Source organism: Grus americana, chromosome Z, assembly GCF_028858705.1.
Source record: "Grus americana isolate bGruAme1 chromosome Z, bGruAme1.mat, whole genome shotgun sequence".
Taxonomy (NCBI): domain Eukaryota; kingdom Metazoa; phylum Chordata; class Aves; order Gruiformes; family Gruidae; genus Grus; species Grus americana.
The window spans coordinates 85,289,201-85,361,289 of record NC_072891.1 but is presented as its reverse complement, the minus strand read 5'-3'; the positions used below and the strand labels follow the sequence as shown (position 1 = coordinate 85,361,289).

The window sequence follows — 72,089 nt, the reverse complement described above, 5'->3', positions numbered from 1 at the left end:
TTAGCTGCTGGTTGGAGTTTAGTTGGAGGAACTGTCAGCTCCAGCGATGGGTAATTGCTTTATTGCTCACAAAACTATCATCTATTTAGAACATATGTGCTAATTACTCTGGATGGGCGTCGGAAAAGAGACCATAAATCTATTAGCACTTTAAAAAGTCTAGGGTACTTGTAAGCGACCAAATTCCCTTCCTTGGCGCGTTAAGGGCGAGATTCGCGCCTGGATTATAGTCTTTCCAGAAAATAAAAATAAACTAAACAGATTCAGCCGCATGTATGCTAGGGTATATTTGCGACCTCAGAGGGGAGGAAGAGTGGTCATGTCCAAGCAAGGAAAGCCTCTTTCTATAGACCAAACTGGTGCAATAAATCACTGTCATAAAAACGATTTTCCTCTTTAGCCTTGCACTATTTTTTTTTTCCAAAAAGATTAGTTTAGAAATCTTTTAATTGGATTACTCTGGAAAATTAATCTCCTTTAGGCTCGCTAAGTTTGTGTACCAAATATTTGGAATTAATTCAGTGCCACAAAAAGCATCCGGGATGCCTTTTGTTCGAACTAACTAAGAAAAGGGACAGGTAGGGGAGGTGGCATTTTACCGTACGCATTCATGTCCCCTTGCAGCTCTCTATGCATATATTCATTGCTGTATATGTCGCATTGTACTGCATAAAATTGCTATTGTAAAGGAGATAAACAGAATTGTTTGCTGGACTGTGCTATGGATCAGGGCTGCAGCGCGGGGTGAGAAGTTTAGGGGGAAAAAATTAGAAAAAAGGAAAAGTTTTAGCAACCCAAGGAGGAGTCCCCCAAGCACCGCGCTCTGAAGGAGCATCCCTGGGCCGAAGCTGCTTCCCGGAGCCCCGCGATCCCCGCCCCTGGCCGCTCCGCTGCTGCTGCCTCCCAGCGCGGGTGCGCACCCGCTCCGCGGACCTGCGCCGCTCCGCCCGCCTACGCGCATCCCATCCGCCCGGCCGGCCCCGCTCCCGGGGGCTGCCAGAGACCCGCGGCGCTTTTGGGGCCGCCCGAGGGGATCTCCCCATCCCGGGCACACGCTGGGACTCGAGGGTATCCCTTAGTTTTCAACCCAATTTAGCTGTTAGCTGTAGCCCCGTGAGGTGTGGTTAATTGGCGGGGGATAAAGGCGTAATGGCTTGTCAGGGAGACGCTGGTGACTGTTTAATGTACTATCCTCTCCCCCCGCCTTTTATAAGCGCAGACATGCCATCTCTCTGCTGAAAGAGCAATAAAGCTGGGTTCATTTATTTATTTTTACTTGTTTATTTTTTCCCCGAAGGAAACGAACCTGCGGCTTGTTCTCCGTGATTTATACGCAGGATGTGACACTGCTCGGAGTCCTGACGGCCGGGGCGGAGGGGGGGTGGGGGGGAGGGTGGGAGCTGGAGAGGCTCCGAGGGGGAGATGGGGAGTGAGGAAGCTGGTGGGGGAGGCAGGGACCGCGTGTGTGAGTGTGAGCGAGTGAGTGGGTCTGCGTGGGTATACGCTGATGCTCAGGCTGGGCAGGTGAGCGGGCACGACCCGGGCTGGAGGAGGATGATGAGGCTGAGGCTGAGGAGGGCTTTTGACCTCTTGAGCACTGGCCGAGCTCAGCGCAGCGGGGAAGTAACTTCTCTCCTCAGACCCAAATCCAAGCCGCTCTTCCAGGCGTCCGTGCTCGAGGCACCTCCTAATTAGCGAGTGCCACTTCCGAGTCAGCATTAAATTTTTAGTGTCAGCCGTTATGGAACTGTGAACCGCCGAGTGGGATTATCTGCACTTAATAAAACTCGTGGTACTTACGCGTGCAAAGTTACACGGAGGGAAAACTTACAGAGAGAGGTGCGTACGCGGAGGTGGATATATCTACATCCCACGCTACAACCTGACCCCCGGGTGTATCACACGAACCCAAACCGCGAACCCCTGCACACAGGCGGGTCACCAGCTCTTATCCGCAGCCGTAAGCGCACGACACGCGTGAGATCCCTGCGTGAACGTGCACAAGCAGGTCGCTATTTCCAGGCGGAGTTTATGTACTTGCTAAACAACGCTGTGGTCTGCAGTGGATTAATTATGGCGGTGCTGATCCTGCTGTACCTCAGCCCGGATCCCCGCTCACCTTGTACCTCCCCCCCCGCCCCGGGTTTCTCCCCGCTGCGCACAGGTACAAGTTTCTCAGCCCCGTGCTGTAGCTGAACAGATTAACACACGGTGACAGAGTTTTCATCTCCTCGCACGATGTTAAATGAATCTTAAAGTCCCTTCTGAGACTAACGGGGAACTCACTCCCTGAGTGTCTCCCTGTCTATCTGCGTGCGCTTTGGATGTGCCCTGTGGAAATTGTTTACAGTTTGGAAGACTCTAACCTTGATTTTCCAGCTTTGAGCTCCCTCTGGAAGCGGAAAGAGCAATTACTCCACATTACTGTACATATTTCACTGCCGTGATAGATCGCAGGTGTTGCAGCCGACGCTATTGTCTTGCCGCCCTCCCGCAGCCCCGGGGCCGGAGCCCAGAGGATGCTCCGACTCCGGGTCGGACGGCGGCCCCGAGACGCTGACACGCACACCCCCACAGCCCGCGGGTTCCTCCAAGCTAACGACCCACGGAGGTGCACAGAGGGGCAGGTTGGCGTGCTTACACCACCTCCCCCCCGCTCCCCTCCCCGCCGCCGCTCTCCGTCCGCCCGCTGGCCTCTCCTGCGTGTACCCAGCGCGGAGATGCTCCCTTTCGCCCACGCGCGGAATAGATAGCTCATTTGTGGACGGACATCTTTCTCGGTTTAATGTCAGGAACGCTGAACGCCGAATGCGGGGGGCAGCGCATGGCAAGCGGCGGACCCCCCCCCGCCCCGAGATGAGCGGGGGCTGCCCTTCAACCTGAGGTTGGGAGAGGAGGGAGGGTGAGGAGAGGCGCTGGGCTGAGAGACACGAGGTGGGGAGGACAGGCAGAACAACCCCGAAACGGAGAAATAGCTAGAAACCCCGAGCAGTGCGCTTTTGGCCAGAAAATGCCTGGGATAGTGGCTTTTAATTTAGGCTGTGCACTGGTCCTTTGGAGAGGAAGCCGGGGATGATGCATTTGCAGCGAGTTACAAAGGTGCAGGGTGGAGGCAGGCTGCTGTGCTATGCTGGAGCATCCCCGAATAGCATTAAACTGTGTCATGGATCAGTGTCATGATGACGTATGACACACCACAAGGGATCATGATGAGTGACTGGCATAATAGACATGGATAGTGGACCAAAGTCTCCTTGACAATTCTTAGTCATATGTCTTGAGGGGATAGTTTTACATTCGTGATCCGTTTATTTGGAGCCAATTCCGGGAGAGAGACACATGAAGCACACGGCTGAATCTGTCTAAGCAGGATGAAGACGGGCTTAAATGGCACAAAGGATTGCGGGGGAAATCTGAAGAGGTCATCGGTTTAGGTGCAAAGCACTTGGCAAAACACCTGCTATACCTAATTAAGCAGGACGCCCCTGCTTTCTCCTGCCAGCCTAGGAAAGGGACGGATCAACTAAGCGTTACGCAGCGCATCTCCCCGCTCCTCCCGCAATCCGCTGCAGAGCCGCTTCAGTACCGCGCACCTCCCATACCCCGCGTCCGGATAACCTCCCGTCCCATCACAACTTATGGGATGCCGCTCGTGTCCTTCCCATCACTCGTGGGCTTTGCTGCGGGCTGCGAAGCGCCGAGACCCGAAGGCTGCGGGCAGCCTCGGTGCTACTGGGGAAGCAGGGAAAAGTCGCATCCCTCCGGGTCCTCTGAGCAGGCAGAACGTATGCCTCTTATAAAACACTTAAACTGAGCGAAACGCGCCCCAACATGCCTTTGACTGCGAGGGGGAGAGCCCGAGGAGCTGGAGCTGCGGGTTTTCTTCTATTTGCAAACATCCCGAGCTACCGGGGGAAGTTTGGGGGTTTTATTTATTTATTTATTTTTTTTCCCCTCGCCGCACACTTTTCCCCAAGCCCGTGCTCCTCTCGGTGGGTGTCCCAAGCAGGGCCCCGGTGATCCGCTGTAGGCGATCAGCAGCCCGAAACCCGCCTGGGCTGGGTGAGAATGCTTGCCATCCCAGTGGGGATCCCGGACAGGCTTTTGCCCAGGAGAGGAGGTTCGCAGGGCTCCCTCTTTGCACAGCCCCCCCCAGGGGCATTGATGACCTCTAAAAATATCCACAGGCGGCATTTATGCCGCCAGGACCAGAATGAATGGTATTTGCCCCCAAAAGGAGAGTCACAAGAGGGAAACCGCCTTTCAGCCTGACACCGGTGAGAAAAATAAATAAATAAACAAAAAATCTGCTGATCCAGATGCTGTAAGAAGTTCACTAAATGTGTGATCAGGTAACGCAGGGAATAGCGACATTGTTAACAGAAAACATCTAATTAACAATGACTTCATTTGATTGGGAGGATGAAAAAGCCTTTTAAAATCAGTCCGGATTTACTGGCCTAAGCGCAGCCAATTTATGAATATGGAGGCTGTACTGAGTCTGCCTTCTTTCAAGATGTCATCTGAGGGGTAATAGTATAGGTGAAGTCATTTAGTTACACTGTGGAAACTTTTATAGTCCCTTTCTTGGGAATTTAATTCAGTGCTTCTTCATTTTATTAGGAACAGACTGACTCCATCAACGGCGCTCTCCATGTTTAGAGGCATGACTGCTTGAAGCAATTAGGTTCCCCAATTAGCATACTTCTCCTGACCCCAGCAGCACCACCAGGTCCTTACGTTATCCATCTCTTCAAAGTAGGGGAAAGCCAGAATAAAACATGCCTCCCAAGTGTCCAGGGTGGTGAAACCAACACGCAAGCGGGCTACCAAAATTATCCTTTACCCTCGGGGGGGTGGGGAAACGAGTAGAATAAATACATTTAAAAAGCCCCCTGATAGCACCCCGGTGTCCGTGTTTCGGCAGTTTTGCTGTTTCACGCGTTTCGCGCTGATTTCCAGCGTGTTGCCAAACCGCTGCCTGACTCCTGCCCGCCCCCCCCCCCCCCCCCCCGCCTTCGGCGGGGCTCAGTCCGAGCGGGCAGAAGCTGCAGCCGCAGGGGGTGTCCCGGGGGGTGTCCCGGGGGGTGGGGGATGCTCCCAGCTCTGCCCCCACTCGAGGTGTGGGTCACGTCCACGCGGAGAGGGACAAACCGTCAGCGAGGGCTCGGAGGCTGAACCCGCGCAGGCACCGTGGCCCCTCCACGGGTGTTTTTTGGGGGGACCGTGGCCGGGAGCAGGCGTTGCTCCCGGCAAGCCCCCTCCCTTGGCTCCCCCTCCAGCCCTTCGGGTACCACCAGGTGACTTTTAAACACGGGTCGATGGTTTCACATTCATGCCCCCTTCCCCGCTGCGTGGGTTTCCGGAAAAGGTGACCGCACGGGGGTCCGAGGATGCAGGGAGGAGAGCGGGTCTGATCCTGCCCCTCTCCCCTCCACGGCCGGTGCCGCTCGCCACCGCGGGCAGCCGTCTCCCCGCGGCACCCCTCCCCACTCCCCCCCCGTCGCCCCAGCACCGCATCCATCCCACGGCGCTGAAAACGTGGGTCAGGATCAACGCGGCCAGTGCCCGAGGGCCCGATCCTGCAAAGCCCGTGGAGGGGCTTCGGGGAGCCTCCCCTCCCTCTTTGCCTCCAAAAATCAGTGTCTCAGCCACTCGCCCATCATGGGTAAAAAGACTCATCCCCCCCCCCAACTCTCCTGGAAGCCCACGGAGGGGATCCGGGTAGCCAGTATTCAGCAGATAGAGCCATCCACTCAGAGCTTCGCAGCACTGTGGAAGAAAAATCTCTATAAAACGAAATAGGCAATCAACTGAAATCTATCCTCTTTAAATAAACTGATTCCTTAGTATTTTCCCAGTGTTGCTGTAAGTTGTTGTCTGTGATGTCCCCCAGGGCTCTTTCCTCTGCTCTCTGATTTGGTGTATAAAAGCAGCTCTGAATGATGGATTACTGTGTCATTGCAGCCTGCGAAGGATTAATTTGTTTCATTGATTTCTCTTTAGGCAGATTGCCAGAATTCTCTGCTTCCCACCTTTCCCCGGGACTTCCAGCAGTAATAGACAGTAATAGCCTAAGACAAATCAGCCCATTCTTGTAAAAATAGAAACACAAAATCCTGAAGTCCCAGGAAAGCCATAAAGAAGTTTTTTCCTTGTTGTGCTGTAAACCCACCGATTCTTAAAGTGTGAGTCCATCTTCTCGCCTCTCCCCACTCCCCTTTCATAAAAAAGGTTGCAGAGTCCTGAGGCGGGGGGCTGCTTAGTCTCAGGAGCAATTTCAACAAGCAGTTGCATGTGAACGGTGGGCATTTGACAGTCCTGGAGACATGTTTTGTTCATGCTCAACAACAGGGGTAGGAATCACAAAGGACTGAGTAAACCTAACAGTCCATTCTTTCTTAAAATCACCGGGCCGCCTATAGCTAATCTATTATTGATCCATCTGCCTGTCTGGGGTATCGAGAAGAAATACGGCTTATGTCAGGTCCTGGAGTCACCGGTCTGATGTGGGAGTGGGTGGGACTGGACTCTCCCAGATCAATTTGTCTGCATGCTTTCAGGATAATCTGATCAGAAAATCAGGCCTTGAAGTGCTGGGATGTGGTGGAAAAAAAAAAAAGGGAGCCAGGCACCTCTTTCAATGGTGGTTGTGGGAGAGTGAGGGGAGGAGAGGAGATCCCACGCTGTATGTAGCCCACTGCTGCTGTTCTGCCCACAGCACTGCTCTTTTCAGACCTCCTTTACCGACAGCAGACGTGGGTCAGCTGTGCTAATCTATTTGTTCAAGAATGCGGTGCTAAAAATTGTATTGATTTATTGTTCTCAAGTTAAACTTTAGATATAATTAGTCCTATAGTAAAAAGTAATGTTGTCATGTGCTAATGTCATTCCAGCTCAGGCTTGTGTAAAGCTGTGCTGTGCCGAAACAGCACTTTTAGATAGCAGCGAGGGTAGAGAAGCATTTATTTTACCTCTGTATCTGCCTTGTGATGAGAGTTGCTCAACAGATACTTTCAAAGGAATGGTAAATTTATTGTACTGGATAGCACAGATACACTGCATCGCAAACCCAGGAAATTCTGAAGTTACAGCCCTATTAATTTTATTTTTTTTTCCCCCTGCTCTCCAGGAGGATGTTAGCCTGCTACTTCCTATTTTAATTTACTGTAATTTCAGGTCGAATCCAAATACCAGTACTTGGGTCACAGCATGATTTCCTTGATACCATGCCAGAAAATATGCCTTGCCCTGCCTGAGCAATGTTATTGTATTTACTTGCATGAGATCCCTCTGCAGTATATAGAGTCTTACTTTTCCCTTCTCCACCTAACGTAGTTTTTGAAGAAACTATAGTAGTAGTCATAAAGAGGGTGATGTGTTTGCTCCTGGGAATCCCTAGAAATCCCTACATTGTTTGGGGAAACCCTGCAGCGTGGGTTAGCCTGCAGTAAGACAAGGGTGGCTGCCTCCAGGCACAGCAGCCTGGAAAATGCCGGTGTCCTGGGGAATGCCACAAGCTTCCCTTCAAAGACTTCTCTGGTGTAACAGGGACCCCCCTTTTCTGGCATAACACAGATTCACTCTGCCCGGCACTCCCACTCCTGATGGTTTTTCACTGTCAAGCAACTTTGAAAGGAAAGGCACAAAATGCAACAGTTCACATTTTTCCTGCTTGGATAGCCAAGCCCCAGGGAGGCTTGGCTCTGAACGCAAGGCTCGTCTTGCTCAGGAGCAAACCATCCCTTCTGCCCCTTCCTCCTTGCTGATTCTTTTCAGCTCACACAGGGGAATCCTTCTGCTCCTTTGCTGGGCAATAAGGGAAATTTTGCTCTTGGTAAATAACGATAACAATATTCTTGGCTTGGAAAGTCTGAGTTAGGAGCAGAGACAGATTTCCACCCCCATCCCTCCCATTTGCAATAAAACAGGCAGAATCCATCACAGACCAAACTTAAAAAGCTTAAGTGAAGCTCACATCCTTTCATCCCTGCAGGACTGGAGAGAGGCAGAGTCTGTTAGATTAGTAAACATTAACCTCTCGCATAGTTCTGGATGTAGGATTAATGTCTACTGAAGGGACAGCTGTATGACCCTCACACATACACTAACTATACATTAGGGCTGTCACTCTATCGATCGGGAGAAGTTTGTGTGAAGAAGCGCTCCCCACCAGGGAGCAAAACACTAGAGCTGGAAAAAGCCATTTGTGCTTTGATAAGACACACTTTTAAAAACTTGGTTCCTGTTTCTGGCATCCACAGTGCAGATGAGCTGAAATCTGCATGCTTCACCCCGAGGTCCTGCCGCATACAGACCACACACAATTTCCAGCTGTGACCCTGGGATCAGCTCATCTTTGGGCAAAACATAGACCTGTGCCAATGCTGGATTTGCACACAGTAGAGCATTGCTGAGACTCTGCCCACATGAGGTTTTGAGTCCCTGTGGGATTCTCTCTGGCTGTACATTAGCATATCTATTACCACTTAGCTAATTTAGGAGAGAATCCTCTCCCAGATTTTCCTTCCTTACCCTCTTAGCTAAGAAAAAGAAGAAAAAGGGGTGAATAATATGTTTGTCAAACTTTCTTCCCATTAAAATATGAAAACTTCATGCTATGAAAACACAGGTCGATTGTTTCCTAGGGTTTGCTGGATTAGGTACAAACACTGGGCTTGACTCTAGTCACACCCTATTTTCGTGTTACTCTAACTCTTCTCATAACACAGAAATTCCACAGATGTAACAGTGGGTTCAGTACATTTCTGAAAACTCTATTTTAGTTATACAAATGAAAATAAATGCTTATTGTTTAAGCCTGTATATTAAACATTAATAGTTTCTTGGAGTCTGATCCACACAAATATTTGGATGATAAATATTGACCTTTCCCGCCTTTGATGGTAGGAGAAATAACTCCACTGGCTCCCAAGCAGTAGGAAGAAAGGAGAGAGGCGCATCCCCCAGAACAAACTTGGTTGGAGCCTGCATGCCTTGCAGGGTGCCCCAAAGGGGACGTTGACCAGAGCATGGCCCATGGTGGCCCACAGAGAGCCTTCAGCCAGCGCTAGGTGCCTGATGAAGGCAGTTGGATGAAGAGAAAACATGCAATGAGATGAAGCTAGTGCCTTTTTACCCGAGCCTGCTGTGGTTGCATCATGGGCTGAAAAGATGTGTTATCTGAGATAAACTTGCAGACAGATGTGTACCCTAGAGATGGCCATACCCAGTCCTTGCTAGCACACAGAACAGAACAGAGCCGTGCACTACCAAAAATATCAAAATTTGGTTAATTGTCTCTCTGGGCCACGCGTGTGGCTGGAGAGAAAGATCTTACATGCAATGTTTTGGATGCCTGTTGGGCTTGGTGAGCTGCACTGAGTTAATCACTCATGTTCTTCTGCTGGATCAGCACAGACTGAGTCCAGAGCAGCTGCTGAGAGCAGAGGGAGCGTGCTGGAGCTGAGCTGTGAGGGGCTTCCTTTTGGGGGAACGGGCAGAGGGCAATGTGCATCCCCATCCCCCTGGGCAGAAGGAGCAGCTGAACTACAACTCACAACAACTAAGCCAAATGCTTCTTTAGTGGCCAAAAAAAAGGCTCCTGTGTGGTACCTGCCTGGGGAGGCAGCTGATGACATCCCAGACCCATGAATCCAGGCTCAGCTTAAAAGAGGTAGAGGTGAGAGACCAGGATAAACTTGAAAACCCAGCAGCTGAGCTGAACATCGCTGTGGCCAGCACCTCTATCGCAGGGCAAGGGGGCCGGGCAAGCGAGTGGTCCTTGTGAAGGGGCCACGGGCACAAATGCTGCTCAGTGCAGTTGTGAGCCCTCTCCTTTACAAGGTCAAGCGTTTTACCCAAAGCACATTTCTGGCAGTAGTTACTTGACCCAGCAGCTCATGCTGGAGCTGCCTGATTCTCAAAATCTGCTATCCAACACTGAAAGATACAGCAGAAGGAGCTGCAGCATACGGAGTAGTGCAGAGGCAGTGTACTGGTAACTGACCAAGCTGTGGACTGGCCAAAAATTATCCTACAGGACAGATTCCAAAGAAAATGCGGATTTGGCAGAAAAGTGTTTCAGAGGAATATATCAATTTAATCAGCTCTTTAAACAGGCGAGCATCAAAATGCTTTGCTAGAGCAGTCCTGAAATATTATCCATCACTTCATATTAATAAGAGAGGCAAGACAAAGATGAGAGCAGCTGTTTTAAAACAGAATCTTTCAGTCAGGTTAAAACAAGGTTTTTTTGACTGCGTTTATTAGTGGTTGCTGACAAATTGTAAGGGTCTTGGACTTTGCTCTTAGCTGCTGCAGGATGGAAACCCTGCAGTTCTGGAAGATGCAAATATTGGCTTTGGTCAGCCCAAATTGACAGGTATAGGGAAAAACAAACCCATGGGAAAGAGAAACAAAGCAGTCTCCTCTGATAGGCACAACGGGGATTTGTATCTTGCTAAGCCTGGATCCATCTCTTTATATATTTTGTATAAGACCATTACTAGGCCCTGAGACCAACTTCTGGATAGTATTAAAGGGGAGATCCTGACTGAAAAGGTAAACATTCAGTCAGACCTCTGACACAGTTTATTTTTAGTGTGTTCAGCAGCAGGGAGTAGCTTTTTTTTTTGTTACTGAGGGCCATGCATTCATAGCTGTATGTGTGGGTAGGTAGAGAGCTGCTGGATACATGAATGCTGGAGGCGAGGGGCTGGGGGGCATCAGTCCTGTTGCTCTCAGCTCTCTTCTAAGTCACTTAGCTCAAATAGCCAGATGAGAGGTTAGAAAAGAATTTTTATGCCAAGATACCCAAAAACTGGGCACCACCATCTCTCCGGAAATGTCTTCTCCTGGCAAATATTTTGATTTTTCCATCGAGGCAGACAAGGATAAACAACAGCTGGCATGTTGTGGGTGTCTTGAAAGTCCACTGAGGGTTTAATTGCAACTTTCCCAGAAATGTATTTGTTTTTAATTCACCTAGAAATCTGAGGTTGCTTAACGTATGAAATGGCATTCAAGTGGTTAACGCTCACGCACTTCTGCACAGTATTTGGAAAGGAAGTACGGTCTCTTGCCCACCCATTAACCTCTGCTATTATGAGGCTTTTATACCAGCAGCAGTAAAATTCACCTCCCTGCTGTATGTGTTGCTGTATCGAAGATCAAAGTTCTGTAGTTCTGCAAAAACATGGAAAGTATAGCATAATTAAATCTATTTGTTTAGTTAGAACTCAGTGTTTAATGAATAACAAATTTCTACTTGTCCACAAATGGCATGAATGAAAACACCAAATGAATGAGCAGGGATTTCTTGCATCAGATTTTACAGCCATCGTTATATTGATACTTCATTTTTTTCAAGTGATCAAAAAGTTAAAAGTACGTGGCTTACCACGCTAGTGCCTCATTACTATGATCACAGGCAGTGTATTAAAAATGGTGGGTTCCTGCACAGTTCCAGTGCTCTACATAGCTATTAAAATTAGCTGCACCAATAATTTCTTTCAATTTACACTATGTTAAACAGCATTAAAGAAATGCAGTTCTGGCTCTAAGCAGCTTTTCAGCTTTTCTATATTCCAGCATAACAAGAAGACCATCACTAGTAAACCATATATGTGTGTTGGTGGAGATCATGGTGGAAGGGAAGTATGGCAGTTTCATCCCCAAATCCACTAATTTTTAACACAACCATAAGACATCTGTGTGAACTCATGACTGGAAAATGTTCCCTGCTGGACATGCTTTTCTAGAGAGCTCTGGAGGAACTTTGTCCCAAGTGCTGTGGTCCCCCTTCAGCCAGAAACACGGACAGTGACTTTAGTTGGGAAAAGTACCGGACATACATCTGGTCAATACAGCATACTGGACTAACGCTACATTTTGACCTTGCGTATTTTATTTTCTGTGCCTTCTAAGCCATTTTTTGAAGTGACATTTGCAGGTAAAATTAACTGTGATACTTCTCTATCAAAGCTGCGTTTTATCTTCTGAGTAATGTTTTTGGGATTTTCCCTAGCATTTGAATAGTAAAGACAAAAGTATTTCAGTATTTTATTATGCTTTTTGTCATTTTTCTCAGCTTTGTTGACACAGAAAAAGTTGCATCGTTGGTTTGGCCATTTCAGTTTTCAAATTTCCTTTCTCATTCACTGACATGATGGCACCCCACCTGGGCTACGAGTGTTTCCACAGATTTAAGTTCAGATTGCTATCTTTTTACTGGAAATAAAAAAATGTCCCAAGACATGAGTTTTGCAACCGGTTACACTTCAGTTGTAGTTTACATTCAATTTGATATTGTCCCTTTGAAATGACAGCAGCTTTTGAGAAGTTGTAAAATGCAGGCGGTGGTCCCTTGCGATCATTATAAAATAGCATGAGAACGCCTGGAACAGTAGGAGAAGTGTCCTGGCTATATTCTAGTTTGGCTAACTACATCTTGTTTTTCTAAATTCAGGTTTATTCATGAGCTTGATCCAAAGCCTCCTAAAAAAACTGTTTTCCCATTGCCACGTTCTCATCCAGGACTGGTTGTGCTTCATTGGTGGGTGAAGCTGTGTCCATGTCCTGTGTAATTTTTTGATGAAAAAATAACCTTTGGTTTTACCTGGAAAGTCTAAAGCTCACATCTGGATGGCAAAGAAAGGGCCAGTAAAAACCTTAAAATCCTTCTGGCTAAAATATCCCCAAAATATAAAATAAGTTTAATTTTATCACTTAACACTTCCTTCTTTGTCTTTACATGCCCCCTACCATGTAAAAAATAAATAAAATACACCAGTATAAATGTAAATGAGAACAAGAGGCAGAAAATCTGTCACTGGACCTGCTCTCTAGGTAGAGGGAAGTGCCAAGAATAAAGTAGCTCACAGTGTGGGTGTGTTGATCATTTAAAAAATCACAACATTGTCTGATTCAGTTGTTAGGATATTGAAAATGTATGTTTAGGAACACGTGAGATAACAATAAACAGTATAGCAAACAATGAGTTAAAATGTCAGTGTAAGAGAAATAGGCAATTACGAGACTTTCTTTGTAACGGTAACCGTGTGGTTCAAAAGTTTTGTTTTGCAGCAAAAGTCTGAAAAAGGAACTAAATATTAAAAATCTGAACTTCTGAATATAATTAACACATATTCAGCTACAACTTCTGCACAATTTCATATTTAGGGTGTTTGTTTCTTGTTTCCAGCTCTGTCTAGAGCTATCTATCTGTTTCTGCCAGATTACTGGTAAAAATACAGAGCTGGAGGTCTCATCTTATTAGAAAATCATACAGTGTAATCAGCTACAGAGAGAGGGTAAAGCAGTTGCTCTTTAACAGATGCCACGCTATATGAATTATGTCATTTCCATAGTTATAAAACAACTTGAGAAAATGTACTGTAACAATATGATGTATCCTAGGATTGATTACCCCAAAAATCCTTTCAAGAGGAAAAATGGAGGGGAAGGCGGCGGGGGGAGGGAAAGACTGTATCCAAGCTTCACATCCTAAAAGTTTAGGTTCTGTGGAGAAAAACCTCACATTCAGGTGTTACATGCGGTGGTCACTCCATTTGTGTATTCATTATACACATTAAACAGTCAAATATATTCCTTCCAGTAAATATGAGTAGTTTAATTTGTTCTGCTGAAAGAGAGACCACTATCAGAAATAGCAATAAAAGTCACATAATGAAATAAGAATACTAGAAAATCCGAGGATTTTAGTACGGTCCATTATTCATTCAATTCCTGGCAGCCTTTATGATTACAAATCACTTGATTGACTAACTAGACATTCTCAAAGTGAATTATGAATCAGGTTCATTTTTCCTGGTTGAGAGTTGGTACATGTTGTAACTCTTCCACTTTGTGATATATCAAGTTCTTGTAACAGTAATAAGAGATATAATCAACTCTTTATTTCAGGACAAATAAATTGCCTTTTCAAAAATGAAATGTGGTTGCTAACATTTTAACAGTGTGCAATGTAATTCCTTCCTGCTATTCTCAGAGTGCAATCTGCTGTGATGACATAGCTTTTGAGTATTCGACTTTGCTGGAATTATTTTAAGAGCCTCCGTCCGTGCAAGCTGACCTCGGTGAAAATTTGGCGCTGGGGCTAACAGCACCGAGTGGTCCTTTTCCTTGCTGAAAACAAGCCTCAGACACCTAAACCCTGGGCCACAATTTGCCCTTTTGTGCCTGGCTCTGATCTCAGCTTGGGAATGCCGAACAGTTTTAAAGCTGTTTAAGTTTACTTTGAAAAAAAAAAAAAAAGTAAAATGAATCTCTTCTAAAGTGTGCTTGACCCTCAAGTCCTCTTGCATCAAAAACTCCCTCAGGCTTTTGTGGAAATTATGCAGGGAGAATGACTGGCAGACTGGGGTGGGAGTTATTTGTAGAACAAATGCACAATCAGATCCCAAATCCCTCTAGAATAGGTTTAGTGCGAGGTGCATTTCACCTTTGAATGGCTACAGGGAAACAAAATTAAAAAAAAAAAAAAAAAAAAAAAAAGGGACCAGACTGAGGCTGCTTGAAATCTGTGCAAGTGTCCAAGGTAAAAACGCTATAAACAGCACTCATGCCTTGCATCTGCGCATCACATGTAGCCAGGACTGCTGGTTTGGCTTTCTTGAGCGTGGTGGTCTCTGGACACTTGTGTCCCAGCCAGCTCCCGCATGGGGTGGCACAGGCTGGGGGGCTGGGGGTACCCGACGTACCGTCGGTCTGAGGGACAGGGTACACGACGTCTGCTGATAGAGGTGCTGAAGCAGGGCATCTTCCCACACGGGGTGCTGTGCGGCTCCCAATTTTGCAGGGAGGAGAGGATTTTTCTTCTGGTCAGAGAGGCGACCCCGGTGTTTGGGTGCTTATTTTGGCTACAGAGAAGGGACAGGCTGATACTCAGTGGGTTCACAGTATTTATAGAACAATTTCAAATACTTTAATCCCCACCCCCCCCTTCCTCTCCCAAACACAAAAGCATGTTTCTAAAGCAGGATCTTGTGGGAGAAAAGATGTATTACAACTTGAGTTTTTGGAAGACCTTAATGTGGTCATTCATTTTAGAAACAATAGTTACAGGCTTCAGATTTATTCCTTATTCATCTTTCTATCTCATTTCTAATCTTCTAATAACCTTAATGAAATGCTGAGTAGTTTAGAATATTATTAAATAGCTTTCATAGGATTTTTTTTAATTTCTGATTACATCATGAGTACAGATTATTGAATATTCCATTCATTTTAAAATTGTGATTAAGAGGATAATCCCAAAAAAGATGTTTGTAACAATTTTAACTAAGCTGTGTTAATTGAGTTAGGGGATAAGAAATGAGATTTAAAGGGTGAGCAAGGGGTAAAATCAAAGCCCGCGTAGTTTTAAAATCAAGTGGATTAAGAGATTGGTCAGAATGGAGGAGGTGGTGGATCAAAAACTAAATGAATTGTTCAAATAGAAAATTCACTTGCCATTAGGCCACGTGCCTGTCTTTCACGGAAATGATGTGCAATGGCACACGATGTAACACGGTCAAACATGAAAGGTAAAAGTGCTTGTTACGGATCAACAGACTGTACGTCGCTCGTTGTCAGGAAAAGGTGTGCAAAGGGAAAGGCATGGAAAAGCCTGCTCAGGGGTTACTGCATCGGACAGCGTTGTGTCCCCTGACGTGCCCAAGCACACCAGTCTCCAGCCTGCCTGCGTCCCTCAGGTTGGGATCATTGTCCGAAGCGAAGCACTGAGTGGCACTGAGACAGCAACAGTTTTGATGCAATTGGTTTAGGATGTTGAGTGTGGGCCTTTCCAGTACCGTTCCCCTGTCCTTACATTTGTTTGTAGCTCACTAGTTGTCAGCATAGCATGAATTTTGCTAGGTTATTTTCCCTTTTTGGTCTGAAATGTTTGTTGGGGGTTGATTCATTGCAGCTTTTGTGGTGGACACTTTCTTTTTGGTGGCCATCTCCCCCTTCCTCTCCATGCAGAGGGCTTTACATGTGATGATCCCAGCTCACCACCTCTTGTAACAGGAGCATAACTCTAACATATCTGGAAACCAGGCAAGATATTTTTACTTGTGTTTCTTAAACTCTGCATGAGTAACTGGAGACACTTGCATACTGGAGGAATTTCTGGAGTCATCGGTACTTATGGAAATTACAGCACCCTTTACAGTTCCCTGCTGGGGATGTGAGGGGAAACCAGTGCCTGTGAAACAGACTGGGAAAAGAAAGGCAGGAAAGTCGACGAAAAGCAGGGTGCAGAACTTAAGCTACCGGGAAGGGATGATGGAGGCTGGGTGCCTTTGTTTGAAAGATGGACAAAGGCAGCCTGGTAAAAGACTAACCCACACGACCGACATCAGAGAGGTTATCGTGCATATCACTTGCACACAAATTCCTTACAGTTATACAAGCGTCATTTGCAAATTACGGCAATCTGCATGGCAGCCTTAGGAAGAGCAGGATAAATCAGCCCACGAACCATGGACACTGGGAGGACGGTACATGCTGCCTCGTTCTCTGGAACGTTTGCTGGTTTCACAAGATTTGTACTGATTCAGGGCACAACGGGGGATCTAAAACACCACACTTCCCAGTGAAGCTGGGGAGAGGCCGACTGCAAAAAAGCAGTGCTTAAACCTCAGAGAGAAAAGCATAAAATGAATTTGAATTTAACAAAAAAGAATGAAATACTGTAATGACTGATGGAAGCATTAGTTTTGTAGGCTCAGTTACGTAGGCTGGGATTTAATCTGTTTAGATCTTTTTCTTCCAAGCTTAACAGCTTTAATTATTTTTACAAAGAAAAAAAATCAATACATCCTTACACACTATTAATAAAAAAATCAAGTATCATTGATATTTGAAAACAGAAATCATAAAGAACATATTGCATTCACACCAACTACATACCAAGCAGAATGTTAATAACATTAACCTTTACTCTATCAGATATTTTCAAGAAATACCACTATATTTTTTGCAACGGCTCATATCTGTCATTTAACTGACATGTGATCTTTGCTAAGTTTGCCAAATCACTGAGGCCTGAATACCATTCAGCAATGTTAATTTTGTTTTCCTATTCCAGCCTTTACACAATTATTCTCATGGCAATCATTCTAGCCTTGAGTATAAATAATACTTCAAGTGGTTTGTTGATATCCAGAAAATGATGTGTATCTACATTAAGAGATTCTGGAATCTAATGGGAGAACCATGCATATTATTAAGCTGAAATGCCTATTTCTTTCCTCCCAGATGGGAAGTAGTACAGGGTAGTGCCATGGCATATGCATTAATTTTATTCCTTCCGCAAATTTTAGCACATATTATTTTTGCAGATTTTGAGTCTTTGCCTCCTACCAAATATCCAGGAGATTTAAATAGGATTTTGCTGCAGAAAAGATCTCAATCTTAACATGTAGGACCCTGGAAAATTCCCAGGTGAGCTGAGGAAGAAGAGCATGGGAGCAGTTCTGCTCTGGAGAAGAATAAGAAAAGAAATGAGAGTTTGGTAGGAGGAATCCTTGAGGATTAACAGAGGCAAAAAGAGAGACAGAGAGTAATTTTCCTGGCTCCCATATTTCAGTCCTACAGATTGGGTATGCTTGCTCTGAAGGTTCTAGCAATAAATAAAGAGCACATTTAAAATGAGGGGGATTACAACCAAAGAGTAACAAAACCCATAAATCCCAATATCTGTCCATCAGCATTGTTATGCCATTAATACACACAAAGACTCTTCTATTTAAAAATTAGTCTGTAACAGATTTCTTCCTAAGCCCGTGGATTTCTTGCACATTATCTTCCACAATTTTTATTTCATATTACTTGCTTTTTCCAATTCCAGGCCTCTTCTTCCTTTTTCTTTCTTTTTGGTCCAGTGGGACATTTAATTTCCTCAGGACCTGAAAAAGAGGAAGGAGCATACTGCATTGCATGCTGAATGTTTGTGTGGGAGTGAGTTGTGTGGGAGCATTTCCTCCAGCACTTTGTAGATACTCAAAAGGCCAAGTTTAAAATCAGGATTCTTGATGTTTGCAGATGTGCAAGCAAAGGGACCTCAGCTGGACAGGCTGATGGTCTAAGGAGATGCAAGGCAGTACAAGATGAGGGTTGGATTTATGTGATCCCTGTTTCTCTTTTTCCTGCTTTACTTTTTGGGTTCCTGTAACTTGGTCTTTGTATATGTTTGAACTTCACTACCTGTACCCATTACTTATAAGGAGTTTTAAGTCAACATCAGTTAAGGGCTGTGGCTCTGAAGACCAGAATCTAGAGTTGGTGTTGAGTCTTGAGGACAGCCCTGAGTGGGAACTGGCTTAGGACAGTGGTGCAGGTTCCAAATCTGATTGTCCTTCCACCCTGGCCCAGCCAAAGGCTGCAATAAAACATCTCTGGTAATTAGTTGAAGGATAAGTTACTCTTCCAGCTACAGAAAGGAAAAAGGATACCCACAGGTGAAAATGTGGATAAAGACAAGGTACGCGATGCTCTCCACAGTCCACCACCCAAAGCAGCTCCCGGGACAAGCCCTGCCTGGTGCCACTCGGGCTGGCTGGCCGTGCCTCTCCGCTCTGGAAGGCAAGAGCTCTGCAGGATGTCAGTGGGGGCCATAGTCCTCCCCACTGTCTGAAGGCTGTCTGAAGGGAGAAACATGTCTGTCTCCAGAGGAAAAAAAGAGTATTATGGTGTATGGGCAGACACTGCTTGATTTGAGCAGCACCTTCCCCAGCCAGGTCAGCCCCAGCTACGTAACATATTTTAGAAGCACAGATCTCATGCCCACACACAACAGTGCATACCCAGCTGCAAATCTACATATAAAGTGATCTTTTCAGTGTCTGCCCAATCCATCTTGGTTTTAATTCAACCCACCTACCATTAATAAATATCTCAGGATCTTCTCTCTCCCTACAGAGTAGCTATGGTCAAAACACACCTCTTTCAGACATCTCAAACACCCCAAGTTCAGACATCTCAGTTAAGTGCTACCACTAGGTGGGCTGAAGCCAGAAGGCAGCCTTTATTTCAGCAGTTATTTTTCTGTCTTTTTCATCTTCTTTCCCCCCCCCCCCCCCCTTCCCATCAGCATAGATGCAATTTTTGTCAGGATAACTTCTGTTGTGTCTGAATTCCTCTTTGTGCTCTTCCCAGCATTTCAGGCAGTGCTGCACTGCAGCATCACACCCCTCTCTGGAATGCTATTCCCTCAAGACTCCCATGGCACAGAGAGATGGGTAATGTTTTCTGAGCTTCTTCCACTATTACCACATTTTCTATAGAGGATCAAAATGGATTATTTTCATCTTGACATGCAAATGCCTAGGCTGTGCCCTTGGCTGAGATCTCAGCATTGACTACAGAAGTAAAAGATACGGGGGTAGTAGCTTTTTAATATCACATATGGAAGTGGCAGTCTTACTTCTTAAGGAAAAAAAAAAGAAAAACCGACTGTAGTCCATTGTGACTCGCAAAAAAAATGCCTAATAAAATATTTCCTCATGCACTTACTGAATAATGTATTCACATACAGTCGTTGGTCTGCACAGGGGCAGATGAATGTTGTGTGCAACTCAAGATCTTACTGTTGTACTCTGATCTGCCCATTTGCTGTGCCAAAGTATTGATGGGAAGAAAAGACACACGAATAAGTTTATCAAGTCAGATTACAAGCCTGAATACAAATATTTAATAAGCAAAGGAATTAGAACAGAAGTAGGGAGGATTTCTAAGGCTCCTTGTGAAATGCTTATAGAGCTAAAAAGGTCAAATTCTTCACCAATTTTCACTCGGCACAACAGCAGTTAAGTAAATGAAATAACATGACCTGCAAATCGGTGCAGGATACAACCCACAGAATATGTCGATACGCCGTAAAAGTCATTGTGTGGTTTCATGTTAACATGAAAGAAATGATATCTGACCACGAGAGCACCCGCACTGACTCACTGGTTCTAATTATTATTATATTCTTTTTCTGAAACAACAGCAGCGACAAAACAACATCAAGCAATTGCCTCCTGGCTAGCGTTCTCGGCAAACCCTCATGACTATTGACTCAAATGAGCAGCCCAGCAAGTAAGTTGTTAGCTTAAATGAAAATTATAGCAGAGACAAAAATGTCAGCCTGGGAACAGAACTAATAAGGGAAAGAATGTGCACGAAGCTGCCGGCACAGTTTTAAACCTCGGGAAGAATAAAGGAAAGCACAGCTACCGAAATTAACTTGTGAGGCTGAGGTAAACAGGAAAAATCCACATCCATCGTTACATTGTGCAAAGCTGATGAGTGCAAGGCTCTTAGCAGCTATGGCTTAAGTACGCCTTTACACGCTAAAACTCAAGATAGGGTTTATGGTAGGAGGTGAATTAAGTGCGGGCTGACAGTTTAGCAACCCAGTGCCACTGCCAGCCGGTCTAACATTCCTGTTTTTTTGGCTTGCGCACAGGAAAAGTGACAAGATGGGGTTAGGCAACCTGGCTGCATCCTTCGAAGCATCTCCTGAGGAATTAACAGGCTGTTGGGAGGAGCGGGGAAGCGTTCTGGTGCAAGGTCCCGAGCCGGCCGAGTGGGGCGAGCGGTCGGAGGGGAAAGGTGATAACCCACATTGGGCTTGTTGTGCAGAGCCTCTGGCTGCCGTTCAGGCTGAGGTCTTGGACACAGTCCACTGACAGGCCTCCTGCCAGGGGATTTGTTACTGAGAGAGCTTGGCTTAGGCAGGATTTTATTATAAAAATTGTCTCGATTCTTCTTCTGTCTTATTAAAATCTATCCCACCCTTCCCTTCCACCCCAGGAGGAGGAATATTTTGTATATATCTGGGTGAAACACACAAACAAATTCATTTCCCACGGATAATATATTCAGAGTGATTTGCTTTTCAGAGTCAGGAGCTCAAAATGATGAATTTATTATGCAAAGTAATAATTGCAAATTATATTGGCAAACTCCATTCCAGAAAAAAATGGGGTATTAATATAACTAAAAGGATTAAAAAATACTGGCTGTTAACTTGGGGCTACTGCAGATATTTTAGGAGGTTATATATCTCTGTTCCACCTAAACCACCAGAGGCAGTAGCTTTCATTTTAAAGGTCTAGTGAGATACCGTAATTAATGGGCCCACCTAACAGCATATGTCGCACTTGTATTGAGTAGTAGGACATGGTGCATATTATGAAAGAAAGTGAAGGAAATTTGCATCTCTTTCTAGTTCATTTTTTAGTGCAAAGAAATGAAATATATCATGGTCGGAACACGAAAGAAATTGACTCCAGTTTTTTGGGTTAAGCTAGCCTGTGCCTTTAGTGGGGTGACTGAATGGCGTATTTTGAGTTTATGGGTCTGTACAGGATCTGAAATGCCTCATTACCAATCCCTTGGAGATATATAGCACTTCCCAAGGATGTCTGGAGCAGCCCAGGGGCAGGCAGCTATTCCTCCTCCAAGTTGCCCACAGGTTCCCGCTCTGACTGGGTCCTTTATGGTCATCAGCAGAAAGGGGCCCTAAGAGTTGCCAGAGTTGAGGTGTCTAAAGCAGTACTTGTCAGCTACACGAGAATTATCTGCTCTGCTGGATCTGTACGTAATGGCAGGGGTATTCAAAAGATTAATTTGCAATCGTGGTCTTCACAGAAGAGCACAGCTCTCTGATGCTGTAGCAGCATTTTCCTCTCTGGCACACATGTCCCATTAGGAAGTACTCTGCAGTAGATTATGTTCTCCAGGATAGTTGAGATTTGTGGGTAATTATGAGAAAAATAAAGATAACGTGCTTGTAAACCTTGTAAATAATAGTTACAGTACTAATGCTGTTATTCACAGACATGCTGCCATTGGAAAGTGATGGACCTTGTGAAATTAAAACACTAGTGACATTTTTAACATACTTTTCACAAAACCGTTATGATCTGAGTGCACGGATGGGATTGAAGTGCTCCACAAGTCACACTCCTGGCTCTGGCACACATGCTGGCTGTGCTCCTGAGGTGGCTTGTAGCACTTCACTCCGCATGAGGGAGATGCTTGAGAATCACCTGCTGCTACCAATGCCGGAGAAGCTTCTCCAGAGCTTATTCCGTGAGACCCTTAGTGTAGCTGGGCTTCCAGGCCATGCCATCAGGCATTTTAAACTGTGTCTGCTTGTGGATAGGGCCTTAAGTGATGTGCCTTTGTGAGGTGGGGATAAGGGTGATAGTTATTTAGCATTTGCAAGGGACTTTGAAGACATAGGGGCTGGTGGGAGTCTACACACCACTGCAAGCCGAGAACAAACTGTCTAACACTTATTTCCTCACATCTTGTAATGTGCCCTATCGACAGTCGTTGCTATGAAAGGAGTTCCACCTTGTGGAAAAAAGTAACTGAAAAAAAAAGAGGGACAATAGAGATGTTTAGCGTATAAACATTGAACTTATGATCAACAACTTCTTCACTGAACAACAAACCTCTGTTTTGCTTTTCAAGCAGAGCAACCGAGACCGTGATTCACCGATTTTTACACAGATCCCAAGACCAGCATGCCTTAGGACTGACAAAGAGGAGCAGTCTGCAGCCTCCAGCATTGCCCACCTGCCCAGCCTGCAGTATCAATAGCAGACACAAAGGTAAATCTACTCCCGGGTGTCAGAACGCAGTTCTTCCAACTGAACGTCAAACTGTGTTTAGGTCTTGGTATTCCCAGCTAGGTGACAACACAGATCAGTTAACTCCTTTGAACACAAAGTCCAACTAAAAACATAAATGAAATCAGAAAAGGGAATTGGAATTCAGAAAAACTCAACAATGCTGAGTAAATACTCAGCTAAAGCAAATTCTCTTGGAATTTGTAGAGTTATGCTTGTGAGGGAGATGTTTTAGAAACAACTTTGGGTCATCCAAAACACTGGTTGATAGCCACTGCCAGAGACTTGTTACCTTGCTTGATGTGGCAGTGTTTTGATATGGTTTGAGAAGTTCCTTTCACTTTTGGTGTATGTTCTCAGTGAAATTGCTATCATGGCCAATGACATCAGCAGCAAAGAACAAGGTGATAGGACGTGTATCACTGAGAAACCGTTGTTCCAACAGAACGTAGGCCATAACGTTCAGCAATAAGCATTGAAGTATTACAAATAGTTACAGTGGAACTCTACATGCCAAATAAATGAAACAAGTATGTCTTATTTCCTGATGAAGTGCAATATATTCAGGCAAAGCTAACTGCAGAGGCTCCAGTGTGAGTGGAAAATGCTCAGATTAAAAACCATGTTGGTGGCACCCAAATTGCATCAAAACAATAATATAAAAATGGAAAATCAGGTCTATATTTCACTGCTAGAGTCTCATATCTGATTTTGAAGCTTTGGTTGTCTCTACTGCCTTGAAACCTGCTGAATTGTGGGATTTTACCTGATTTCATCCTTTTAAATTTTTGGCAGTCTAGACTCCCGCTACCCCTGGTAAAGAGGGCAGGAATTTCCAGGAGCCAGGTCAGCCCATCAGGTGTGTAAGACAGGCAGGCGTGGGGGTCACTGAAGACACCAAGGTGATCCTGGAGTGAAGTGCCTCCAAGGCTGATGTTGCTGCAGATGGCTTCTGGTGTGCAATCCAAAAATGCTGAATTAGCAGCCTTTGTTTCAGACCCGGCGCCTCAAAATGGGTTCAAAACAGCTGACAGAAGCATCTATTCACTTGGTAGCAAACCAACCTTATGAATGTACGTTGTATATTCTTTTTTTTCTTTGTTTCCCAATGAGCTGAGAAGGCAATCACTGTTTTCTGTTAAAATACTTTGGGAAGAGGAGATAGAAAGCGATAGTGCCTGCCCCCTCGTCTTGTAATGCAATAGCCTTATTGTCAGAGCAGTCACAGAGGAAGAGGGACACGTGGGTCCCATTTCCCCTTCTGCCTCAGGCAGCTCAAACCCATATTTCCCACCCTTTAGGGAAACGGCTGTGGTCAAGGGGAGGATTCAAGATTCTCCAGGCTAGCAAGCGAAGATGAAAGGGAGCATGGCTCCAGGGCTCAGGGCCTCCTTTCGGTTCCAGTCTCTGCTCCCAGGATTGTTTCCGTCTTTAATATTTAAAGAGTGTTTCATGTGAACACACAGTCCTGGTACTGGGATGGCACAGTGGTATGGTTTCACCACCTTTTGTTGACCTGCATGACATGGACCATGCCTTGTAAAAAGGTATAAAATGGACGTATTTTCATATGAATTGAAATTGAAGAGATTGGAACTATTCAATTGACAAAAAAGAGTAAGAAGGAATATATTAGCACTATTTGAGATAATCAATCATACCGAGAAGGTAAAACAGGTTCTGTTTATCCAGTCAAGAAACAAAGTTTAATGAAGCAGAAAGGGGGAAAAATGGAATCCAAGGAAGCCTTCCCCCCCGCCCCGTTTCTTTCTTTTTTAAACAAAAGCTGTAATTAACCTGTGTAACTTATCGCTACTAGGTATAACTTAGGCCAAGAGATTAGTAGGATTCAAAAAGGATTAGACATCTATATGCATAATGAAAATATCCATCAGCTACAGTGGGTAGAATATGATCTTGAACCCTTTTATAGAATTGCTTGCTTCTTAATACCAAGTAGATTGTGTGTACCAACTTCTGTCCAGTCAAAGACCTTTTGAAGCACCTTTCTTTTTATCCAGGATCTATGTGCCTCATCCCTACAGAAAAAATAATTAAAAAAATACACTCCTCTACATTACTGCTGTTCCAGGGAAGCAGCTGTTATATTGGTTACATGGAATAGTGATTTTACAAACTTATATGGTACTTATGTACTTCTTAAATCGGCATTTTTACACTGCAAGTAGAATTCAGCCCTGGTAAATAAAAAGAAGGAGAAGCACAATTCGACCACCCAGCTAGGAACGAAATGTTGGAGCCGTTTCCATAAGAGGCAATCCACAACAGAGAGAGTCTGATTTCCCACTGTAAGTGTACTCTTACTTGCAATAGGGGTGCGCTGACACAAATGGTCTTTACAGAATAGTCGTATGCCGATAACACAGTGAGAGAAAAGGATGGCTACCAAATTCTCTATGTGTGGATTTTGTGCAGGGTGAGGTTAAACCTTTCTTTTTCCACCCAGTGAGTTATAGGTGCACACTGATGCTTGGAAAATCAGAGAGCATTCCTGAAAATCAGGGCTGGGTCCTTCTTACTTTCCTTGGACTCAGTTATTAAGAAATAAATAAGGACAGGTAGATTTTAAAATAACTGTCAAGGTTTTATAACTGGTTTTAGTCTCTGGGAGGCCACAGAAGTTAAGGGAAGACTAACCCTTAGGTCACATTAAGTCAATAGTTATTTACTGTCTGTGGTAATGGGTCTCAAATGCAGAATCAGAATTGCATTTGAATTTACATAGTCTTTTCTCCTCTGATCTCTTTTTGCTGATCCCTCTGGCCACCTATTCCTTCCCATTCCTGAGGAAGACTGTGGCCCTAGGAGTGAGAAAACCACCTGGTTTTCTGGTTTGTGCTGACTACATTGTTTTGCTGCTGTGAAAGCGCAGAAGGGTCTCGCCTTGCTCCCAGGGCCACTATCTCACCTTCTCAAATTCAGAGAAACAATCCCACCATCTTTATATCCACCAGAATGTGTTAAGCATCGACTGGGCTCCTGAGTGTCCTTGTGCCCTCAGGTACCGCCGAAGTTTTTGCAGTCCAAAGATGTTCAATGTCTTAAGTGATCAGGACTAGAGAAAGTATTTCCTGGGTAAAGCTTTTTCTACCCATACACACTTACCAGCTAAATTTAGTTGTGAGTGATATTTAATAATTCCAGAGTCCCTTTGCTCTTGGTTTACAATTTGTCAGCATTACTTTATTACTGTTTGCAAAAGTAACAAAAGGTGTTGCAACGGGGATTCATTTGAGCAAATTAAACCTGCAGTGGGATTTCAAATGCAGGCATTTATCCTCTGGGATTAGACATCAGCAGCCTGTGGAATTATTTCTGACATTTCATCCATCATACACTCAGAATAACTAAACAAATCGGTGCTGCTCTCTCCCTGCTCAAAGAACAACTTTCACAGAGCCTTCCCATGGAAATATCCCAACCTATTAGTGTCAGGAAGTTGTGCTTGGAAAGTTAAGAGAAAAAAAGAAAAATCTTCCACAAGTGAAAGGCAGAGATGTTATCGCACGTCAGTAGTGTCCATTGGGAGGTCTGCTTGTAAACAGCTCTTTGGCTGGTGTAAATCGGAATGACATAACTGGTGTAGGTAAATTGATTTTATTCAGTCCAGGAATTTTCACCATAGGAGTGACTAGATCTGTAACTGCAAGAATCTGGATTTACTCTTCCTAAAGTAAGCTGCCAAACCAGTACTAGATGAAATGGGAGGAGGTCTGGACTCTGCAAAGACCGCTTCTTTTCCTCTTCTTTTTTGAAAAAGTAAATTTTAGAACACACTAGTTTTCGACATAGCCTCTTGCACCCTGCGTTTTTCAGCCTTTTCTTGAAATGCCAAGCACATACTTCGGTGGCCAAAGTGTTTGTTTCAACCAGCTCGTTCCTGGCTAAAATGACCAAAAAACATTAGCTGTAATATTTAAGTACCATAGCATCAGTGAACAAAAACTCTGGAATAGCTAATTATTAGAGGATAATACCCTTTTAATCTATATTTAAAAAAAAAAAAAAAAGTTGTCTAATAGACCTCAAATTGGTTTCCCATTCTGGAGAGACCTCCAAGGATATATTGCCATTACAGGAGGTTTCCCCCCACCTTTTAATAACTATTATAATGTGCTTTGAAGTAATGTGGTCTCACACTGAAATCTACAATCAGACACCTAAACTAACAGAAAAGGTAAAACCACCACAAGGGAGAATTTAGAAACGGAAGTGCATAATCAGATAAACGAGAAGAAAGTTTTGAAAAGGATTGCAGAAGAGTAACAGGAGATACTGCTGGCGTGTTTCTTACTTCATTGTTGTTTTCCTTCAGTAAAAGTTCTATCAGCTGGGGAGAGTTGCTCACTTCTTTGAAGCTGGCTCTTGTTTCTCTGAAATCAGATTCCTTATTCCCAGGGCTCCACTCCGTGATGCCAGCACAAACATACATCAGCAGCTGCACAGCACTTTAAAGAGTTAGCAAGGAGCTATCAAGCAATTACTTATTCCATTTTAGATCTCTGTCCATTATTTTCACTGAGCAAGTTTGAAGTTGGGGGAATTAAAATCAGAGAAAGCAAATAAACATTTTAGAGGTCTGAGCATTCTCACCTAAGGAGTGAAGCTCACCTACCGTTAGCTAAAGAGATGAGACCCATAGGTGAGAAGTGCTGACAGGAGGAGTAATCCCTTTCCTATGGATAAAGCCTTAAAATGTGTTTAGGTCTTCACTCTGTCGAATACCTTGAGTTTCGGTGTGTGGAGCTGATGTCAGCCTTACTTCTGTTGGGGGCAGGTGCAGTTCTGACTGCTTCTGCTCTTGGACAGCACAGTGTGTGGGTGGCTTTACCTATGGCAGAGTCCCCTTACGGTTAGCAGGGACATGCTGTGGATGAGCTGGGTAGAATGAAGTCAATGAAGAAACTAAGCTTAACGTTCTCAGATTACTCCCAAAATTAATTTTGTTGTTGTTATTACCAAATCTAGATTTGTGCTGTTTTCTGATGCGTGTGTACGTGTCTCTGTATATGTGAAATACAAGCTACTGGAGACAGAGATTGAGTTTTCAAGTACATGATGAATAAAAACATTAACAAGCTTCTCATAAAATCAGCAATAGTGGAACCATGAACAGCCTTTGCTTAAGAGTTGTCTGCGTGACCGGGGGTTGTTAATAACACTTGCAGTGTCCCTCGCTTGAGACTAACAAAGCCAAATGCCATCCCAGCAAAAAGGCAGCAACCTCTCAAATGGTCCCATGCAAACTTATGAGAAAAGATGAGTTTTGCTGTTTGCCCTCAAGTTGTCTACTGGCCTGCAAGGCATTTATTAATTTTGTCAATGGAAGTGCTACGCTGATTAATCTGAGGAAAAGATAAAAACCACACAGATATCATTGACCACAATGAGGAAGTCAGAAAGTTTCAGGCCGTAACTTCCTGATGCTTCATAGTTTTTCTAAATTTTTAGTTGCCAACAACCCATCCTTCCCTGCATTTTCCTAGGCCAAAAAAAATAAAAAAAAAAGAAAAATCCATTTTTTGCCTGGACAGAGTGAGGGAGAGCTTCTCATAATACAGTTAGATATGCCTTGTTGCTGTGAATGTAGGACTCAGATATTTTGACAGGGCACTTTTGACAGTTTTCCACAGTTGCCCCCCAAAGCAAAACTGTAGGAGAAAGGACCTTTCCCCTCTGCTTCCCTCCTTTCACCCCAAAGCAGTGAAATTTACTTCTGGATGAGCACCCAGGGCGAATCTTCCTGCTTGCATCCCAGCGGCAGGGGTGGCCAATATTCCTGTGAGAAATATCACTTAAAATCTGGCATTGATTTGCAGCCTGGCTCTTCATCTATCCTCCTTTATTAACCTATGTGTAGTGCATGCAACTGATTAAATGTCTCCAGTGCCAGAATTTCCCTCACCGACCAGAGTAATTTGGTAGTTTTGCTGTGGGACTAAGAGGTGCAAGCTGGTCCATGAAGAATTCTGGTAGCCAAGTCTGTGGTCACCTTTCTGGGTGGCTTTTCCATCTTTGTCCCAGACCAGTTTAGTTTCTCTGAGAGCATATTTTTATGAGCTGGGACAGAAAGTGAGGGGGAACGAAGCAGGGCGGGATGGCTTGGGAATACAGCCAGGCTTTGCATAAACCAGTAGTTCAGTCATTCACCCAAAACGTCAGAGGATCAGTCCTAATCCCCGAGTCAGTTATAAAACATCGTCAACATGGCAGACAGTGCTGTGCGTTTTTGGAGACACGGGGTTGGATGTCAGCTTCAGGGAGACATGTACAGATCTGAGTTGCAGCAGAGCAGAGACAGGCATCAACTCAGGGCTAAGGATTTCCCCAGACGCTGTAAAATTAGGTTGCTTTATATATTTTTTATCCCCCTAGACATTTTCAAAAATCTGGTTCTGCTTCTAAAACATTCCCGGGTAAAGAAAGATGGAGGGTATCTATAAGTCAGTAATTTGTAGCAGATAGCTTTTTTAATGAATGATGGATTTTCTTTTTTCTGTCCAGAAAGAGTGAAATTATTTTTTCAACCTTGATGCTGGGAGTGGAGAATATAATTTATGTGTGGCCCCTATGTGCTGGCATCAGCTTTGTTGGTTTGTGCAAACAGACATGAATGGTTTGGGATAAACAGGTCTTGAACAACAGACTATGTGAAACTTGGTCACTTTGGTTTCCAAAGTGGTCATGAAGATGCTGAGAGAATAAAGCACAGGTTGTCCTTAGTCCACTCTCCCATACTGATCAAATAGTTAGGATGTGAACCCATATGCCAGATTTAATCTCTCTTTCTTGCACACGGGTGGAAGTCCAAAGACAATCTGTGCTCCATAATGACCCTCGTTCCCTCCATCCCCTTCATGAAGCAAAACAGAATGAGGAAAGTTAAATCATCCCTTGTCTTATATTCCCCAAACTGCCCTCTATTTCTAAGCTTTTTGCAAATGAAACCTTTGAAAAAACCTGCACCAATTCAAAATAGCAATGAGAAAAGGCAAGGCGCCTACAATACATTGTGATAGTCCTGCCCTGCTGGAGAAATCTCTTTCAGACAAAGAGGTGTTGGTTGGGTACCCAACCTGAAATCAAGACACCGACTCTACTGTTCTGCTCTTTGTTTCCTGCCCTTTTATATCCGTGGAGGGAAATAAATACTTCTAGATGAGAGGAACTAAATTTTAGACAGTTAAAGGTGGGTGAGTTGAGTCCCACACATTTTTTACAGTTAGATATTTCTATGAGCAGTATAAAACAAAGTCCCTGTCAAATAAAGATAAGTTTTATAACATTTTATGGTAGTACCTACGCATCTCCCAAAAGACATGAAAAAGTTTCAAAAGGTTGTGATATCATTTCATGTGTGACAGTAGCTGAGAGAGACAGCACAAGGCCCTAGGCTGCAGGGAACAGCTTGATCCTGTATTCCTGAAAATCCTTAGAAATTCTGCCAAAGGAGTGGACTAGGTGTACTAAGAATGCTAAGGAGAGATACTAGGTGGGGGTCTGTATACTAAGATTAGGCTAAGGAGAGATACTAGACTTGCTGGGATCCTTTCTAGCTTCTTTTAGGTTCCTGGCTTGTGATCAAAGGTTAATAAATGTATTGCAGTAATGGTCAAACTGTGTTGTGCCATACGTACATGTGTTCCGCGAGAAAACCTGACTTTAACTGTTTCTACACATCAAGGTTATACAACACTGGAAAAGTCAGTAATGCCAAATCCAGGTGAAATTATGGCCCTGTTGGTGCCAAATGCCAACTTTGCTTTGACACGAGTGGGTGAAGCTTTCCAAGTAAAATTTGCAAATTTCTTCCTTTGGACATGGTGCCCTTTGTCTCAAGCACCTAAGGTCACAAATGCCTCAAACTGATATGGCCACAAAGGCATATAAAGAGGTACGTGCTCAACAATTGTGGCTAAAACTATGATTTCCTTATGAGAAAATTTAGGCCTGACTAGAAAGTCTGTTGTGTGACAAGATCACAAAGACCAATCTATCACTCCAACAGCCAATGCCACACAGGTAATTTGGAGTAAAATGCTCATGTCTGATCTGTCCTGGGGATCACCTGGTGGTCTGCAGTCACTCTTGGCATCTGTTGACATCAACAAGGATGACAGGAAAGTGTGTGTCAAGGTGACCCTAACTTCTGCTTTGATTAATTGACTTCATAATTTGTGACTTTGGAGGGGGAAAAAAGGGAATATATCATTAACCTCTTTTGAAAGAACTGTACCTCAATCAAGTATAATTATTTTTCTAGATTAAGCCATTACAACCTCTTCTTATACTAACAAATATTATCTTAGCTCAAATCTGGTATCAGTAAAAAGGTACTTAATGTTTTGACCTAAAATAAATTGTGCTAGGGCTTGTTTGTGTGCGGTGCATTCTGGAAAGGGCTGTGCCTCCTCTGTCAGAATAACTTACAACAAAAGCCACACATTACAAAGGACTGAGTTCCTGAGGATCAGGGCTTTGTAAGGCTGGCTTTACTGTAAATTACCACTGATAAGTCATTGAATATTTAGAAAGAGTCCTGAACAATTCACAAATATCCAGCTATTTTTTAAATTTATCTTTTTTTTTTTTAAAAAAAAACCAACCCAGCAAACAAAAACACAGCAGCAAAATTTTAAGATGTATAACCCTGAGCTATGTGAAGTGTCAAAAACCATTTAAATACATGCCAAGAACTGAGTGGTCTTGCTTTATTCTTATCTGGGGATCATTTTACCCAATCAGAACTTTAATGTTCCTTTCTTATTCTGGGTGTAAGACCACGCTATTCACACTGGTTTCCAAGTATGACAGATTCCAGCCCAATCTGATACTGCAGTGACTGTTCATTTCCCACTGGTGATCACCCCCTCATCTTATGGCTGCAAAGAGAAACACAGAGAAGGATCACAAGACTCTCTATAATAATAATGTACACTTCACATGCATCCATATTCTAGCACTGAAGCTAAAACATTATGCTCTGCTTCCTTACTTTGCCATTTTGTTTTGTGCAAATCTTAAAAATTAATTGGAGATCAGTATTATTTATTCAGCTTGTTTCCTTTATTTTCTTTTGTATCTTGCCAAGATAATTTGTGCAGATCACCCCATGCTAAATAGCAGGTACATAAAATAAATAGAGATATTTGTAGACAACACGTTGGCAAAGGATTGAAAATGTTATTCTTTAAAAACCCTGAGTACTTTCTTCATCATGTACAATTTGGATTGTACTAATGCAATTGCTCATACATGTACTTTGCAAATAGGCTCTTAGGACATTTTCATTTGCTAGGCTATAGCTCTGCCGTACAACTCTGTCTGCCGCTTTTTCACTACTCTTTAAAAGATTTTGGCTCTAGCCCTGGTTGCAATGCATGAGTTTAATTAAAATCTGCAGATGTTTTCCATAGACTATATAGAGTGGGATTTACGTTTCGTCAATGAATGTACATTGCCTCTTGCTTGAATATATGCACGTACACTTCAAATACTTGGGCAATAAATAGATCCTTTCTCAAGAAACAAGAACAAAACACACAAGCACGTACCCCGTATGGTGGTGAGAAACAAGACTTCGACACGAGGGCTATCCCCGATCTGGGAGCTGTGACTTGTGTGGTATATGCAGAGATAAGGAGGAAGCTATAATATAAACACAGAGAAAAGATGTGGTTTTCATTCCAGTTTAATTTGCCAGAGCATGATCTTTTGCCCATGTGCTGAAAACAGGGACGTGTCCTCTCTCACCCTGCAATCCAGCTCTGAAGGATTGGCAGCTGCCCGCAGAGCAGGCACACCTTGTGCTCAGTCCCCGGCAGGTGATGGTTTAATCACGGCCGTGGTGATGAAAGGGCTGGGAGGTCTCACCTTTCACGCACCAACCTAAACAAACACAACATAACATCTCTGCTGCAACCCAAGCCGCTTCCTGCTTCGGCATTCCTGACACACACTCGGCTTGCTGCACGCTCTCAAACATAACTCGTCTACACGCTCCTGTGTCGTTTTACATCGCTGAGCTTGGCCTTTCAGAAACCGCAGGATAATGCTTCCCTGTCATCCCAGCAAACTGCAATTTCATGTTTACCGAAAAAACAGGAAAAGGAATGAAATGAATTTCAAAAACACTCTTAATTATTGATACGTATAAAAATTGTCCTCTTGTGTTCTGAAAACTGGTGTAAAATGTCACAGCTAGAGAGTTTCTTTCCAGTAAGTTATTCTCAGCAAATTTGGTCTGCTCGTTGCACGCATACACATATAGATATCTCAGATCTGTCTTTATATATGCTTTCTTTTCATGAAAAGCATTCTGACTGCTTAACAGGCATGTGGGATCCTGCATAAATTATGCTGATTCTATATGATTCAAACTATAAAATATAAAATTACATTGCATTTTCAATAAGCGTATACACAAACCATGTGGAACGTGAAAGGTCAGACTGGAACTTCCTCATTCTCATTTGTGAATATTTCCTTTTCATCCAACAGCCCCATCGATCTCAACCGGGCTGAGTAAGAGGTCTCACGTAAGACCATCAGCTGGCCTTGTTTTAAGACCACTTTAGGGTTCCAGTCTTGCAAGCTAATCCGTGCATAGACAGACACATACCTAACCGATGTCAGTGGGCTGCTTTTTTGGCTTGGGAAGGCATTTCATGGATCAAAGCCATCACAGTTAACTCAACTACCCAAACAAGAACATGACGAAGCTCCACTGCAACATTTAATCTCATGTTTTTGAGATTACATTAACTTTTACCTTCATAGATATGTGGTATTTCTCCACCAAAAAAGTATAATATTCTTCCAGTATTCCCACAGCTTCAAGAAGACAGGCAAAACATCACAAAAAGGTTAGAGAACAAGAAGTATTTAGCATGTCTGAGGAAGACTACACCAGCAGAATGGCAATGGCCACAGAAAAGGTGATCCTTTCAGGACACCCATTCCTCCCCTTGAATTCTTGCATTCTTGTTTTCCTTTGTCTTTGCTGTCTTACACTGAGGTTTCCAAACTTGCCTGCGTATGTGCTATCACAGGAGTTAGTTAGTTATTTCAGAAATAATGAATTTCTATGAATGCTGCTCAGTTCACACGAAGATGGATGTGATCTCAAAAAACAGCTATACTTTGGTGCTGGAGATAAAATTTCTAGCTTTAGATTTGGAGATATTGGTACTTAGAGGCCAATTGCAGATTGCTCTTGTATTGCACAGGATCTGCTCTCGCAGTATGGTGGGTGCTGAGCCAACACCCTTTGAAGTCCGTGGAAACTGTCCCACCGACTTCCAAACCAGCCTGAGTTGTGCTTGAAACACAAGCCTATTTTTTCTGTCTCATCACCAGCGTGGTTTCCCTTCTGGCTATCATGGGTGTAGAAGCCAAATCAGCCACCCAAAAAATTTAACACACAATTAGACAGAGGTGCAGTTTCTGTGACAGCAGAACAAAGGTACCTACACATTGTAGAGCGCTTTACAGTGCCAGTCTGCTTTCACTGCTATCCATTTTAATGTTACCTGCGATCAGAAGTACGAGTACTCTCTACAGGGTACTTTTCATATACTTCTACTGGACTCTGCCTGGCACGTTCACTGATCCCTGCAGCACTTCAGCATGTTCTCTTTTTACAGACATACCAGACATCTCACTCCTTTAATATATGGCATACAGGTAGATGGATGCACCTCTGTGAACCCCATTGCATCAGTGTGCATGGGTATGGCAGTCAGGCATGCAGTACAAGTGGAAAGACTGGGACTTGACATGAATAAAAGTGTCCTGTCCTATTTTAGGTGAGATGATCTTTAGTGACTTTCTCTGACCATTATTTTCTAAAGTGTGAACACCAGTGTAAGCTTTGTTGGTTACTAACTGTTACGCACACTATCATGAAGTCCCGTACATACCTACAGCTTCAGTTTTTAAATATAGCTTCCCTGAGTGGAAGCAAAAATGGTGGACGACCTAGAAGAAAAACTGCTTTGGGGCTTCAGAGCCTCTTGGCTCATAAACTAACACCGGCGTGTTGCGTCTACAACAGGTTTTCTGGGTTAGAGCAGGACTGGAAGGTCTCAGAATCGATCCATGCGGAATTGAATGCTTTCTGCATCTTCTTGGCTCATGAAAAGTCACATTACTGCCCACAATGGTGCAAAGGTTTGAATAAACCATCATTTCAGGTAGCACGAATCCAATCCATGGCCTGATTTTGTTACCCACCAGGAGCTGCAGAACATTTCAAAGGGCATCCCACTGGGATTGCTCCTTGCTGGATTTACCAGGAGCTCTTCTGATCCTTCGAACACACTGCAGAAGGTAATCAAGACAGGTACACACTCCCCTACCTGTTACCACTTCTGTTCGTTTTCCATTCAGCAGCTGTGACACCCGTGCATGCGTTCAGCACAGTCTTTCCTGGCTCTGAACTCAATGTGATCTGAATACAGCCATCAAAATCTGGATCAAGGCACAGTTCGAATTAGATTTCTCTGTCATAGTGGAAGGAAAGATTCTTTGAAAGTTGCTCCATGCTACATTTCAACTATCTACAGCTAGTTGTTTTGGATGAAAGTTTTGCTGTAGTTAGAAAAAAAAGTATAGCTTCCTACTTAACTTCTTGCTCTCACTTAAAAAAGACACCTTGGAGCAATGGTGAAGGCCACAAAGATTATATAAAATATAAAGGCTTGAAAGTAAAGATTAGAAAAATATGAATACTTGAATACAGGACCTTAAAATGGAAACTGGTACACCTTCTTCACCATGGTTATTTTCTGCACTAATCTACCTGTCTGTATGAAACAGGGGGAGACAGACACATTACCAATTTTAAGTCATTTTCGCTGTCAATGAAGGGGATGACTTTAACAAAATAATTATATGCATGATATTAACAATAATGCCAGAAAAATTAATGCCACCAAGTACAAAAGAATGTGTGAAACAAATAGAGGTCAGGGTCAGGAACACTGAAATGTGAATATTCAATTAACAATAATAGAAAAGATGTGGGGCATGGTATGTAAATGAAGGCTGCCTGGGGCCAAATGTTCTCAATAGCGAAGCCAACAAGATATTAAGAACACCCCACATGACTTTGTTTTTCAGCTCATGAGCAAATCCATGTTGAGAATATGTTTATCTCTTCTAACAGCAAAAACAAACACATTCCAAAATGTATGTATTAAGAGGACGTACAACTTGCACAGCATTCACGGCTAGGAAAATGTGACTACATACGTAAGTGTTGTGAAAGGGGAGGGGGGAAGAAGGAAGAGTGGTAAGAAGGACAGATGCTTTAGGAGAAAAAACTTTCTAACCAGAGGTTTTTACATGGACCACAACATCCCATGTCCCACATGCTGATTTCTTGAGCAGACCTGTTGCCAAGATAAATTTTTTCTTGGACTCTAGAATTTATAGGATGTGCTTGGCTTGCTTCAAGAACACAGCAGTTCCTTCCCCACGCAAACAGCTCTATCTAGCTAGGCTGGATATAAACAGAAAGACTGCTTCACTAATTATTTATACAAAGACAAAGATAGCTGTATTCTGGAAGGTTCATAGGAAATGGATGTTGTTTTCTTTTTTTTTTTTTTTTTTTTTTTTTTTGGTGTGTCTTATTGTGTTTTTGACTTTCAGGTCTGTCAGACTCCACTGAAAAGCATCTAGACCTTCATCCACAGCAAGGTAATTCACGAGTTTACTACTCTGATTCATGCAGTGATTTTTTTTCTTTTTCTCTCGAGAGTGTTGATACTGCTTATATAATAGTAAAGTACTTCTATAAAGCAGGATCCTTACACAGACAAGGAGTTTCTGTTCCTGCCTGTGTGAGCAAGGAGTACTCCAGAGCTACCAGCACCGACCTCACTGTAAAAGTTTGCATTATGAGAAAAAGATTCTTACACGTCCTGGAAAGGCACTACACTGACACACCCCAGCAAACAGTGGCTTTTTCAAATCAGTATGACTACTTTTACGAGTCAAGTGAAACTCATTCATAAGTGTTTTCAGTTTCAAGACACCTGTTTTTTAAATTATGCTCCATCTTTTCCACTTTCTCGCCACTTTTTGACCAAGGAGTTGAAATACTGAGACATGCTTAGGAAGGGGAGTAAGAGGAAAATAATTTTCTGAGTGCTTCACATACCATTATCCTTGTCCTCTCACTTGTGCATGAAATGCAGCTGAAATATGGAATATATGAAGTAAGTTCCTAGCAGTTTACAGCAAAGCCACGGTGAAAGGAGGTGAGAGAAGAAAGAATAATGCAGCCAGTGGAAAAACAAGCAGCATTTCAGACAGATAGAATAGTGTTGAGCTGCAGTCACCCAGGTCCATAAGCTGAACCTTGCAAGTAGTTTTACTCTATTTTAAGCACATTTTAAGGGCCTGTGGGATTGGGTCTCAGTTTAGGCTTCAGGATTAGCATTCCTCTTGTGCAAAGTACCATGGAATTTTAATGAATACAAGTAGTCAGAATTTCTGCTGTCTCCCAGAGATTTGTTTATTTACTAATTTAGAGACATGTTTAACATCTTACTTCAGTGGTGCATCTGTACCAGCACCATACTGAGGCAATGGTTAAAAATATGATGCTGAGAAAAGAGTAGCATCTGTGAAGTCATGTATGCTCCTAGGCACACATATAAATGATCTTTGAAAATCCTGTCCCCAACTTAGATAATGAGATATTAAAAGATTACAATGGCTACAAAGATATGACATCAAAGAGTCCAGTCCAGTTTGCTGTGGGAACTTTCTGCATTTAAAAAAAAAAAAAAGAAAAAATAAGATACAATTTGAGTTTCTGTCATAAATGTGTGACTATTTTTCCTTTGGACAAGGATGTCTCCTGGACCTGATAAGCTTAGCACCTGGTTTGGTCAAATAGAGTTTTTATATTGAAATAACGCATCAGACCCTTTATCCCAGGTCTTCAAAAGGAGTTGGCTCTTTAACTCCATCTGGCAGAACCAGCCACTTTTCAAGGTTCGTATCTCAGCTACTCCTTTTTCTTTATTTCAGGTTTTCTCAATTCTTTTCCCCTTTGAAATCTTCCTTTAGAATCACAGGGACCCACCTCGCATGAGCGAGGGATAAGAAACTTTCTGAAGCCCTTGGTCTCATAAAGACTAGCCAAAAACCTTCATCCACACTGAGAATCAAGATGCTCAGCCCACGTATCTTGCCAGGTCCAAAACTTTGTGTAGGTGGTCTATGTGGTTTTAAGAGGGCTAATCAAGAAATTTGTTTTTATCTTTAAGATGAGGCATTTTAAGCTGTGTAGCAGGTGCTTTGGGACAAAGTTTTAAACCTTTTGTTGAGATTTGCTTTTGCAAAAATTAAGTAGCTGTCTATATGAAATCTGGTCACACAGTCCTGAAAATCTGGCCGTGTTCTTTCTGTTAAACAGAACCAGACAATAATACACGACGTGGCCATTTTTATTTCAATAGTATGAAATATTTTGGATATTCATTGCTTCTTAAAATTAATATAAATTTCAACAAATACCAGGAAAGCCAACAACCTCAAACAAAAGTAAAAAATAACACCTCATCACAACTCCCAAATCCTCCTAGAGCATATTATATGGTTTCTGAAGCTCAGCTGCACTCTCAACAACCCTCTGGTTCAGTTTCCGGAGCTACAAAAATCTATTCTCTGTCACTTAATTTGTCTCATAATGTCACAGGTAAATGATTATTTGCTGAATTTTCATCTTCTTGGAAAAAAGATACATGTTTTTGTTATGATTTAAAAGAGTCACTTGAAAAAAATAATAATTATAGACTGCTGGAGCCACGCCAAGCTTTGGTAAAATCTGGCTAGATAATATATTCTCTTTATGATAAATTCAGCAGACTGAATATTCATAGCTGAAGTAGTGTTCCATGAAATACAAAATTTATAATAGAAGTGAGGTTGTGTTCTTAACAGCCTGTATGAGGCAGTTTTTTTAAAAGCAGCTATCTAATTACCTTTTAAGTCAATTACTCCACTTGTTCCTCCGGTGACTCTACTCTCCCCAAAATGTATCAGCTGAGTTTTTCATTATTATTTCCCAAACAAGAAAATAAAAAATATGAAAAATTAACAGCAAAGTTCACATGAGCAGTTGTTGATCTTCTGCACAGTTCACCATACATTCAAGATAGTGATCTCATTGGCATGGGACCTGATATTTTTAATGGAGCTTTTTTAGTTAGTAAAGTCAGTAGCAGTAGAGCCTTGGAATTGGTAGCAAAAAGTCAACTGCACATTTGAATACTTAATTTTGTGGCTATAAACAGCCACGTCACATTTCCAGCAACAACAATGGGATGGTTTTCAGCACTGCTCTACCAAGCAGGGATGTTTTCTATTTTCTTCTTGTATATACAATTAAAAACATTCCCGCCAGAGAACTCTGCCCTGCATTCAGTTCTGAAACAGAGCATGAGAGATGTCTCTCAAAAGTCAAAATCCTGCCTTTCCCTTGGCCAAATAATGAAAGAACAGCCCAACAGTGCACTGTTGCTTCTAAGGCTTCTATTAAAAGTTTGAATTCACTTACTGATTGTCAATAGTTGCCCCAGCGTGCAATTAATAAGGAGATCTCCGGTCATGAGAAAAGTCTTTTTTTTCTTCTGTGTGGAAAGGTGAGCTTACCTTTTATCAGGCAAGAGATAAGGAATTGCACGCATGGAGTATAGGCAGGTTCTTGTCTTGCGCTAGGGGACATCCACCAGTGCCTGCATTCTTGTTGAGTAATAATGAGATACCATAACCAAACAGTAGAAGATGCATGTCAGATGGTTCTCCAATAACATTAGAAAAAAAGCAGCTGATGTATGGGATATTGAAGGCAGATTAAGTTGTTAATGTATATTAGTATATTCTTAATTTCCTTTTAATTGAAAAAGACATATTGACTTTAATTAGAACCATTTCACAGGAACTGTCAATTAGCACATGTCAAACTAGTTAATTCAGAACAGAATTCTTTTAATTAGGGTCTGCTTTCCTTTAACTGTGGGGCCAATGAAATCAGCCTTTCCTTATCAAGATTTTAAATGTCTCTAAGACATACAATACAAATGTAGTCTCTTATCTATTATTAGAAGCCCATATGGATAACATTAAAATGATGATGCTGGCATTGTTCATGCAGCACAAATCAGAGTTTCCTTTATGACTGTTTAAAAAAAAAAAAAAGAAAAAGATGGCTTTGAAGAAAGACTATTTTAAATACACAGATTTATCCTACTTTAAAGAGACTACAAAATTTATGACACGCATGTTCACATTTAAAGTATTATTTAATACATCTGCTCAAATAAATGGGCCTATTCAAACGTTTTGTGTGTTCTATCAGCCAAAGACACATAAAACATTTTCAAAGCATGCAGTAACGTTCTTCCCTTAAATGAACTGTAATCAAAAGGAGAAAACAGACTCGATGATTTTTTTTGGGACAATATAAACCCAGCATTGTTAACTTTCATTGCATGTGAAGATTTAACACTGATTGCTAATCCAGTGGCTGCGAACACTAGTGAGCTAATGCCATCTCAGTTATCAAACAGCATATAATCCCGGCCTTGACTTTCACATACATTTTCTGAATATGTGTGAGTTTGCTGATGGTTCTTGACTCATGGCTGACATAGTGTTGTCTAGCCTTTCCCTGTGGTTTCTGGGAGCTGGGATGTGCAACACCTGTGATGCTGGTCACATCCCTTCAGGAGCAGGAACAGCTGAGAAAAAAATATAACAAAAAATACAAAAGGAATGTTTGTAAAATCTAGACTTAGTTTTATCATATGTGGTATAGCCACTGTTTTACTGACCTATATCAACAGAGGATTACAGAGATTAGTAAAAGGAATACTTAATAACTGAACTGTGGATTCCAAAGAGGATTATCTGGTAAGATATTTCATGTATCCTGATGCTTTGTTGAACATATTAAGGACCTGATTATGGGCCTGTGTAACTCAACAATAAAAGAAGCATCCTTTCCCCAAATGGAGTACCACTGGGATGCACTAAAATTTAATGTATCCTGGAAGTAGACTTCGCCTAGGATCCTAACCACACCATTTTTTTCCCCCCAGGGCAACTCTTTGGTATGTGTTGGATAGTAGAGTTGTAAGAGTGCTGTGTGCCAAAAAGTGTGTTAAGGTTTCCATAAAACTTAGAAAAGTGGATGAACTTTAACTAGAGGATCTGCAAAATTGAAAAATTGTGTCCTGGGAGGTCTTCAGCTCAAGCAAGAGGCTCTGTAGACACATCACTTCACTGCCTACTGTCCAGTATGAAGTGTACCCCAACTATAACTAACAGCTGTAGTGCTACTTTTAAATGTGATTGTAAATAAGTAACATAAGACCCTGATATATATTCATTAATCCTATTGTGGCTCATATTAAATCTCTGCTTATCAGTTTAAATGCTTACCATAATTTAGAACTCTTTAAGCAGATCTAAGTCACTTGGGCACTGAATTGCATAATCCAACTTCTTTTATAACACAGCAGAAACAATGCTTTGGATTTTGATCATATTGCTCAACCGGCAATATATTGTTTGTTTCAAAATGGCAATTAGCAATAACTCTTCTTTTAAAATCATCCCCACATTGGCTGTGCATAGGAAGTATGGGTAGGTTCGCCACCAGGGTTATAAAACTTCAGGTGACTGCCTTCATGCTCACATCTTATGCATATGTTGAACTTCAAACTACAGAAATATTTGAACACTTTAAACTACGGAAGATTTTCAGATTACAGTGAAATTTTCAGTCCTTGCAGTATCCCACTCAGGTGGGTAACAATTTATTTAATCTGTACCTTATGGCTGGGACAACTGAAAAACAGTGGTATGGAGGCAAAGAAACTTACCCAAGCCCCAAAGCGAGTCAGTTAGAAATGGAATTAAAGGCAGAAGATCCCAATGCCCAGAAATTGCATGATCCTCCCTGCAAATACACTAACGCACCTCTCAGTGCAGCCCACTGTGTGCCGGGCCCTTGAAGCAGTGCAAAGCATTTTTTTTCCCTAATTAATACTAAGGCGATTCATTGCTTAGCAGCAGCACTAATATTTACACACTTATGGATCTCATGATTAAGTAGCAAGCTTTGACTTCAATTAAACCTGACAGTTTCTGATAGCAAAAAGTCATTACAGAACTTCAAAAGCACTTGAACTGCAGCAAGATCTTTACAATTATCTATATAATATCTTTCAGCCTCTATTGGCTCCTTGATCTTCTGCAGCAGGCCCAACTTCTCTGTCGACTTTGGTCTATGAGAAGTTGAACCTTAACGCATGCTATTTAAAAAAAAAGAAAAAAGAAAATGCTGCAATATACAATGGATTTCACCCGGTCTGACATTCTTTTTGGGATAAGAGCTTAATAAAAATTGCCCATGTGAATCATGTACTGTTCATGTATTGTTCATGAATCAAACCAACAGCCATTTAAAGATGACTAGTATTAGGGAAACGTAATAGCTTTTTAACAGATTATTTAAATGACTGTAGCTCTGATTTCTAGTCATTTTATCCAAACAGCTATGGCAGAACTATCGCTGAAAAGGGAGTAACTTTCTGATTAAACTCTTTTGTTGTTGGATTTAAGAAATATTTTAGAAGAGAGAATTTCTCAATTATGCATTCATCTTTCAGAGCCCAGGCACGGAGGGTGTAACAATTTGATCAAACCAAGCTGAAAGCACTAATGGTTTGGAGGATTCATTCTGTTCTTACAATCACGGTGAAGAAAGCCTTTAAATACATTCGGAACAGAACAGACAGTTTGTTCAGACTGACCAGTGCGTAAATCACTTCCTCGGTAGTTTCTGCTCTCTGCAGCTTGGCTTGCCTGGTACTTTTGTAGCGTGATGTGACAGCGACCAAGCAGTGCATTTGTGCATTTTTGTGGCCAGATTATCAACCCATCAGATTCCTTGATTTTTTGCTTTGTTGGCCGTATGCATCACAATGTAATTGAAACCAGCAGATACCCTCATCTGCTTGTGTGCTGCGGGCTCCTTGGCCTGATGTTGCCAGTGGCTGAGCTCTCCATCCCTTCCTCCCTTTCCAAGGAGGGTTTTTGATCATCACAGTTGTGCTCATGTTAAACCATTACAGCAGGCAGTTTACAGCACCCAAAGACGGAGCTCCCTCCCATTAAACTGGGAGAGTTCCTCACTTGAGTCATCCAGACTGATGCCTTTCATTTATTGTTGTTTTGAAGCATAGCCCAGATTTTCTCAAAAACCATGGTCTTTTGGACAACTCTTTGTTCCCCTGGCTATTATCGATAAAAACTGTGCATCTTCATGTTAATGATGAAAACTACTTAGTGGAAAAATAATGCCAAGGCATCTAATACATGCCTAATTATTTGCAATGTGGTTTAGTAGCTGCAAACAAGGACAGTCTGCCCTGGTGTCTCGAAGAAGGGACCTGTGGACCATCAGCAATTCACTGATCAGAGATGAGGAGCTGCTGCTTTTGCTCCCGCACAGTCTGCAGGCTTATTCCTCCAGGTCACATCGCCTCGCGCTACAGCAGTGTTAACTACTCCGTTATTAAACAATTCTCCAAGCATAACTAAAGCATTTGGGTTGTTAACATACATAATAAGTTATATTTAAGAAGGTTTCAAATCAGCACATTGTATTTTGCAGCAAAGTCATAAAAATATGCTAACATGATAACATCTAATGAGGGAAATGTTGCATGCAGATGTCTGTTTGCCTATTATCCCATAAAATGACTGTATATTTTTATTTATATGAGTAACGTTAGACACAAACATGTTACCAAAAAAGCATTCATTTAGGAAATGTATAAACACAATGAGTCTAATATAAGAAACTGTTTTAAAACACATTTTTTAGTGTTTATAAAATGAAGAGAAATTAAAGAAAAAAATTGTTCTGAAGTACATTTTTTTTCTCCCTCATGATGAGAAAGAAATATAGGTTCTCAGCTGGCATATTATTTGTGATGTGGCAGCGAAGTGAAATTTGTGCCTCGCGTCATGTATCCTTTACATGATGCAAAAGAGTATAATTTTATTTTTGTTTTATTTGAAGGCTCTGTCTGGGCACATTGGCCACCAATTTCATTTTTATTGCAGTGCATGGATAGCAAAGTCACATATCCTTACGTTAATGCAAAGGGCATAAGAAAGGAAAGGGAAAGTATAATTTTTGTTGTTGCTCTTGTCATTTGAAATTTCCATAGTGTCTGTGCACATTGGGTACCATTTCATTTTTATTGCGCTGCACTGATAGCAATGTCACATATCATTAAGTTAACACCAAGTTAGAAAAAAAAAGGAAAACAGATATTTTTCCCCCTGCTATTACCATTTTTTGAAATTTTTTGTACTGTGTGACTATAATTTCTGTGGGATGGTGGAAGTACTGAAATATCTAATATCCAATGTAAAAAAGGTATACCAGTTTATGTTTTTTGTATTGCTCCATGTGAGAGTGGACAGAAAATGTAATGATACTTACATTTGTTATTGGTGGGATAAAGGTTTTTTCAATATCTAGAAACAGTTAACGTGGAAACGTCTGTCTTTGAGGAAAATTGGGATAATACCAGAGTTTAATTTCCCCAAATCAGTATATTTTATTAAAGCACTTATCTCATGCATCCTAAAATATCTTCTGTGTCCACCTCATTGTCTTTTAACCCCTAAGTAGAGAACATGACCCTCACTTTGGGGTGCGGAGGGTTAGTTGGAGTTGTGGTGGACCCAGCCCTCACCACTGACATGTAAATAACCACCACCGGGATGGGCATGGTGCTCATCCGCGTGGGGAACACCAGGCAGCTCTGTGGCTGCTCTGTTTTACGTGCCAGGTCATTGTACAGGTCAGCACTAATAGCAGGCAGGAGTACAGTCCTTGGGCTCCTATGGTGAATCTATTGCCAACAATTGTCTCAGTTTTGGAGAGCAAAAGAGGCCAACTTGTTTTATTTTATTTAATCTATTATTAACTATTCGTATATCATGCCCGACACTGCCTCTTTATTCTTGACCTTTGAAGCAACTCTGTTGTGGTCCTGTAAGTCAGTGTCCACTTTTTAGGAGCCACTCTTGGACAGACAGATATAGGGATGTCAACAAGAGACAGCAAGCTCCAGTATGGTCCTTGGTCTACAGTTGTGATAAGTCTACTAGTTCGAGATAGACCCCATGCATTGCTGCTTGGACCCTGCTCTCCAGGCAGAATATCCCAAGATGGGCAACAAAGCTAGTCAAAGAGCTGGAAGGCATGTCCTATGAGGAGCACCTGAGCACACTGAGTTTGTCTAGCTTGGAGACAAGGAGGCTGAGGTGCGACTCCATTGCTCTCTGCAGCTTCCTGAGGAGGGGAAGTGGAGAGGAAGGTGCTGAGCTCTTCTGCCTGGGATCCAGCAACAGGACATGTGGGAATGGTTCAAAGCTGTGCCAGGGGAGGTTTAGACTTGACATTAGGAAGCATTTGTTTACTGAGAGGGTGGTCAAACACCGGAACTAGAGAGGTGGTCAGTGTTTAAGAGGCATTTGGACTGTGCCCTTAATAATATGCTTTAGCTTCTGGTCAGGCTGTTGGATTAGATGGTCATTGTAGGTCCCTTTCAACTGAAATTCTATCCTGTCCTGTCCTGTCCTATCCTATCCTATCCTACTGTACTCTACTCTACTCTACTCTACTCTACTCCTCTATCTAAACTGGCTGCTGTAATTCATACTTGAATTAATGGATCAAGATAAGGAGGCTTCATCTAAGGGGCACCCCAGACCCTTTGCATTCCTCTTGCAGTGTTCCCACCTGGTGCACACAGCAGAGGTCACTCCATGGAGGATGGTCTCAGGCAGCATATTCAGAATCTGTAACATCCCTTTCCTTTCTGCCACACAATGTTTTGAATGTGAACCTTTTTGGAGCACTTGGTTTGCCCCTTGTGTGGACAAACATGGAGCTGTGGCAATTCCAAGCTTGTCCATGGGCCTTTGGAGACCCCGTTGCTTGAGGTGGGATAAAACAGCTTCCAGGCCCTTCCACTCTTGATAAGTAGTAGGACAAGGAAGGATCTGGGCTAAGATTTGTGGTCTACATGAACTAATCTGAATCTGGAAGGACAGGAGAACCTCATAAACACGTATTTAATGAAAGCTGTATGACATTAAACAACCACAGATGTATGTAATAGATTTTGTGATGTCACAATAGGCTACATCCCAATAAGCCACCTGAACACACAAATATATGACAGCTAGTATGGTTTACATTTTTAATGCATTTCCTTTGTGTGAGGCTTGGAAAAGCCTCCTTTTCACCCATTGCCACAGGCTACGCTTGTGCAACAGCAGCAGCACTCCATCTTCAAAACATCACGTATCATGAAGGAGAAAATCGTAAATGAAAGGCTGGCCACTGGAATCCCATGAGTCCATCCATTTACACCGAATCTGAGGTGTCAGCACCTGTACTGCTGCTGCTGTTCCTTGGATGGTTTCCATGAAACAAACACCCTTTGGCAAGTATCGCAAGGGCCGTGGGGACTGTTTGCTATGGAAGTGTCAGTTGCAGTGTTGGGCACAACCTTTGATGATGCCGGTGTCCTTTTCCCCCTGTACCTCAAGCGAGACAGAATAAGTGTGAAATATTTTGTAGCAGGTGTTAAAGAAAGCGGGATAAAGTGGCAGTTTTGGAAAAAGTGCTGGAATGGGAATATGCTGCTGAGCCCTCCATCTGGAGAGGAAACCCAGAACCACCCTTTCCTAGCTAGCTGCAGCAAGAACAAGGGAGAGTGTGTTTGGGGGTTTGTCGAAGACAAATTCTAGCTTGTTTCTAAAAGTCTCCATATGTTTTTGTTTGTGTTGTATACTTTTCTTTTGGCTGTACTGGAGCTCTTTTGTTTTATATTGGCACATCCCAGAACATATTTAAGTTATAAAAAACTTACTTATCTCAGGGTTCCACAAATGAACTATGATTTCTTTTCCCTCCCTGGGTTTTTATTAAGCTCGGTGGGACTAATTCTCTATTGCTCTGCACCTTGTGTAGGCATTTATACCGATGCCAAAGGGGTGTAAAATGCTGGCTGAAACTACACATCATGTCTCTAACTGATTGAGCTTGAGGTCTGTGATCACACACCAGAAATTTGTGTCCAAAGCTTACATCTCCAGTGTGTGTTGAGCCTCTCCAGAAGGTGGGTGATATTCCAGGTGTTAATAAGTCACTTTCCTACTTCTGTCTCCATAGCAAAATGCTGACAAGCCTTTCGTGTAGTCCTTTAAATTAGGAGAGATCATACAGAGACATACACACTATATATGTATATATACGATTTCTTACTTTTTAAATCAGAGAGATTATATATGTATATGACCTCTTCTACATATATACATATATATGAGGTACTTTAAAATGACAGACTTTTAGGAAAAAAAAAAATTAATCCGAAGTACTGTTATAGAACGCGAACTTAATTTTTGTGAAAACTGTGCTGTCTAAGAGCAGTTTAGCTTGCTGCCTGTGCCAGCTGTGAGCCAGGGAAAGAGGAAGGGGCAGGGGAAATGCCGCACGTAAGCAGTTTGATGCTCCGCCTGTGCCAGGACCTCGGGTACCAGGGGATGGCTGTTTGCAAACAGTTTAACTCTTTGTCCAGAAGGAATGGCAATAGACCATCTCCCAGCAATGGCAATTTACTTGCTTTAGTTGGACGTGAGTCCTGGCAATTTTTGACAGCCAGGAGATACCATGCAGAGTACAAGGGCTGGGATCTTGAGGACCGGCCAATGCTCCCAGAGGGCAAGAGCTCAAACATCAGTTTCACATTTTAAGGGTCCAAGAGACATCTGGGTGGGGCTGCAAGCAGTTTGGGGTTAGAGCGTGGGATACACTGCCCATGTTGACATAGCCATTACTCATTATAACCATGTTGACATAGAAATTACCAAAGTTCAGCTTTGGTAATTTCAAACCCACATTGCAGCAGCTGTATAATGGGATGAACAATAGAGAACTGGACTCGGTATACAACGTGTTTTAATAAAATTCTTCATATGGTTTGATTTCTAAAGGATCTCTCATCAGCATATTCCCTTCATTTTTGTGACAGTCACCACAAACATTGGCATGAGACTAAAAATGGAAAATATTAGCAGGAAAAATGTTTTGGTTTTTTTTTTTTCCTTCTCAGTATGTTGAATACACTGCCAAAATCCCTTTGCAATCCACCTGCAGTCAGAAAACTTACTTGTTAGAGTAACTGGAATGAAATAACCAAGTATAGACTTTATCTACTCTTCATATGCTAAAGAAAAAGAAAACCCCACCAAACACCCCCCCCCCCAAAAAAAAAAAAAAGGCAAGAAACCAGTATTTAGATCATAATCAAACTCATACTCATAATACAAATTACTAATGACTTTCTGTGATAAAATTCCTCCATGTAAAGGTCTGGGATAACTGTAATGGATGGTTATAGACACTGGTCCTCAAATAAATGGAGGGTTTCTGTTAGAAAACTTGTCCTTGGGGCCTTTTGATAAGCGACAGTTTGACCTGGTATACCACATCTGTCATTGCAGAGACTCTTCAATGGAAGGTGTCTGCTCTTGTGCACTTCTTGAATAATAATTTATCGCATAAACTTCAGAGTAAAAAATTTCGTGCTTCTCCTAATTCGATCATTTATGTATCTGATAGCTGAGATACAAACTGCCTGGTGCCACAAACTTTGGATTTTTTTTTTTTTAAAGAAGCTAACTTATAGTAACTAAGAATTATTTTTGCCCCTTTCTTTATGAATAGGACGAATTTGGTACCCATAGCTTATAAACATTAGTATGCTTTGGCAAAACTAGTATAGTATGAAGCATAATGTTGAATAGTAACAGTATTGATAGTAACACCAGGAAAAGACATAATTTTTCTGTGTGCTATATTTACCACAGGCAAATCCCTATTCATCCCTCAGTCAGGCAGGAGTACAGTGAACAGGAATTTTCTCTGAGTTGGTGAAATAGAGATTTGGCCATATGTAGAAAGTTAATTTCCCCCCTTCATGAACGCAAGCTCTGATTAAAAAAAGAAAAGTAACTATAATTTTTCAGCAAATTAACTCTGAGTTTATTAAAACCGTTCAGTCTGATAATCTGTATTGTCAAGTTATGTTTAATACTTATCATGAGATTAAACCACTAAAATATGTCTAGTTTGAGGAAATTTCTTCAAACTTCAGTCATAAAAGAAGTATATTAAAACAAACATTCAGATTAATTGATGATGGGATCATTTAGTGTCTAACGGTAAAGAAGAAACCTCAGATTTAATCTATTAGAGCTGGGTGAAATCTTGAGGTCATCACTTACTCTTTGCAATCACTCCTCTGAATGTTTATACATGAAAGTACTGACTAAAAATGGATTAATAATGTCAAGATTTAATCTGATGTTATTAAAGTTTTTCCTGACTGTTTACTGTGTCTGACTAGCTTATGTAAATAATTTAAGATGTTGCATCGTCCATAATTACCATGCGATAGATGAGGTTACAGGCTAGTTAAAAGCATGTGTCTTGATTATAAGAGAAAAGGAATCATTCTAACTTCATTTCAAAATTTCTGTAAAAATAAATTATCAAAATATAATAAAGCATCTGAATTTTGATAGCCAAATGCTAAAATCCTGTTAAAATCCTAAATATGTAATAATTAACAAGTAATTTTGAAATAGATAATTTTCCTCTACATTTTAATACATTTAATAAACAAGAATTGCAGTGACAACCCAAAAGGTTACTAGCATGTCCTACAGAAGACTTGCTAATGTTGAGTGAAATAAAATACAGAGAAAACATGCTGGTACTTCTTTGGAAGCAAGTTTTAATGTGAAAAAGTTTTGGCACATTTCACCTGTCACAAAGGGCAGCAGAATATGATTTGATGCAAATACATAGAAAAAGTTATTGGAATGGGCCAGAAATTAAACAGAAAAGACTTTGTGCATACCTTGATAAAGATTATCTTTCCAGACATCTAGTACAAGATGTACAATTATTGGTAACATTCACATTTCCTTTCATTGATGAATATCAGCACTATTAAAATGGTGTTTGGTAGTCTGCTGAGGGTCTGTCATTTTCCTGGCATACCAAAGGAGTGGAAAGAAAATTATTTGTGAAGAAAATGATGGCTTTTCTGCCTTATGTTGATGATTACATTAATTATAGAAACCGATGTTGTGTTGTGCCATCAGGTGACTTTGTGTATTACCCAACAGCTCGCCTACCTGGCTCAAAGATGCGCTCCAGAGATTGGCCCAGACAGAGAAAAATGCTTGCTGAATCAAATACTTCTCTCTTTCTCTCAAAACATGAGCGTCAGACCGTTTATCATAGGACACCACACCCTCATGGAGAACTCATTGCATCAGGATGTGAGGATAACAGACCTGCAGATTTCCAGGTGACCATCTCCTCCAAGTGGAAACACGGCTCATGCGTGGTGCTGCGACTTGTGGTCTGCAGGTGGGAGTTTCTTCACCTTAATAACTGTCCTAGTCTGTTTTAGTGTCAGATAACCCTGCTTAGTTTAAAGAATCACTGCCAGGAGCTTAAGAGCCGTTGGTTTTGGTGAGCACCAAACAGGCTAAGTCTGGTCTCTATTTTTTTTAGAAGCACTTGAAAAACAACTACTGCCATAATCACAAGGGAACAGTGATCCCTCTCCATAAATTCAATTTGTTCATAACCTTTTGACACAGACCATAAATAACCTTCATATATTTCACACACGCGGATACACGGATTAAATTACATGAACAATGTATATAAATATTTACTTTACAGAATACAAACTAAATATAAAGTGCCATAAGTACAACCCATCAAATGGCTAATTCCCTGTGCCAATCGATAACTGGATTACATATCTACCTGCTCCATTTGCTATGCCACTCTACGGGTTGCAGGCACAAAATGGTAGCAAAGCAAATATTAATCAATTGGCAGTGGGGCACTTTAAGCAAAGGTTACACCAGAGACAAAGGAAAGGGGAGGCTGAGGTTCTGGCTCCGGGAAAGGCTTGTATGATTTTCTGGAGCAAACTACGAAGTCTGGAAAAGGGGGAAAAAAAAAAAAAAAAGAAGCCATTTTTATTTCTTAAGACTGTTCTTTGGTGAGTTTATTTAATGTGTTTTATTTGCACACATGATTAATATGACAATAATAGTAAAAAACCTAAAAGAATGTGCCAGAATTCCAAAGTGCTAAATCAGAAAATGTTTATGGGAGAAAATAATTTTTACTTCCTCAGCTTTATACCTAAAATACAGTTATCCCACAGGAATTAAAAACATACCATCTTGGATTTCTAATTTTTTTCCAAAGTCCTCTTTGTGCCTTAAAACCTGCAAAAGATATCCTGTTTGATGTATTGGATGCTTTAATTTTTAAAATACAAAATAAAACCCACTGATAATATTCAGGGTAGAAAAATAACTGAATGTGGTATATGTAAGAAAATACTGAAATTTGTTACTTGTTTCAATGTTAGCATACCTTCTTGCTGAAGATTCAAGAAAAGAAAAAAATAAATTCGTAGTCTATTTAATTTTGATTAAAAAAGAGGTAATTAAATTTGTACCTTTCAAATATAATGATGCTGATTTGCATTTTCGAAGAAAAAAAATTGTTAAGCAGTGGAAATCAGAGAACCATTCCCACTGCTGGTCAAGTCCATAGTACATTTTTTCACCTTTGTTGAGTGTGCATCTTCTTCTATGAGACTGACAGTTTGCCCTATAATCATGAGATAACACAGGACCAGACAAGCACTAAATTGAACGGTCACACAAAAAAAGAGGTGGGAGCCATAGAAACTCTCTGCTTCTTGCACACCTTTAGGGGACCAAGATCGTGACTGTAGAAAGTGCAAGAGCAAAATGAGCAGAGAGCCTTCAGTGTCCTCCTTCCCGGGCACGAGGTAAGGAAATCTGATGGATAAAAGGATGTTGCAAACTCAAACACATCCTTCTGAAACAACGACCAAACTCATCCACCCATTTTAAGGAAAAGAGACCAAACCTCCCGGTCACACACGTAGCACCATTTGTTACTTGTTATGACCTGCAGTGAGCCAACTGCCACCGCGGGGTCATGGAAACCTGAGGAGGGATCTGATCTGCAAGTAATGTTACGAGTCGCTGTGGAGCAGCTGAAGTTGAGAAGGGAAACTCTTTAGGACTGTTAATCAAAAGGGTAGCTTTTTGTTAATGCCTGTTTAATTGAGCAGCATGCTGTTTGGTAGCGATTAACCCTTTTGAAACACCAACTAGTTAACTTGTCCTGACAAGTAGAGGAAATGATGGTAGCACAAGATTCCCTTAACTAAATAATAAAACATAGAATTATAGAATCTTAGAATCATAGAATCACGGAGTCATAGAATCATGGAATCATAAGATCATAGTGTCTTGGAATCATAGAATCTTGGAATCATAGAATGGTTTGGGTTAGAAGGGACCTTTAAAGGTCATCTAGTCTAACCCCCTTGCAATGAACAGGGACATATTCAACCAGATCAGCTTGGTCAGAGCCCCATCCAACCTGACCTTGAACATTTCCAAGGATGGGGCATCTACCACCTCTCTGGGCAACCTGTTCCAGGGCCTCACCACCCTCATAAAAATAATTTCTTCCTAATATCTAATCTCAATCTCCCCTCCTTCAGTTTAAGACCATTATCCCTTGACCTGTCACTCCATGCCCTTGTAAACAGTCTCTCTCCAGATTTGTTGAAGGCTCCTTTAGGTAATGGAAGGTGCTCTGAGGTCTCCCCAGAGCCTTCTCTTCTCCAGGCTGAACCACCCCAACTCTCTCAGCCTGAGGTCTCCGTAGAAGAAATGCTCCAGCCCTCGCAGCATCTCCGTGGCCTCCTCTGCACTCACTCCAACAGCTCCATGTCCTTCTTGTGCTGGGGACCCCCGAGCTGGATGCAGCACTGCAGGGGGGTCTCAGCAGAGCGGAGCAGAGGGGCAGAATCCCCTCCCTCGACCTGCTGCTCACGCTGCTGGACACGCAGCCCAGGACACGGTTGGCTTTCTGGGTTGTGAGTGCACATTGCTGGCTTGTGTCCTGTTCAGCTTTTCATCCTCCAACACCCACAGGTCCTTCTCCACAGCCTGCTCTCAATCTCTCCATCTCCCAGCCTGTAGTGATACTGGGGATTGCCCAGTGCCATGTGCAGGACCTTGCACTTGGCCTTGTTGAACCTCATGAGGTTCACATGGGCGCACTTCTCCAGCCTGGCCAGGTCCCTCTGGATGGCATCCCATCCCTCAGAAGTGTCAACTGCAACACTCAGCTTGGTGTCATCAAAATATAAGGTATATGAGTGCAAATAATGAAATAGGAAATTAATTTGCAATCAATACACATGAAACTATTACATGGCTCTACCACAGATTTAATTGTGATTACTTAATCTCATTTGGGTCAACCTTTCCATGCAACTTTCAGTTTTTAAACCAAATGAGGGCCCTTCATGTGGAGTAAGCTGGTCATAATTCCTATGCCTCGAAGCAGTTGGAAACAATCCTGCTTCAGCTTTATTTGTTTTAATTTAAGTTTAGGAAAGTATAAAGTTAAGGCAGGACCTCAAGAACTCAAAGACATTTCAGAGTTGAAACTCTGCCAGGTAACATAAATAGATTAGCACATACACTGACAGGCCAGGAGCAGTTAAGAATAAAATATCAAAGAAGCTATGAGAAATAAAAATAGCCAGAGATCTCTAGAACAGATATTACATTATTAAATTAATTACTAGTGCAAGTGGTACATATGTGGACAGTACCACATGCTAAAGCGAGGGTACAGGCAGGTTGGATGTGGAATTTCTCTGCTCCTTCGTTTCTTCCTTTATCCACTTCATTAATCCTCATGTCAAAGGAGAGCTGTTTCTGACCATACATTTCACTGGAGGTTTATCTAGTTAATGGGGATTCTGTAAATTAAGCTGGGATGTTGTGGCATAATTCAGTGGATTATGCCTTCAAATAAAATTTCCAGACACTACCCTCTATTTTCTTTTTCATATTTTCACCCCATTATCTCAGCTGACTATCTTAACAGTGGTTGTGATTAAAGATTTAAAGTTAACACTGGTTACCACTGTGCAGTGTCTGAAATACTGAGCCTGTTTCTCCAATAAAATAGATACATCGGGATAAATATTTTAATGACAAAGTCAGTATTTTTTTTTTCTCAGTGATTACTGTTAAAAGCCTTCAAATATTTATAGATTTTTATACACCTCCTCATTGTCAACACTTACCAGTACTCAGAACTTAACCTTTTTCTAGTGAATCAGTTCCCCCACTCTTTTAATGTATTTTTGTTTCTAAATTCTATTCCAAGGTCACTTTTCACAGGAAATAAAAATGTGGCCTTAACAGACTGATGTATGGCATGAAAACGATGAAGCAATTTGAGGGATTCGGTAATAGCAAATTACCAGGACTGAATGATCTCCCTCCAGAATTCTGAAGCCAGAAAATTATTAAGTACAGTATGTATAGATGGGAATATACATTGTCATTTTAAGATAGTAATAATAATATATATCACCTCCCATCCCCCTTCTTAGTGATTGAAAGGCACTAATACTGTTGACGTCAGTGTTTTGAGTTTCTTTTAAAAAATGGTATAAAATTTGAGACTCGATTTGCTGTTGGAAAAACTGTTGAGTTCTTCTAAAGGAGATGATAATGCAGGACTTGGAGGAGAACAACCTGAAAGGACCAAAACAACATTGCTTCTGTAAGCAGGAGCTGAATTAGGGCAAAACGGGTAAAAGTAAGCAAGGAATAAACCCCCCTGGATTTTCCAAAATCATATGATAAGCGTGATCTAAAGAGAGTGTTTAAGGAAATAAATTGCTGTGTAGGAAGGAATAGGCTCCTACGTTGGACTAACCTGGGTATTATTTTATTATTTGTAGTGCACTGAACTTCTCCCCTCAGCGTGAAGGTGAGTTAAAACTGTACTAGCAAATGGTGAGGATGGATAATCGCCTCTGCTGTGTTACTCTGGACGTGTCCATAAAGCTGACTGGGAAGGAGAAGGTAAGAGCTAGCTATCGTCAATAAGTTGTTCTGAGGGACTGTAAAGCCCCTGGAAGGTTCTTGGGGCAACTGAGATGGCTATTGGACCCTGACTGCTCTGCCAAATCCTTGCAGGGTCCCACACTACACAGCCTGTCTCTCTGTCCATGCCCAAGCTGACAAATCTCCTGACTTGCCCTGTGGGAGCAGACTACAGAGCCCACAAGGATGCTGATAGTGCCAGTGGAGACCCAACCAAGATCTGCTTGTGAGGAGCAGTGAGCTAGCTTGTGTTCAGGGAATCCCATATTTAAAACAATAGCAATAACTCAACCAGCAATTAAATAAGTTTGGTGGTTTTTTTCTTTTTTTTTTGTTATGTGTGTGCTCTACACCTGTAAATAATACAGTCATCAATGTCATATTGTCATACTAACCACGTCTTGTTGGGTGTAGGAGCACATCCATGTTCATTCACCTCACTTTGGGAAGGACACCTTTGTCACTGGGGTGACACACCTTGGACATATGTTTTACTTAGTGTGCTGGATTGCAAAGCAAGTGGTTAGACCTCTGAGAGTGACTCATCTTGGATTCACCCAAAGACTGTAAAAGAGAAGATTAGTTGAGTGGAAGTAGGCGAACGACAAAGGGCATCTCCTCTGCTCTACACAGACGCACAGACCAAAACCAGGAGGGCACATGGATGGAGAGAAATTAAGATTAATTCCTCTATCTGGGTTGAAATCAAATGGGAATTCAGTGCCATTTTGTCAACTATTTTGACTGGATTTTGTAAAAGGGTTGGGTTAGTTCATTGTTATTGTTCACTGTAGCTACTCATATAAACAGATAAATATGTGCCTATTTAAGCCGAATGCTCTTTTCCAGCTTCAAAATTATACAACTGAGAGCAAAGTTTGGCTAACTAAAAGTAATCAAACCTAATACTTCCTGCTGTACAGTAACCTTTTTGCCTGAAGAGGTCAGGAAGGAAATATTTCCCACGCTAATGGGTAACCTCAGTTTTATTTTTCAGCAGTTGACATGTACTTGCTTGTTAACACTGGAGACACAATGTGCCACTGCCTAATTCTTTGTGGCAGAGATGTTACTACTCCAGGTAGGAGAAAACGTTTAACACCCCAGGAAGAGGTGATAGTTGTTCCCTTTCCTTCTCAAGGTATGGGTCAATCGTCCGTCTGTGGTCCTCCAACTTTCAGTCTACTTCCTTACACTTTCAGTCAATCAGATGCAAATTTTAAGGTATCCTGTAATTCTCTATGCCCTATTAACCACAAGCAAGTACAAAAGTGATGCAGGGCATTGGGTAACGGCAGCTCTTGCGCATGCGTAGGTACAAAACTCGTCGAGTACACCTCTGCCTAATGAGAAAGCACAGGTGTTCTGACAAGCAAGAAAAACAAATAAGAAAAAAAAGGCTCTATCCTGTCAAATACTGTGTGCATATCAAGGATCCGGATTACAAAGCAGACTTAACAGCAATCACATTTTGAGTAGAATTCGCTTGAATGTAACACCTTCTCCCTCTAAGGTTTTGAGTGTGGTATCTTAAAGAAGATCACACAAATTACTCATTCTGGGAACAAAGGCTCTTTTTTGAAAGCTGTCAGCTTGCTGACAGTTATGATGAGCATTTACTTCAGGCTTGTAAAACATATTAATCAAACTTGTACCTATAGCTTCAGTCCAAGGAGGGTTACTGTTTCTTTTAGAGAAATGTTTTACATAAGTGAAGAGCTCTGAATACGTATACACCTTGAATGCCAACCACCGTCTATGCCATTCATTTATTCGTAATGAATAAATACTAGCCTACACCAGGCTTAAGGAAGATTGAATCAGTATATGGAAATCTGTTTATTACAAGACTATTTGCCAAAGACCTATGCACCATTCACTGAACCTTGAAAAACATTTGAAAATATGGGTTGCATTTGCAAACTTCGATGTATGACATGGAGAGCTGGCAAGCTGCCTGGTTTCTACTTAAAGGATTGTCATTCTGGGAAAAATAAATTTCTCTAACTAGACAAAAGTCAATGTTTTCATGTTTTACTGCAATCAAACTGATATGGCTGACAATTTAATGTCTCAACACTTAAAATATCTGTGGATAATCAGTTACCTCAATCAATCATAACTACAAGATTTCTCTGTTTTCAAAGCCTGTATACATATGACTGAGATATTTAACAGTTTAGAGAAACCTCCCCGTCCTTAATCCTTCATGATTTCTCTTGAGCCGTGCAGCTCTTTTTTTTTTTTTTCGAAATGCATGATTTTATAATTGCTGGGGAAAAAAAAAAAATCCAACCCTGCACTGTAATCAGATTTTGAAACCTTTGTGTTAATGTCCTGTTTTATTTAATTTTATGTATATTTTATAGTCTGCTTGCCTGTCAAAAAGATGTGGAAATGTGCTGGCATTCCAGCTGAAGACATCATTATGAGTGAGAAAACGCTCAAGGCTTTTTCAAAGTGGGTGCTGAAACATACGTTTCTCTTCTTTGACTCCAGGGGATGCTAACAGCTGCCCCAGCAGACAGGTACTGCAAGGTCAAAGGCTAGCAGAACTGTGCACCTACAGGATTTGACTGCCAGCAAAGTAGATGGGTAGTTTCTCAAAACTAATAATAAAAATAGCAACAATGATGAGAAGAAGAAGGAGCTGACAACAAAAATGAAAAGGAACCTGCAAGAAGTGAATTCTGGGTAGCGCAACACTTGGCAGAACTGATTTTAATATCTGACAGGTTGAGTTCACTAATCTTTGCTATTCATATTGACGTGAAACTTCATACAGTTTTAGAGATTTGTATCTATTAAGACATGCAGCAGTGTTCCTACAACACGGGAACAAGTTTGCTAGCGCCTGCCGTTCTTCTTCCTCCGTGATAAAAATTGATATGAACTGTTTTAAACGCCTAATAGATAATTACTCTCAACACTCAGTAAGGAAAGCTACATCTTTAAACCCTCCTTCATCTTTAAAAAATAATAAAAAAAACCAAGGCCAAAAACCACCAACAAGACAAAACAACATTCTTCCCCCCCATCCCCCCCCCACCCCTTTTGTTTCTTTGATTACTTGGAGCCTTGTAATCAAACTAAGCTTAGTTTCGGGACCCTTGGGGCAGTATCTCTTAGTTCCCTGTCAGGCTGCGTTGCAAAACAATCAATCTTGCTCTTGCGCTGGCTTGGTGGAAGTGCCACGACATGAGGAGTGCAATACTTTGCTCTTGCTGTGAAGCTTCGATGACAAAAGTTTTTATCAGAAGCTGACTGTATTTAGGGTTATGAATATGCAATGACTCTCATTAGTATTGAAGCACAGGAGCACGGGCTGACATCCCCCGCCACTTTTAGCTGCTGCAGAGTCGTCTAATGAATCGTCTTGCTCTTTCACTCGCACAGGCTTTGCTGTTACGGCTCCCCGTTCCAAGGGGAGTTGCCCAGTTTGAGAATACTATTGACGGCAGAAATTAATTGCCAAGAACCGCTCTTGATTTTGTTAAACAGCATTGAGACAGTGTTTAAATTGTCAAAACAGAAAACCATTAAACTCTACAGGAGACAAAATCATTGCGAGTGAGAGGACTTGCGTGTCCATGTGCGTAGCCGTGCACAAGCACACAGGTGTGACACGGGTACGCGTACGGTCTTGCAATCATACCTGTGCTTACAAGCATATGCCCGTGCACCAGTGACAGGTCTCAGAAACCTCGTGCCCTGCTGATTTATCTATTATTTTTCCAACTAGAACAAACGGGGATAATGGAAAGTTCTCCAAATGAGCAGGAATCCAATACATTGCTATTTGATCAACCCTTTAATACTCTTTCTTTTCCCCTTGGGACCCCGCCAAACATTTTTCAGCTCACACATCTGCAATCTTTGTGAATAAGTTACTGATAAGGAAGTTTCCAGCGAATGATTAAGATATCTGGCTTGATTTGTCGTATTTGAGGAGATGTGTAAGCTTTCAGAAAGAAGTGGAAATGACCCTTTTTTTCCCAATTGGTTAAATTAAGTATTTTTTTCCCCTATTCATCTGAAATATCTTCTGACATAAAAGGAGCTTTTGTGGCTCTCTGCAGATTGTGAAGGATAGAGTGAATTGAAACGGATAATATATTCCAGGAAGCATAAGTAGCATTCTGAAAGGTGTGCGCATACTGCAAATAATAAAGGATATGAGGTTCTCCCAAGAAGATGTCAGCCCCATGCAGCTCTTTATCCATTTAATCAGTAATGGAAATGGTCCCAGTGCAAGGAAGGAGGATCTGTTTAATTTTTACTGCGATTTTTGGCACCGTTGCTCTAACATGAGCTTGGCTTACCTCTTGACCCAACCCCAGGAGTGCCTGTTCTCGTCAGCTGGAGAAAAAATAAACATAAAGAACATCTACATGTTGGGAGTATCAAATACAAGAGCAGTTTAAAATAAATGCGGTTCTGACAAAAGTGGCTCAAGTATCATACATCAAACACTTGTTACCTCTCTTGGCCTTAGTGATTGCACGTGACTAAGAAGGAGTGAGTGATAAAATCTGAAGAAAGATGAAACCAATCTGGCCCTTTTTAAAGACCATCAATCATTCTGCGCAGCCATGGTATTATTAGTTCCAGTAAGCCTTGTTCTCCCATTTTATGGACATCATAAACCCCCCACCCCTAGACCAATGCTACCATGGGAAATCATTTTTATGGGCAGCATCTTAGTGTGGGCCAATCAGATCTAATCACATAACAAGCTACTGAATTATTCAACGTTCTCCCTAATTTTGCATTCTTCCTGCACTTTGCTGTCACTGCAGGGTTTTAAAAGTATGTGTTTTTACAATATTTATTAAGAAGATAACCATACGCAGGAATTTTGCTTTCTCTGTGTCTTTCAATAATCATTTGTCCTCTTAGATTGTTGCAGTATATACATTACTATATAGAGAGTATTTTTTTCTAAAAGGAATAGCAATCCACAATGTGGCACTCGGCTTTAAACTCTTTCAGCTTTTAAAATACCAAACGTAAGGACAACAATAGTGAAACAATTGTGTTCAAACATAAAATATTCAGATTTACTGAGCAAACTGTAACCAGCATGTCTCTTAGCTGTTGCTATGAATACAGGGCTCACATTGTATATGAAAATATTTCAGTTTTAATTGCAAATCTGCACAGAGATGATTTGGGGTCTGTAATTAGCACATAAATTCCAGACTTTGTGACTGCTGTGAAAACACACATTATTTATGGAACGATTATCTAAATATAATTCAGTGTTTTTTGCTTTCAACAACTACTGTAAAAGTCTGATTTAATAAAATGTGAAAAATTTCCCGTCTCTTGCACTTCTGTTTACATTATGAAGCATTCATTCCTCTGCACTGCCATTTCCCACTCGACCTGCAGTGGACTTTGCTTTCAGTGGCTCCATACTTCACTCACACCTCGGGGAGGTTTCTTCACAACCATAAAGTGCCAGGCACTTAATTTGTTTAAAATGAAAGCTTGGATTATGCAAATAGCTCTGAACTGCACGAACAGAGTGAGTTTATGTGACCTCCATCCTTGTGCTTTTCATCCAGGATAGAAAAGGGAATAGATAGGAGCCCTGTCTGAGCTGGTTTTAAGCTACCGTATGCAGATTTCCAGTTATCCGGACAGGGTTACTGGAAGGACAAAGTGGTCTCTTGTTCCCACCCACTTATTGTAAACTGCAGGCTCAGCCACTTGTAGCCACCATCAGCGTAGGGTACAACCAGCACAAAATTTGTCTTTTTCCTTACCAGCAATCCCATGCATTTTCAAAGCTGGTTACTTGCACAACCTGTTCTACAGCAATAATTTTTGAACTGAGCATTTCGCTTGCCGGTTTCATGCTTGTCTCTAGGTTAAAGGCTGGAGTTGCTGGTGAAGAGGCTGGGCACCAGGTATGCACACCTACCGCAATGGCAGGTTAAATAGTAAAACAGGACCTGCATTCACAACAGCAGCAAAAATCCATAATATGGACTCAATTCACATCAGAACGCGGCACAGCTAAAACTTTCTCCCTTCTTTCTTTTTTCCACATCCTCTTGGGTTGCTCTGTATATAGTTTTGCTGTCTTTGAAGGAAAATCCTTCCCCACTCTCCCTCTGCTTCCCAAATGCGGGACACCTACCGCCTTCTTGCCTCCGGCTGCTCCGTCAGCTCTGTGCAATGGCAACCTCAACAGCCGCCACAATAATAATCACAATAATCACTAGCAGAGTTGCCTTGCCTCTCCCAGAACTGCCCCCCCCATTACACCAAAAGCTGTGGCTGCAGGAGCACCCCATAGCCCACCCCATGGAAAGAGAGCGGGTGGGCTGGACACTGCCTCAGTACTAGAAATGTGCAATTTTTTTCTGCGTGAGGCTACCAGGGTTTGCCCAGACCTGGAAGCAACATCTCCCCGTACATCCACCTGGTCGCCGGCGATGGAGCCAGGCAGGATCTGTGCACGGCGTACCTCGCAGCCCAGCCCCTGGGTGTGAGTTGTGATGTGAACAGCGATATCAATGTCACGGCGCACACGCTCCGGGAAGGGAGTTACGAAGAGTAATTGAGAGATTCAGCGTGAAGCCACTGAAAGCTGTAATTTAAAGTTCCAGTACTACTATTACCATTAAAATTTAAAGTGACAGAGGCCCAATTATGAACGGTTATTTTCTTAAATAAAATAGCTTTATTTTATCCTCCGTGAAGCACTCATTTCTGCCTAGCTGTTGCTGTCACCAGGACCTGTGTTTGTGGCTTCTGGTGTCGGCGAGATGCTGAGCCTCCCGCCCCTGACGAGGAACGGATCAGCAGGGAAGCGAGTCTGGGAGGTTTGCAGGGGGTGGCAGAGCAGATTGCTTTGCAAGGAGATCTGCAAGGTGTCCAGCCTGCTCTCCTGGCAAAATTACGCACAATTTTAGTATCTGAAGGAGACCCCAACCTTGCTCTCATAAACTGGAAATGGCATCCAGGGACAGTGGAGACACCAAGTCCGTTTTCAGTAAAGAGAAAAAGGATGGATGAGACTGGAGATCTCCGACAGACAAGTGGGTTAGCAACTGTTATCACTGCTTCCTTCATAATTTTAATGCAAAAATTTGCTGATTGTTTACATGACAAACCTTAGCATGCAGTACAGCTTATTAGGCTGTCTACTCAAATAATAATAAAAAAAATCCCTGGACATTTATTTGGCTGGTGCTACACCTAGAGCCACTTCAGGTGAACAGGTTACACCGTCTTTAAAACATCAGTGGGACAGATGGCAAGAAAGCTACAGGACCCAAGCACTTGCAGTGGTCTCACAATATTGGAATATCTGTCTTAATGCCTGGAATGGTGGGATGCCATGAGGACCTGAACTTTCATATGATAAGGAAGGTACTGCTTTCTGGGAATACATAAAGTTTTAATGCAAAATCTCTTCAAAAAGATGGCAGAGTTCTGCTGCCTTTCACACAAGGACTTCCAAAAGTGAAAGCAGCATTTGGGTCACAGGAAGCAGAAATGTAGTCTAGGAATTTAGGGAAGTAGAGCTGTCCTGAGAATATCAGCCAGGCCATCCGATGTACAAAATTCAGACCAAATTGATTTTTTTCCATGTTATTATCAATATAAATGCATTTTAATTGCAGATTCAGAACAATGAATCCAGTGTTTTCAGGTGAGATCAATGACACACAAAAAACCTGGGGAGTTTCTAATAAATATCCAGGTAGAAGGGAAAGCAGCACACTTTTTGAAAACCTGACAGAATCAATTATTTCTCCTTACAAGTGATATCAGCATATTAGGTTATTTTCCTAGCCATGTCAAGCAGCTGCACACAGGACCATGACATACCGTTCTTACCTTCATCGACGCTGCTAAACAGAGTAATATGAGTTGTTTTCCATATGTTGGTCATCATCTGCCTGAGCAGTTTTCTTTTTTAATCCTCACATTAAACCAAAATGGGAGTGATCAGAAGAAAGTATCTGAGAAATCCCTCAGACCACACTAGAGAGCATTCACCAGGAGGGGTGTACATGCAGAAACATGCAGAAGTATGTTTGAAGGCACCTCTGGGGAGGCAGAAACTGATTGCAAGAGCAGAAGACAGGAATACACCCACCAACTCACGGAATAAAGTCTGTTTGGTAGGAATACCGTCATTACAAAAGCAAGCTACAGAACGGAGCAGGGAGACAATTTGGTGATGCGGCGGATCTTTTCCCTGGCAACTCCCCACAGCAGAAATCAAGGCCATCAGGTTTTTAATTATGGGCTGTAGACCATTGTCAGCGGTTAGCTTTCTGCAGTACTGGCAAACTCAGTGATGGGGTTCATCTGCTACTTTAAATATTTGAAATGCAGCACCGTGTAGCACACAGAGGCCAGCATCCCTCTGTGATAGGTGCTGTATAAACACAGGACCAAAGCGTCTGTCCTCTGTGTCCAAGAGCCTACAACCCAGGGAGACACCTAACCGTCCTGTTAAGGCCATGCTGGCAGTGATGCTGAATCCTAGAGTTGAAAATTTGTCCCTTATGTCACTCCAGTGGCATCCGTGCACTTGTGTCATCACATATTTGCTGCTGAGTTTGACCTGGCAAGAGCTGGTCCCACATTTGAAGTAAAGCACCATTGTGTAGCATCACCAGAGCAGCTCCTGCAGGCACCATCCGCACAGCTGGCTGAATACCAGGGCCAAGAGACCTCCGTGATTCAGCCAGAGTTTTCCTGCAAAGACCGGTAAAGACCGGTCCCATAGAATGCTAATTAGTGTTGGCCTAGCAAATGCTGGTGAAATCATTCAAGGAGGGACACATGCTCTGTGCAGATGGACAAAGCTGTGATCTGCTGCCAGATTGAGGGAAAAAAAAAAAAATTAATGTTTTGCACTGTAGACACTCCTTACCTGTTTTAATTTTTAATAGAAATGTTCCTTTTTAAGTACCAGGAGCAATATGAGTTTAATGTGAGCTCAGAGGACTCTGCAACACAAGCGTAATTGACTCTCTGCCGTCACTTGCTGGATATTTTTTCCTTTCCCTTTCCTAATTCTTAATGTTTCCCAAGTTCTTAATGGAAACAGAACATGCTAGAGAGCCAGCATTTGACACAGAGCTTACAATGTAGTAGTCAATATTGAAATTGGATTTGAATTACTGTGTAAGTAATTGCCGATAAGAAAACTGGAGTAAAAGGGCCATGGAAAGACATAAAGCACCTGCAGGCAATAGGCAAAGGAAACCAGAAATAAAAATGTTTACAGAGGTCAAAGGTTTAAATTTTTAATTGTTATTGTACCAGGGAAGGGAGGCCACTTTTTATGTGTGTGGCTTTCCTCTGTAAAATCAGAGTTTGTCTTACATGGGAGTTTGGTATCTTTCCACTAACCAGTGTCACAACTGAAAAGCCAGAGAGATGAACAATATTTACACTGAACCTTTGAACTGCTGGCCTGATACTATCACTCTTTTTAATCACAAAGTAGCTCAGTGTTTAACTAACCTTACTTTCATCTTCTCTGTCTCTGCTTGTGCTACATTACCCCATCTGCAATAAACAAGGAAGAAAGCTGTAACATCCTGAGTAGCGACTGTAACCTGTCCTCCCCTTAATGACAGGTTTATGCAGTTCGTCAAAACCCATCATCTGAACAGATAAGATTGAATTCAGTGACTGCTGAATTGGACAGACTCTGAGCAGAAATAAAAGCAGTGAGGTGTCTGTGCTTATTAGGGGCTTCCTAATAGGAGAAGTCTTGGTGTCTTACTGAAAGGCAGCTTTACTGTCATCTATGGTGTTTTCTGGAAGCTGAAACTGAAATAATAAAAAAAAAAAAAAAAAGAAAGAGTGAGAAACTGTAGTTGCTCTATTCACCAGACAAAACCTCATAATACTTCTTTAACTGGGAAAAGAACATTGCTACTTGAAAAAAACCTGGAGCCAGTCCTAATTTTAGGGGGCGGATTAGGGAAGATGAAGTCATCACAACCTTACCCAGGACTACTAACAATGTTGTGTATTGCACATAAAGCTCCCAACAAGACTAACATTTCTGCTAAAATGTTCAGTAGTGATCGTGTCAGTTGGGGTGCAACCTGAAGTTCCTGGTTAGGTTTCAAAGTAAACAACATGCTGGGCAGAACCAGAGCTCCTCCAGTCTCTAAAAACTTTTTGTTTCTCTTTCTTATCAAAATTTTTAGCAAAAGCCAAGCCAGAACAAAAATTAATGATTTTTACATGTTTTTGCAGAGAAGGATGGCTTCACAGCTTTTTCTTGCTCCTGCAAACAGATCTAACTATATGCATATAAGCAGCATAACTCAGTGAGCTTTGGGTATTACTCCTTACCCATAACAGCATGAAATAGAGACGAAGGGGATCTATTTAGTTGCAGTCTGGACCTGTGGTTCTATTTCCAGCTTTAGCAACAACTCTTCCGGTATTCTTGATAATGACATGTATTTTTTCTACATTTCACTGTATTCACCAGTATATTATATATTGAGGCTAGGGTCCTGATTTATTCAGACAAAGTATTTTGAGATACTGTAACTGGAGATTAGCTGGCAGGTAACAACAGCTTACGGTGCCAGCACCTTGGGGTGACACCATCACCTGACAGTATACCCCTTTCCTCTCCTCTGTTAACAGACCTTAGCCCAAACATTACAAAGATATTATTTGTACAGACGCAGAGGTGAGCATGGCCCTCAGAACTGTCTCTGAGACAAAGGAAAATGTTTTCTTGTGGAGAAAGCTCATTAACAGTCTAAGCAATGATGGGATCAGCACTTGGGGTAACTCCAAAACCACCTACTCAAACTGGCGAGGAAGAGAGTTAGAGACAGATCCTGGTGGCAGGATTAATATTTCCCCTGGCTTGGCTGTTGTGATTTATGTTCACAACTATTGAAAGCAAAAGAAAGAAAGATTTCAAAGCTGTGTTTGTATTCCCCAGCAGAGCTGTTTGTGATTTCCATTTTGTAGGAGATTTTCATTTCTCTTTTATCCATTACCAGGCAGACAAACCCCAAAGACTTCTACTAATTCTTATTCCCTTTCGTTGACATCACCGCCAGATATAAATTTGGGAAAGCTACTCGCAGCATTCGGTTCAATTAATATGCTGGTGTTGTCCCTGGACTGGAGAACGCATGTTACTACGTATGTTTGCCGCTCACTGTCCCTTCAGCAGAGGAACAGGAGAGAAGAAGGGAAGGAGAGGAAATTTTTTAACCAGTTCATCTGCTTTCCTCTATCTGTGCAGTGTCTTTTCTGCCAGATAAATAGTAAACTAGGATGCGTGCCAGTTAACACCTTAGTGAACAATAAAATGCCTGTATACATGAGATAAGCCAAGTGGACACTGCTCTGATGCTTTGAGTCTATGCTTTGTTTATGCTTCTTCTTGGTCCTGTTCCTTCTTTCATTCTTTAATTTGTATAAGCACATGACACACGGAGGGTGTTCATGCAGCTAGCCTCCCGGTGCTAGTGTGGAAGAGAATGAATGAACTATCATTAAAGCACCTTTTACTTAACTGCCTCTGCATTAGGAGTACCTTAGTAGGTACACTAATGACAACACTGTCAGGAGCAAAAGGAGCTTACAAAAATTAAGTCCATTTTGGTCCTAATTCCTAAGAATTAAGCATATATTTGAGACTATCTTTGCTCAGGAAAGTCCTCCCTTAAAAGTATTTGAGAAAGGATGCAAGACACCCTTTAAATATAAGCATATGTTGATCCTGATAAACAGGCTTTGCATTTTGTAAATTTAATTTGCATCAACAGTGAAAAAGAAGTGCACATTGCTGTACAACTTTCATTTCAGCCTCCCCCTCCACTTCCCCAGGTATAAAGGGTAGTTTAGAGTACTTTTGTAAACATATGGTTGGGCAGTATCTGCACTGATATTTTAACTTAACAATGAGGCTGCTCTAATGAGCCTGAATTACATGAGCTACAATTCCTGGCTACTGGGGCCACTGGGGCACTGGTCCCCATGCACGGCTCTGACTAGAGACAGCAAGAAGCATCCCAGGGTCTCTGAACAGAGGACCGGGAGTGGGACCATCCTCACGCAATGCGGTTAAGCAGTCTGGGGTAGCCTGACCTGAACTCTCAGCACAGATCTAGCCATAACGCTTTGTAGGATCAGATCCTTGATTTAAAGCAGTAGTGGAAAACTTGGGGTAGGTTAAATTGTCAGATACAGTGAAATGATGACAGATATGTCCATGGATGTCCAGCTGAAGGCATGGGTCTTCCTCAGTAACACTGAGGACCCTAATCATACAGCGCAAGATGGACACATAGTGGGGGAAAGAAAAGAAAAAGTCTCCTTCATCCCTCACTCTCTCAGCCCACCACCCTGCATAACCTCTTGTAGCTTGAAGCAAGACAAGAAAGTCAGCATTTCACACCCTCCAACAGCTTTGACATGACAGGTATGGTATTTTCTTACCCACAGAATTGCCAAGGAAATCCGCCCTAGCAAAAGTGCAAAAGTTTTCAGTGTAAGGAGGTGGGGTGCAAAAACTGGCTTGTAGGCAAAGGTTGAAATGACTCAATCTGAAACAAAATGTAAAGCAATTACTGCTAGGAAAAAAAAGATCATGCTGACATTTAAAGGCTGCAGTGATAGTATCTGTCCCTTCCCAGGCTGACATAAGCAGCCTTGATTTGATCCCCAAATGTTGTGGTGTTTTTTTTTTTTTTCTTTTTTTTTTCCCCACCCCTGATATTCAGGATATCCTTTATTTGGAGGTGGGGGGCAGCAGGATGGATTGCCTTAACTTCTGTTGTTGATGCGGAGAAATAATTGCCACCCCAGAAAGGTAATTACATATGCCATTGTTTATACACATAATAGGCCTGGAAAAGCATGTTCTGCAGATAGAAAAAAAAGAAAATCCTGCTTTCACATCAGGGCGGAACACTATGTAAAGTGACAGATTGCCACAAATAGCATTCAAACCCTTGCACATTAGTGGTTGATTTTTCTTCTGGGGAAGAGGGGGAAGGGATGAAGACTATGGAATAAGGTGGAAAGAAAAAAAGAAGACAATTTTGTTCAACAGCCATAGTAACATATCCAGTGTTTTTTATTCTCCTGATTGCTGCTAAATGAACCTGATCTTTAAGAAGTTGTTTTTAAAGTCGCTGCCTCAAAGGGACATTTTCTGTCGTTGCCATCTTGTGCAAATACCACTTCTCCTAAAGTGGCCTTAATTTGAATTGCTTTGAAAGCAGACCAAATAATCTGGTAGAATATGGTATGGCACGATGTATCTCCTCTTTGTGTCTTTAGTGCCACATAGAAAGTGAATTTAGGTCACAAAATTTTTTTCCCTCCCACCATAATATATCTAACAACAAAAGAATAAAACGAACAGTGTGCTGTGATGTCAAACCCGTTTCTTTTCTTTTTTTTTTTTTTAAAATGCAAAATATGTATTTCTTCAAATTATTGAAAGTATCGGGGCTGAACAAAGGAAAAAAATACATATGTATTTCGATATTGAACCGAGCATTGTTAGATGCTGAAGCAATTCATAGCAGGGCTATTCTCTGCTGCAGTGTCCAGCAAATTGCATGACCTGCTTGTTAGGCTTGACAACAGTGTTTTACCTAACAAAGGCCTCAACAGCTCAGAGCAGCAGAGGAATGTCAAAATGAGCACATTTCACACACAGATGTGTGACCATAATAGTCTATAAGAAGATGCATGGGGTGGAGGGAAGGGGCTGGGGGCTGGGAAGGCTAACAGTTAGCAGTAGGGACATGGCCCTACTGACCACATTTAATCAACCCTTCTGTAAACAATTCAACATTTTCATTGTTCTCTAAAAACTAATAAAGAGAAACAAGCACTTTTCATTCATCTTGAAGTAATTTTCTGTCAGGTTTGAGCCCCTTGTGGCCTACAGCTTGTGCATTGCTAGCTGTGTGATACAACAACTATTTCAATTTATTTTACAAACTCTGGCCATTCACATGTCAGTTAGTGTTCACCAAGCCGGCATCTGAAATTGTGCAGTTAACGAGTTTTACAACATTTCTATCAAGAGAAACTGTTTAGCATAACTGACTCTTAAGGAGTTATTATACCTCTAAAAATCCATTTTAAGGGGCATTATTTAAATAAAATAGAAAAACGGTTCACTGCCTTTTAAAGGGGCTACAAAAAAAGTCCATCAGATCCAGTGCAGTAATCCTCAGCTTAAAGCACTCTTGAGAGCACTTCTGGGAATTATCAGCATAATGAAATGTTTTGTGAAATGTCCAGATAGATTCCTCTACTCAACAATTTTACTGCACCATATTTATTTTCCTCCTAGTTTTTAAAGAAGTGAATTACTTTTTTGAGGGGATGACTCTACATTGTGCAGATTAACTGAACACATTATTGCCAAGGCTGTAGTATAAGTGAGGGGTTCAGTCTGTGTGCAGTCTATATACATTTGCAGGGGGGAAAAAGAAGTCAAGCCCTTTATGCTATACTCATCTCTAAAAGGGTTAAATCACAATGAGGCTTATGCAGATTTGCATTTCTCTTGTACTGCATTTTTCCCATACTCTTAAACAACTTTGTTATACAATGGCACCTGTAAAATGCTTTATTGAAAACAATTCTTAAGTTAATTAAACAAACAAAAAAGCTTATAAAACTGAAATTTGGTTTAAAGTGCTCTGAAAAGGAGAAGTTTCTGAATTTTAACTTAAAGAGTAGATATCTGTCTTTTAACTGTGGTGACCAATGATCCAAAACTGCTAATACCAAGAGTCCATAATGGTAGAAAAACCGCAGCATATGAGTGAGTCAATCTCAGCATATTAAACTACCTAATGGAGTAAAACCCATGTCTGCCATGTAAATTAGTGAGTGTTTCCACCTAAAAAGAACACTGGTAAGAAAAAAATTGTATTACATTACAATAACAGATACAGTAGGTACAATCCAGATGTACATATACAGTGGCCTACCTGGCATTATTTGTTTGATATAATTTCTATCTAGTTCAACTAAAAGCCTCAGGACTACAGCCAGAAAAAAAAAAAAAAAAAAAGAAATAATTGTCCCAGGACTTGAGAGTTTTTTGCAGCGATTCTAAGACGGAACATCTAACGTTGCCAGTCCTGGACACTGATGGATAAACATTCAGTAACTTTGATCCATGAGAGAACTGGACAATAATTCGTCCTCTTGGCATCTTCTCAGAGCAAAGGTATAACCTTTCCCAAAGGTATAACCTTTCCACAGTCACTGTAGGCAGTACTGCAGCAGCAGTGCAGAGGAGCTGTCTCCCAGGGTCTACCACAACAAAAATGCATGCAGGATGGCTTCCAGACTGGCAAATCTACGATTGATCAACAATATTAAATGAGATAGTGGACACTTTCCTAACAACTGGGCTACAACTCAGTTTTGCAAGATGCTAAGCATCCTGGCACTGACTCTGTACACAGTAAGTTTTAAACACACAGTCACTGGCAGAGCTGGGTACACCATGGTTAAAACGGGCTTGTTTATGACTGAAAGCTTCGCTGGAGTGGTGTCATGCTCCTTAGCACTCTGCTTCAAACCTTGGCATAGAAAAAACACATAAAACAGGAGGAAAGGGAGAGGGTTTTAAAAATACATTTCTCAAATTTATGTTAGAATGAATGGAAAAACTTAACTACACTTAAATAATGGATGGGTGGGTAGGGAAGGGTGAAGGCTCTCAGATTTCTGGATACTAAAGATTTTGGAGGGTGGAATTTAAAGCACCCACTGTACAGAGAAAAAGTGTGTCCGACTCCAGAGAGCAAACCGAGGAGGGAGAAGACCAGAAGTGAATGCTCATTTTGTACGAAACTGATAATACAGACAAAACATTTGAAGCAACAAGGGAGAGAGCTGAACTTAATCCTAATGGCACTTTCCAGTCTTATGCATTCAGGCTTGGTTGATCCTAGCTCACTGCACAGTCAACTAGTAGATGCTTTGGCAGGAGCAGGAAAGGTCTTCTGGGAAGAGGTAGGAATGGGTCAGTAACATATCCTATATGCCTCCTGTGTTTATAGCACATGTCTCCTCCTCTTTACAAACCCCACTTCTTTCTGCTTCTTGTCCTGAAGAGGGTTTTGATGGGAAACTCAGAGCTGTACCTACAACCAAGGGCAGCGGCAGGAGCTATGAAATTAAAATGAATGGGTAATCACAAATTAGAAGACCTCAGAGTGGCCTGCTTTGCCGTGAGCTGGAGAGATGCAAAAGGTGCAAACACCTAAGAGGGAGGTAAGGGTAGGAAGCAGCTTGACTGCAGTCATGGATTTCAGCACAGCTAATTACAGTCATGTATTTTCCATGAGTACAACTATTATGGCAGCAGGATTTCTTTGTCCCCTCATTATTTATACATAAGTATTTGGCCAAAATGGAGGCAAATATTTTTCAAGCATGCAAAGAGGTGTCACTGATTTTCTGTTCTGCAGTGGAAGGTCTTTTCCTTTTGGAGAAACATCTATGTAAAACAGAAACAGAAACAAGAGGGTGAGTTTTAGGTGTGACAGATTTATTTGTGACAAATGAAAACTCAATAACTGATTTTCCCTGTTACCAAAGCCTTGATGCTTGCTTCACTGCTTTTTTTTATTTGTTCAACACAGGTTCAACTGTTTGCGCGGCAGTTGTTTTGTTTCATATTTCTCTTTTTTGAAAGGATAGGTTTCTTCCCCTACAAGTAATATGTACACCTAATTTGCAGGAGACTGGAGAAGGGCTTGGAGGTACACAAGCTTGAAAGGGTCTAGCTGGGATGTAGACAAGCTCTAACTACCTCCTTCTGCAGGGAAAGGTCCCTGCCAACGAGCTGTGGGTGGGAAGCACCTTGGCTGAGTGTGTTTGTCCTTAGCTCTGCGTGGCTGTTGCTGGTTCATTAGTTATTCTACTAAAAACTACCTTGGCTGTCCTTCATCCCACGCCAAAGTCTACGGTTTGGCCAACTCAGAGCTCTAACATGTGAGAGAACGTTATTATTTTAACCCTTTGCCTGTATGCAGAGCCAGTCTTTTGGTTCATATTCCTCTACACTGCTGGGCTAGCTCTTTTCCATCCTTATTCCCTGAAAAACACTTCACTGATAAGTAGGCAGGGAGCATGGTCAGTGGAAAGCTGCATAAGCGCACTCTACCTCTCTGGGGAATTTGGCATCCGTGTTAAACCTTTTCCTTTTTGAGAAGGCCTGTGAATACTCTGCAACACTAGGAC

The 72,089-nt window shown here is 41.9% G+C and overlaps 1 long non-coding RNA gene across 1 annotated transcript; it reads left to right on the top strand.

Moving 5' to 3' along the window:
• The first annotated feature begins 22,482 nt into the window (after nt 1–22,482).
• LOC129199417 (uncharacterized) lies at nt 22,483–60,106 on the top strand. Its single transcript, XR_008574659.1, has 4 exons — nt 22,483–22,616; nt 36,312–36,359; nt 49,968–50,214; nt 54,689–60,106. It is a non-coding gene; the product is annotated as an uncharacterized LOC129199417 (long non-coding RNA).
• The last annotated feature ends 11,983 nt before the right edge of the window (nt 60,107–72,089 follow it).